At 42.0% G+C, this 72,089-nt stretch overlaps 3 long non-coding RNA genes across 3 annotated transcripts; all 3 read right to left on the bottom strand.

Annotated features, from left to right (window-relative positions):
• Window positions 1–28,377: 28,377 nt before the first annotated feature.
• LOC148315746 (uncharacterized) lies at window positions 28,378–29,805 on the bottom strand. Its single transcript, XR_015840626.1, has 3 exons — window positions 29,515–29,805; window positions 28,895–28,948; window positions 28,378–28,805 (listed from the first exon to the last, which is right to left on the bottom strand). It is a non-coding gene; the product is annotated as an uncharacterized LOC148315746 (long non-coding RNA).
• Window positions 29,806–32,527: 2,722 nt separating this feature from the next.
• On the bottom strand, window positions 32,528–37,155 carry LOC148315745 (uncharacterized). Its single transcript, XR_015840623.1, has 5 exons — window positions 36,980–37,155; window positions 36,200–36,319; window positions 35,429–35,592; window positions 34,898–35,086; window positions 32,528–32,623 (listed from the first exon to the last, which is right to left on the bottom strand). It is a non-coding gene; the product is annotated as an uncharacterized LOC148315745 (long non-coding RNA).
• An 18,612-nt stretch (window positions 37,156–55,767) lies between these two features.
• LOC148315744 (uncharacterized) lies at window positions 55,768–58,685 on the bottom strand. The gene is made up of 3 exons (XR_015840624.1): window positions 58,625–58,685; window positions 58,388–58,537; window positions 55,768–55,945 (listed from the first exon to the last, which is right to left on the bottom strand). It is a non-coding gene; the product is annotated as an uncharacterized LOC148315744 (long non-coding RNA).
• Between the last annotated feature and the right edge of the window lie 13,404 nt (window positions 58,686–72,089).

Below are 72,089 nucleotides of genomic sequence, written 5' to 3'. Positions count from 1 at the left end.
AGCACTAAAAAAACCAAACTTTTATAACAGCTAAACCAAACGTTTCCAATGTAAATTGCCACCTTTATATAGTGTAAAAAGACATCCTGAAGCCTGGGCAGTCATTAATTTGATTGTCCAGTATTTCCTTCATGAGATATTGCAACACTTAGAAAAAGTGTACAGCGCCAGCAGACAATGAATTTTCAGCACTAAAAAAACGAAACTTCATTAACAGCTAAACCAAACGTTTCCAATGTAAATTTCCACATTTATAGAGTGTAAAAAGGCATCCTGAAGCCTGGGAAGTCATTAATTTGATTGTCCAGTATTTCCCTTACGAGATAATGCCTCACATAGCAAATGTGTACAGTGCGAGCTGAAAATGCATTTTCAGCATTAAAAAACCCAACTTTTATAACAGCTAAACCAAACGTTTCCAATGTAAATTTCCACCTTTATATAGTGTAAAAAGACATCCTGAAGCCTGGGCAGTCATTAATTTGATTGTCCAATATTTCCCTTATGAGATAATGCCTCTCATAGCAAATGTGTACAGCGCGAGCTGAAAATGCATTTACAGCACTAAAAAACCAAACTTTTATAACAGCCAAACCAAACGTTTCCAATGTACATTTCCACCTTTATATAGTGTAGAAAGGCATCCTGAAGCCTGGAAAGTCATTAATGTGATTGTCCAGTATTTCCTTCATGAGATATTGCAACACTTAGAAAAAGTGTACAGCGCCAGCAGACAATGAATTTTCAGCACTAAAAAACGAAACTTCATTAACAGCTAAACTAAACGTTTCCAATGTATATTTCCACCTTTATATAGTGTAAAAAGACATCCTGAAGCCTGGGCAGTCATTAATTTGATTGTCCAATATTTCCCTTATGAGATAATGCCTCTCATAGCAAATGTGTACAGCCCGAGCTGAAAATGCATTTACAGCACTAAAAAACCAAACTTTTATAACAGCTAAACCAAACGTTTCAAATGTAAATTTCCACCTTTATATAGTGTAGAAAGGCATCCTGAAGCCTGGAAAGTCATTAATTTGATTGTCCAGTATTTCCTTCATGAGATATTGCAACACTTAGAAAAAGTGTACAGCGCCAGCAGACAATGAATTTTCAGCACTAAAAAAACGAAACTTCATTAACAGCTAAACCAAACGTTTCCAATGTAAATTTCCACATTTATAGAGTGTAAAAAGGCATCCTGAAGCCTGGGAAGTCATTAATTTGATTGTTCAGTATTTCCCTTATGAGATAATGCCTCACATAGCAAATGTGTACAGTGCGAGCTGAAAATGCATTTTCAGCACTAAAAAACCAAACTTTTATAACAGCTAAACCAAACGTTTCCAATGTAAATTTCCACCTTTATATAGTGTAAAAAGACATCCTGAAGCCTGGGCAGTCATTAATTTGATTGTCCAGTATTTCCCTTATGAGATAATGCCTCTCATAGCAAATGTGTACAGTGCGAGCTGAAAATGCATTTTCAGCACTAAAAAAACCAAACTTTTATAACAGCTAAACCAAACGTTTCCAATGTAAATTGCCACCTTTATATAGTGTAAAAAGGCATCCTGAAGCCTGGAAAGTCATTAATTTGATTGTCCAGTATTTCCTTCATGAGATATTGCAACACTTAGAAAAAGTGTACAGCGCCAGCAGACAATGAATTTTCAGCACTAAAAAAACGAAACTTCATTAACAGCTAAACCAAACGTTTCCAATGTAAATTTCCACATTTATAGAGTGTAAAAAGGCATCCTGAAGCCTGGGAAGTCATTAATTTGATTGTCCAGTATTTCCCTTATGAGATAATGCCTCACATAGCAAATGTGTACAGTGCGAGCTGAAAATGCATTTACAGTTCTAAAAAACTAAACTTTTATAACAGCTAAACCAAACGTTTCCAATGTAAATTTCCACCTTTATATAGTGTAGAAAGGCATCCTGAAGCCTGGAAAGTCATTAATTTGATTGTTCAGTATTTCCTTCATGAGATATTGCAACACTTAGAAAAAGTGTACAGCGCCAGCAGACAATGAATTTTCAGCACTAAAAAAACGAAACTTCATTAACAGCTAAACTAAACGTTTCCAATGTAAATTTCCACCTTTATATAGTGTAAAAAGACATCCTGAAGCCTGGTCAGCCATTAATTTGATTGTCCAATATTTCCCTTATGAGATAATGCCTCTCATAGCAAATGTGTACAGCGCGAGCTGAAAATGCATTTACAGCACTAAAAAACCAAACTTTTATAACAGCTAAACCAAACGTTTCCAATGTAAATTTCCACCTTTATATAGTGTAAAAAGACATCCTGAAGCCTGGGCAGTCATTAATTTGATTGTCCAATATTTCCCTTATGAGATAATGCCTCTCATAGCAAATGTGTACAGCGCGAGCTGAAAATGCATTTACAGCACTAAAAAACCAAACTTTTATAACAGCTAAACCAAACGTTTCCAATGTAAATTTCCACCTTTATATAGTGTAGAAAGGCATCCTGAAGCCTGGAAAGTCATTAATTTGATTGTCCAGTATTTCCTTCATGAGATATTGCAACACTTAGAAAAAGTGTACAGCGCCAGCAGACAATGAATTTTCAGCACTAAAAAAACGAAACTTCATTAACAGCTAAACCAAACGTTTCCAATGTAAATTTCCACATTTATAGAGTGTAAAAAGGCATCCTCAAGCCTGGGAAGTCATTAATTTGATTGTCCAGTATTTCCCTTATGAGATAATGCCTCACATAGCAAATGTGTACAGTGCGAGCTGAAAATGCATTTTCAGCACTAAAAAACCAAACTTTTATAACAGCTAAACCAAACGTTTCCAATGTAAATTTCCACCTTTATATAGTGTAAAAAGACATCCTGAAGCCTGGGCAGTCATTAATTTGATTGTCCAGTATTTCCCTTATGAGATAATGCCTCACATAACAAATGTGGACAGTGCGAGCTGAAAATGCATTTTCAGCATTAAAAAACCCAACTTTTATAACAGCTAAACCAAACGTTTCCAATGTAAATTTCCACCTTTATATAGAGTAAAAAGACATCCTGAAGCCTGGGCAGTCATTAATTTGATTGTCCAATATTTCCCTTTTGAGATAATGCCTCTCATAGCAAAAGTGTACAGCGCGAGCTGAAAATGCATTTACAGCACTAAAAAACCAAACTTTTATAACAGCTAAACCAAACGTTTCCAATGTACATTTCCACCTTTATATAGTGTAGAAAGGCATCCTGAAGCCTGGAAAGTCATTAATTTGATTGTCCAGTATTTCCTTCATGAGATATTGCAACACTTAGAAAAAGTGTACAGCGCCAGCAGACAATGAATTTTCAGCACTAAAAAAACGACACTTCATTAACAGCTAAACTAAACGTTTCCAATGTAAATTTCCACCCTTATATAGTGTAAAAAGACATCCTGAAGCCTGGGCAGTCATTAATTTGATTGTCCAATATTTCCCTTATGAGATAATGCCTCTCATAGCAAATGTGTACAGCGCGAGCTGAAAATGCATTTACAGCACTAAAAAACCAAACTTTTATAACAGCTAAACCAAACGTTTCCAATGTACATTTCCACTTTATATAGTGTAGAAAGGCATCCTGAAGCCTGGAAAGTCATTAATTTGATTGTCCAGTATTTCCTTCATGAGATATTGCAACACTTAGAAAAAGTGTACAGCGCCAGCAGACAATGAATTTTCAGCACTAAAAAAACGAAACTTCATTAACAGCTAAACCAAACGTTTCCAATGTAAATTTCCACATTTATAGAGTGTAAAAAGGCATCCTGAAGCCTGGGAAGTCATTAATTTGATTGTCCAGTATTTCCCTTATGAGATAATGCCTCACATAGCAAATGTGTACAGTGCGAGCTGAAAATGCATTTTCAGCACTAAAAAACCAAAACTTTTATAACAGCTAAACCAAACGTTTCCAATGTAAATTTCCACCTTTATATAGTGTAAAAAGACATCCTGAAGCCTGGGCAGTCATTAATTTGATTGTCCAGTATTTCCCTTATGAGATAATGCCTCACATAGAAAATGTGTACAGTGCGAGCTGAAAATGCATTTTCAGCACTAAAAAAACCAAACTTTTATAACAGCTAAACCAAACGTTTCCAATGTAAATTGCCACCTTTATATAGTGTAAAAAGACATCCTGAAGCCTGGGCAGTCATTAATTTGATTGTCCAGTATTTCCTTCATGAGATATTGCAACACTTAGAAAAAGTGTACAGCGCCAGCAGACAATGAATTTTCAGCACTAAAAAAACGAAACTTCATTAACAGCTAAACCAAACGTTTCCAATGTAAATTTCCACATTTATAGAGTGTAAAAAGGCATCCTGAAGCCTGGGAAGTCATTAATTTGATTGTCCAGTATTTCCCTTACGAGATAATGCCTCACATAGCAAATGTGTACAGTGCGAGCTGAAAATGCATTTTCAGCATTAAAAAACCCAACTTTTATAACAGCTAAACCAAACGTTTCCAATGTAAATTTCCACCTTTATATAGTGTAAAAAGACATCCTGAAGCCTGGGCAGTCATTAATTTGATTGTCCAATATTTCCCTTTTGAGATAATGCCTCTCATAGCAAATGTGTACAGCGCGAGCTGAAAATGCATTTACAGCACTAAAAAACCAAACTTTTATAACAGCTAAACCAAACGTTTCCAATGTACATTTCCACCTTTATATAGTGTAGAAAGGCATCCTAAAGCCTGGAAAGTCATTAATTTGATTGTCCAGTATTTCCTTCATGAGATATTGCAACACTTAGAAAAAGTGTACAGCGCCAGCAGACAATGAATTTTCAGCACTAAAAAAACGACACTTCATTAACAGCTAAACTAAACGTTTCCAATGTAAATTTTCACCCTTATATAGTGTAAAAAGACATCCTGAAGCCTGGGCAGTCATTAATTTGATTGTCCAATATTTCCCTTATGAGATAATGCCTCTCATAGCAAATGTGTACAGCGCGAGCTGAAAATGCATTTACAGCACTAAAAAAACAAACTTTTATAACAGCTAAACCAAACGTTTCCAATGTACATTTCCACCTTTATATAGTGTAGAGAGGCATCCTGAAGCCTGGAAAGTCATTAATTTGATTGTCCAGTATTTCCTTCATGAGATATTGCAACACTTAGAAAAAGTGTACAGCGCCAGCAGACAATGAATTTTCAGCACTAAAAAAACGAAACTTCATTAACAGCTAAACCAAACGTTTCCAATGTAAATTTCCACCTTTATATAGTGTAAAAAGACATCCTGAAGCCTGGGCAGTCATTAATTTGATTGTCCAATATTTCCCTTATGAGATAATGCCTCTCATAGCAAATGTGTACAGCGCGAGCTGAAAATGTATTTACAGCACTAAAAAAACAAACTTTTATAGCAGCTAAACCAAACGTTTCCAATGTAAATTTCCACCTTTATATAGTGTAGAAAGGCATCCTGAAGCCTGGAAAGTCATTAATTTGATTGTCCAGTATTTCCTTCATGAGATATTGCAACACTTAGAAAAAGTGTACAGCGCCAGCAGACAATGAATTTTCAGCACTAAAAAAACGAAACTTCATTAACAGCTAAACTAAAAGTTTCCAATGTAAATTTCCACCTTTATATAGTGTAAAAAGACATCCTGAAGCCTGGGCAGCCATTAATTTGATTGTCCAATATTTCCCTTATGAGATAATGCCTCTCATAGCAAATGTGTACAGCGCGAGCTGAAAATGCATTTACAGCACTAAAAAACCAAACTTTTATAACAGCTAAACCAAACGTTTCCAATGTAAATTTCCACCTTTATATAGTGTAAAAAGACATCCTGAAGCCTGGGCAGTCATTAATTTGATTGTCCAATATTTCCCTAATGAGATAATGCCTCTCATAGCAAATGTGTACAGCGCGAGCTGAAAATGCATTTACAGCACTAAAAAACCAAACTTTTATAACAGCTAAACCAAACGTTTCCAATGTAAATTTCCACCTTTATATAGTGTAGAAAGGCATCCTGAAGCCTGGAAAGTCATTAATTTGATTGTCCAGTATTTCCTTCATGAGATATTGCAACACTTAGAAAAAGTGTACAGCGCCAGCAGACAATGAATTTTCAGCACTAAAAAAACGAAACTTCATTAACAGCTAAACTAAACGTTTCCAATGTAAATTTCCACCTTTATATAGTGTAAAAAGACATCCTGAAGCCTGGGCAGTCATTAATTTGATTGTCCAATATTTCCCTTATGAGATAATGCCTCTCATTGCAAATGTGTACAGCGCGAGCTGAAAATGCCTTCACAGCACGAAAAAAACAAACTTTTATAACAGCTAAACCAAACGTTTCCAATGTAAATTTCCACCTTTATAGAGTGTAAAAAGGCATCCTGAAGCCTGGGAAGTCATTAATTTGATTGTCCAGTATTTCCCTTATGAGATAATGCCTCACATAGCAAATGTGTACAGTGCGAGCTGAAAATGCATTTTAAGCACTAAAAAACCAAACTTTTATAACAGCTAAACCAAACGTTTCAAATGTAAATTTCCACCTTTATATAGTGTAGAAAGGCATCCTGAAGCCTGGAAAGTCGTTAATTTGATTGTCCAGTATTTCCTTCATGAGATATTGCAACACTTAGAAAAAGTGTACAGCGCCAGCAGACAATGAATTTTCAGCACTAAAAAAACGAAACTTCATTAACAGCTAAACCAAACGTTTCCAATGTAAATTTCCACATTTATAGAGTGTAAAAAGGCATCCTGAAGCCTGGGAAGTCATTAATTTGATTGTCCAGTATTTCCCTTATGAGATAATGCCTCACATAGCAAATGTGTACAGTGCGAGCTGAAAATGCATTTTCAGCACTAAAAAACCAAACTTTTATAACAGCTAAACCAAACGTTTCCAATGTAAATTTCCACCTTTATATAGTGTAAAAGGACATCCTGAAGCCTGGGCAGTCATTAACTTGATTGTCCAATATTTCCCTTTTGAGATAATGCCTCTCATAGCAAATGTGTACAGCGCGAGCTGAAAATGCATTTACAGCACTAAAAAACCAAACTTTTATAACAGCTAAACCAAACGTTTCCAATGTACATTTCCACCTTTATATAGTGTAGAAAGGCATCCTGAAGCCTGGAAAGTCATTAATTTGATTGTCCAGTATTTCCTTCATGAGATATTGCAACACTTAGAAAAAGTGTACAGCGCCAGCAGACAATGAATTTTCAGCACTAAAAAAACGAAACTTCATTAACAGCTAAACCAAACGTTTCCAATGTAAATTTCCACATTTATAGAGTGTAAAAAGGCATCCTGAAGCCTGGGAAGTCATTAATTTGATTGTCCAGTATTTCCCTTATGAGATAATGCCTCACATAGCAAATGTGTACAGTGCGAGCTGAAAATGCATTTTCAGCACTAAAAAACCAAACTTTTATAACAGCTAAACCAAACGTTTCCAATGTAAATTTCCACCTTTATATAGTGTAAAAAGACATCCTGAAGCCTGGGCAGTCATTAATTTGATTGTCCAGGATTTCCCTTATGAGATAATGCCTCACATAGCAAATGTGTACAGCGCGAGCTGAAAATGCATTTACAGCACTAAAAAACCAAACTTTTATAACAGCTAAACCAAACGTTTCCAATGTAAATTTCCACCTTTATATAGTGTAAAAAGACATCCTGAAGCCTGGGCAGTCATTAATTTGATTGTCCAATATTTCCCTTATGAGATAATGCCTCTCATAGCAAATGTGTACAGTGCGAGCTGAAAATGCATTTTCAGCACTAAAAAACCAAACTTTTATAACAGCTAAACCAAACGTTTCCAATGTAAATTTCCACCTTTATATAGTGTAAAAGGACATCCTGAAGCCTGGGCAGTCATTAATTTGATTGTCCAATATTTCCCTTTTGAGATAATGCCTCTCATAGCAAATGTGTACAGCGCGAGCTGAAAATGCATTTACAGCACTAAAAAACCAAACTTTTATAACAGCTAAACCAAACGTTTCCAATGTACATTTCCACCTTTATATAGTGTAGAAAGGCATCCTGAAGCCTGGAAAGTCATTAATTTGATTGTCCAGTATTTCCTTCATGAGATATTGCAACACTTAGAAAAAGTGTACAGCGCCAGCAGACAATGAATTTTCAGCACTAAAAAAACGAAACTTCATTAACAGCTAAACCAAACGTTTCCAATGTAAATTTCCACATTTATAGAGTGTAAAAAGGCATCCTGAAGCCTGGGAAGTCATTAATTTGATTGTCCAGTATTTCCCTTATGAGATAATGCCTCACATAGCAAATGTGTACAGTGCGAGCTGAAAATGCATTTTCAGCACTAAAAAACCAAACTTTTATAACAGCTAAACCAAACGTTTCCAATGTAAATTTCCACCTTTATATAGTGTAAAAAGACATCCTGAAGCCTGGGCAGTCATTAATTTGATTGTCCAGTATTTCCCTTATGAGATAATGCCTCACATAGCAAATGTGTACAGCGCGAGCTGAAAATGCATTTACAGCACTAAAAAACCAAACTTTTATAACAGCTAAACCAAACGTTTCCAATGTAAATTTCCACCTTTATATAGTGTAAAAAGACATCCTGAAGCCTGGGCAGTCATTAATTTGATTGTCCAATATTTCCCTTATGAGATAATGCCTCTCATAGCAAATGTGTACAGCGCGAGCTGAAAATGCATTTACAGCACTAAAAAAACGAAACTTCATTAACAGCTAAACTAAAAGTTTCCAATGTAAATTTCCACCTTTATATAGTGTAAAAAGACATCCTGAAGCCTGGGCAGCCATTAATTTGATTGTCCAATATTTCCCTTATGAGATAATGCCTCTCATAGCAAATGTGTACAGCGCGAGCTGAAAATGCATTTACAGCACTAAAAAACCAAACTTTTATAACAGCTAAACCAAACGTTTCCAATGTAAATTTCCACCTTTATATAGTGTAGAAAGGCATCCTGAAGCCTGGAAAGTCATTAATTTGATTGTCCAGTATTTCCTTCATGAGATATTGCAACACTTAGAAAAAGTGTACAGCGCGAGCTGAAAATGCATTTACAGCACTAAAAAACCAAACTTTTATAACAGCTAAACCAAACGTTTCAAATGTAAATTTCCACCTTTATATAGTGTAGAAAGGCATCCTGAAGCCTGGAAAGTCATTAATTTGATTGTCCAGTATTTCCTTCATGAGATATTGCAACACTTAGAAAAAGTGTACAGCGCCAGCAGACAATGAATTTTCAGCACTAAAAATACGAAACTTCATTAACAGCTAAACCAAACGTTTCCAATGTAAATTTCCACATTTATAGATTGTAAAAAGGCATCCTGAAGCCTGGGAAGTCATTAATTTGATTGTCCAGTATTTCCCTTATGAGATAATGCCTCACATAGCAAATGTGTACAGTGCGAGCTGAAAATGCATTTTCAGCACTAAAAAACCAAACTTTTATAACAGCTAAACCAAACGTTTCCAATGTAAATTTCCACCTTTATATAGTGTAAAAAGACATCCTGAAGCCTGGGCAGTCATTAATTTGATTGTCCAATATTTCCCTTATGAGATAATGCCTCTCATAGCAAATGTGTACAGCGCGAGCTGAAAATGCATTTACAGCACTAAAAAACCAAACTTTTATAACAGCTAAACCAAACGTTTCCAATGTACATTTCCACCTTTATATAGTGTAGAAAGGCATCCTGAAGCCTGGAAAGTCATTAATGTGATTGTCCAGTATTTCCTTCATGAGATATTGCAACACTTAGAAAAAGTGTACAGCGCCAGCAGACAATGAATTTTCAGCACTAAAAAAACGAAACTTCATTAACAGCTAAACTAAACGTTTCCAATGTATATTTCCACCTTTATATAGTGTAAAAAGACATCCTGAAGCCTGGGCAGTCATTAATTTGATTGTCCAATATTTCCCTTATGAGATAATGCCTCTCATAGCAAATGTGTACAGCGCGAGCTGAAAATGCATTTACAGCACTAAAAAACCAAACTTTTATAACAGCTAAACCAAACGTTTCAAATGTAAATTTCCACCTTTATATAGTGTAGAAAGGCATCCTGAAGCCTGGAAAGTCATTAATTTGATTGTCCAGTATTTCCTTCATGAGATATTGCAACACTTAGAAAAAGTGTACAGCGCCAGCAGACAATGAATTTTCAGCACTAAAAAAACGAAACTTCATTAACAGCTAAACCAAACGTTTCCAATGTAAATTTCCACATTTATAGAGTGTAAAAAGGCATCCTGAAGCCTGGGAAGTCATTAATTTGATTGTCCAGTATTTCCCTTATGAGATAATGCCTCACATAGCAAATGTGTACAGTGCGAGCTGAAAATGCATTTTCAGCACTAAAAAACCAAACTTTTATAACAGCTAAACCAAACGTTTCCAATGTAAATTTCCACCTTTATATAGTGTAAAAAGACATCCTGAAGCCTGGGCAGTCATTAATTTGATTGTCCAATATTTCCCTTTTGAGATAATGCCTCTCATAGCAAATGTGTACAGCGCGAGCTGAAAATGCATTTACAGCACTAAAAAACCAAACTTTTATAACAGCTAAACCAAACGTTTCCAATGTACATTTCCACCTTTATATAGTGTAGAAAGGCATCCTGAAGCCTGGAAAGTCATTAATTTGATTGTCCAGTATTTCCTTCATGAGATATTGCAACACTTAGAAAAAGTGTACAGCGCCAGCAGACAATGAATTTTCAGCACTAAAAAAACGAAACTTCATTAACAGCTAAACTAAACGTTTCCAATGTAAATTTCCACCCTTATATGGTGTAAAAAGACATCCTGAAGCCTGGGCAGTCATTAATTTGATTGTCCAATATTTCCCTTATGAGATAATGCCTCTCATAGCAAATGTGTACAGCGCGAGCTGAAAATGCATTTACAGCACTAAAAAACCAAACTTTTATAACAGCTAAACCAAACGTTTCCAATGTAAATTTCCACCTTTATATAGTGTAGAAAGGCATCCTGAAGCCTGGAAAGTCATTAATTTGATTGTCCAGTATTTCCTTCATGAGATATTGCAACACTTAGAAAAAGTGTACAGCGCCAGCAGACAATGAATTTTCAGCACTAAAAAAACGAAACTTCATTAACAGCTAAACCAAACGTTTCCAATGTAAATTTCCACATTTATAGAGTGTAAAAAGGCATCCTGAAGCCTGGGAAGTCATTAATTTGATTGTCCAGTATTTCCCATATGAGATAATGCCTCACATAGCAAATGTGTACAGCGCGAGCTGAAAATGCATTTACAGCACTAAAAAACCAAACTTTTATAACAGCTAAACCAAACGTTTCCAATGTAAATTTCCACCTTTATATAGTGTAAAAAGACATCCTGAAGCCTGGGCAGTCATTAATTTGATTGTCCAATATTTCCCTTTTGAGATAATGCCTCTCATAGCAAATGTGTACAGCGCGAGCTGAAAATGCATTTACAGCACTAAAAAACCAAACTTTTATAACAGCTAAACCAAACGTTTCCAATGTAAATTTCCACCTTTATATAGTGTAGAAAGGCATCCTGAAGCCTGGAAAGTCATTAATTTGATTGTCCAGTATTTCCTTCATGAGATATTGCAACACTTAGAAAAAGTGTACAGCGCCAGCAGACAATGAATTTTCAGCACTAAAAAAAACGAAACTTCATTAACAGCTAAACCAAACGTTTCCAATGTAAATTTCCACCTTTATATAGTGTAAAAAGACATCCTGAAGCCTGGGCAGTCATTAATTTGATTGTCCAATATTTCCCTTATGAGATAATGCCTCTCATAGCAAATGTGTACAGCGCGAGCTGAAAATGCATTTACAGCACTAAAAAAACGAAACTTCATTAACAGCTAAACTAAAAGTTTCCAATGTAAATTTCCACCTTTATATAGTGTAAAAAGACATCCTGAAGCCTGGGCAGCCATTAATTTGATTGTCCAATATTTCCCTTATGAGATAATGCCTCTCATAGCAAATGTGTACAGCGCGAGCTGAAAATGCATTTACAGCACTAAAAAACCAAACTTTTATAACAGCTAAACCAAACGTTTCCAATGTAAATTTCCACCTTTATATAGTGTAGAAAGGCATCCTGAAGCCTGGAAAGTCATTAATTTGATTGTCCAGTATTTCCTTCATGAGATATTGCAACACTTAGAAAAAGTGTACAGCGCGAGCTGAAAATGCATTTACAGCACTAAAAAAACAAACTTTTATAACAGCTAAACCAAACGTTTCAAATGTAAATTTCCACCTTTATATAGTGTAGAAAGGCATCCTGAAGCCTGGAAAGTCATTAATTTGATTGTCCAGTATTTCCTTCATGAGATATAGCAACACTTAGAAAAAGTGTACAGCGCCAGCAGACAATGAATTTTCAGCACTAAAAAAACGAAACTTCATTAACAGCTAAACCAAACGTTTCCAATGTAAATTTCCACATTTATAGAGTGTAAAAAGGCATCCTGAAGCCTGGGAAGTCATTAATTTGATTGTCCAGTATTTCCCTTATGAGATAATGCCTCACATAGCAAATGTGTACAGTGCGAGCTGAAAATGCATTTTCAGCACTAAAAAACCAAACTTTTATAACAGCTAAACCAAACGTTTCCAATGTAAATTTCCACCTTTATATAGTGTAAAAAGACATCCTGAAGCCTGGGCAGTCATTAATTTGATTGTCCAGTATTTCCCTTATGAGATAATGCCTCACATAGCAAATGTGGACAGTGCGAGCTGAAAATGCATTTTCAGCACTAAAAAAAACAAACTTTTATAACAGCTAAACCAAACGTTTCCAATGTAAATTTCCACCTTTATATAGTGTAAAAAGACATCCTGAAGCCTGGGCAGTCATTAATTTGATTGTCCAATATTTCCCTTATGAGATAATGCCTCTATGTGTACAGCGCGAGCTGAAAATGCATTTACAGCACTAAAAAACCAAACTTTTATAACAGCTAAACCAAACGTTTCCAATGTACATTTCCACCTTTATATAGTGTAGAAAGGCATCCTGAAGCCTGGAAAGTCATTAATGTGATTGTCCAGTATTTCCTTCATGAGATATTGCAACACTTAGAAAAAGTGTACAGCGCCAGCAGACAATGAATTTTCAGCACTAAAAAAACGAAACTTCATTAACAGCTAAACTAAACGTTTCCAATGTAAATTTCCACCCTTATATAGTGTAAAAAGACATCCTGAAGCCTGGGCAGTCATTAATTTGATTGTCCAATATTTCCCTTATGAGATAATGCCTCTCATAGCAAATGTGTACAGCGCGAGCTGAAAATGCATTTACAGCACTAAAAAACCAAACTTTTATAACAGCTAAACCAAACGTTTCCAATGTAAATTTCCACCTTTATATAGTGTAGAAAGGCATCCTGAAGCCTGGAAAGTCATTAATTTGATTGTCCAGTATTTCCTTCATGAGATATTGCAACACTTAGAAAAAGTGTACAGCGCCAGCAGACAATGAATTTTCAGCACTAAAAAAACGAAACTTCATTAACAGCTAAACCAAACGTTTCCAATGTAAATTTCCACATTTATAGAGTGTAAAAAGGCATCCTGAAGCCTGGGAAGTCATTAATTTGATTGTCCAGTATTTCCCTTATGAGATAATGCCTCACATAGCAAATGTGTACAGTGCGAGCTGAAAATGCATTTACAGCACTAAAAAAACAAACTTTTATAACAGCTAAACCAAACGTTTCCAATGTAAATTTCCACCTTTATATCGTGTAGAAAGGCATCCTGAAGCCTGGAAAGTCATTAATTTGATTGTCCAGTATTTCCTTCATGAGATATTGTCACACTTAGAAAAAGTGTACAGCGCCAGCAGACAATGAATTTTCAGCACTAAAAAAACGAAACTTCATTAACAGCTAAACTAAACGTTTCCAATGTAAATTTCCACCTTTATATAGTGTAAAAAGACATCCTGAAGCCTGGGCAGCCATTAATTTGATTGTCCAATATTTCCCTTATGAGATAATTCCTCTCATAGCAAATGTGTACAGCGCGAGCTGAAAATGCATTTACAGCACTAAAAAAACAAACTTTTATAACAGCTAAACCAAACGTTTCCAATGTAAATTTCCACCTTTATATAGTGTAAAAAGACATCCTGAAGCCTGGGCAGTCATTAATTTGATTGTCCAATATTTCCCTTATGAGATAATGCCTCTCATAGCAAATGTGTACAGCGCGAGCTGAAAATGCATTTACAGCACTAAAAAACCAAACTTTTATAACAGCTAAACCAAACGTTTCCAATGTAAATTTCCACCTTTATATAGTGTAGAAAGGCATCCTGAAGCCTGGAAAGTCATTAATTTGATTGTCCAGTATTTCCTTCATGAGATATTGCAACACTTAGAAAAAGTGTACAGCGCCAGCAGACAATGAATTTTCAGCACTAAAAAAAACGAAACTTCATTAACAGCTAAACCAAACGTTTCCAATGTAAATTTCCACCTTTATATAGTGTAGAAAGGCATCCTGAAGCCTGGAAAGTCATTAATTTGATTGTCCAGTATTTCCTTCATGAGATATTGCAACACTTAGAAAAAGTGTACAGCGCCAGCAGACAATGAATTTTCAGCACTAAAAAAACGAAACTTCATTAACAGCTAAACCAAACGTTTCCAATGTAAATGTCCACATTTATAGAGTGTAAAAAGGCATCCTGAAGCCTGGGAAGTCATTCATTTGATTGTCCAGTATTTCCCTTATGAGATAATGCCTCACATAGCAAATGTGTACAGTGCGAGCTGAAAATGCATTTTCAGCACTAAAAAACCAAACTTTTATAACAGCTAAACCAAACGTTTCCAATGTAAATTTCCACCTTTATATAGTGTAAAAAGACATCCTGAAGCCTGGGCAGTCATTAATTTGATTGTCCAATATTTCCCTTTTGAGATAATGCCTCTCATAGCAAATGTGTACAGCGCGAGCTGAAAATGCATTTACAGCACTAAAAAACCAAACTTTTATAACAGCTAAACCAAACGTTTCCAATGTACATTTCCACCTTTATATAGTGTAGAAAGGCATCCTGAAGCCTGGAAAGTCATTAATTTGATTGTCCAGTATTTCCTTCATGAGATATTGCAACACTTAGAAAAAGTGTACAGCGCCAGCAGACAATGAATTTTCAGCACTAAAAAAACGAAACTTCATTAACAGCTAAACTAAACGTTTCCAATGTAAATTTCCACCCTTATATGGTGTAAAAAGACATCCTGAAGCCTGGGCAGTCATTAATTTGATTGTCCAATATTTCCCTTATGAGATAATGCCTCTCATAGCAAATGTGTACAGCGCGAGCTGAAAATGCATTTACAGCACTAAAAAAACAAACTTTTCTAACAGCTAAACCAAACGTTTCCAATGTAAATTTCCACCTTTATATAGTGTAGAAAGGCATCCTGAAGCCTGGAAAGTCATTAATTTGATTGTCCAGTATTTCCTTCATGAGATATTGCAACACTTGGAAAAAGTGTACAGCGCCAGCAGACAATGAATTTTCAGCACTAAAAAAACGAAACTTCATTAACAGCTAAACTAAACGTTTCCAATGTAAATTTCCACCCTTATATAGTGTAAAAAAACATCCTGAAGCCTGGGCAGTCATTAATTTGATTGTCCAATATTTCCCTTATGAGATAATGCCTCTCATAGCAAATGTGTACAGCGCGAGCTGAAAATGCATTTACAGCACTAAAAAAACCAAACATTTATAACAGCTAAACCAAACGTTTCCAATGTAAATTTCCACCTTTATATAGTGTAAAAAGACATCCTGAAGCCTGGGCAGTCATTAATTTGATTGTCCAATATTTCCCTTATGAGATAATGCCTCTCATAGCAAATGTGTACAGCGGGAGCTGAAAATGCATTTACAGCACTAAAAAAACAAACTTTTATAACAGCTAAACCAAACGTTTCCAATGTAAATTTCCACCTTTATATAGTGTAGAAAGGCATCCTGAAGCCTGGAAAGTCATTAATTTGATTGTCCAGTATTTCCTTCATGAGATATTGCAACACTTAGAAAAAGTGTACAGCGCCAGCAGACAATGAATTTTCAGCACTAAAAAAAACGAAACTTCATTAACAGCTAAACTAAACGTTTCCAATGTAAATTTCCACCTTTATATAGTGTAAAAAGACATCCTGATGCCTGGGCAGTCATTAATTTGATTGTCCAATATTTCCCTTATGAGATAATGCCTCTCATAGCAAATGTGTACAGCGCGAGCTGAAAATGCATTTACAGCACTAAAAAACCAAACTTTTATAACAGCTAAACCAAAACTGGGTTTAGCTAGTCAGTCAAACACTCTTTATAGTGTAGCAACGTTAGTAACGCTAAATTCTTACCTAGTTTATGAGACGAGTGCTGTACTTGACTATTTTTTGTAATTTATTATTATTATTTTTTTTTAATGCTTTATAGAGCAAATTGCACCTATGACAGTTGTTATTACCACAGAAGCCATCTCAAATGGTTGCAAACTCTGAGGGTGACTTTGAACCGGAAGTCCCGCCTCAATCGTCATCTGATTGACAGCGGAATCCTGGAGCCAGAGAAGAGAAAAGAATCAGACACGAAGTTGAAGAAGCGAAAAAAAATAAACATCGAATCTTAAAGTTCTCGCAACGAGGGTGACTGTTGGGGTCTGGAGAAGTGACCGGGAGATGGGGAGCCCCGTATTTTGGTCTTGGTAAGAGGGTAACTCACTTGATGTTGACGAGGGAACCTATGCCGCTATGCTATATACCGACGTGAGAAAACTACGGCCTGGGGGCCACATGCGGCCCGTTAAACGTTTTAATCCGGCCCGCCGAATTTGAAAAAAAAAAAAATAAACCTTGTTAATGTTTTATTTTCAAAATAGTGTGGTTTTTCAAAGACAAGCTTTTGTTCACTTTCATTTAAAATTAAATGTATTTTTTTTCTCAGATGAGATGAGGTTACCAAAACACTCCATCCATCTGCTCCTGGTCCAGCCCCTCTGTCAAATTTTAGAACCCATTGTGGCCCGCCAATAAAAAAGTTTTCCCACCCCTGCTATATACTATAAACTATGTTAATGTCGTCAGGCCATTATAGAGTATTTCTTCTGACATTTTGAAGGAGAAATAATACTCAACGTTTTATTTTTTTATGATGTTTGAGGCATTCTGACTGAAATACAGTTAAATTGAGGTTACCAGTAGTCATTTCCATTACCTGTAAATGTAAATTAGAATGTAACTTACTACAGTGAACCCTCGGTTATCGCGGTTAATGGGGACCGAGACCACCCGCGAAAACTGAAAATCCGCGAAGTAGCGGCGCACCTTCAAAAATGCTTAAAAATAAAAAAGTGCGAAGTAGCGGCGCACCTTCAAAAATGCTTAAAAAAAAAAAGTGCGAAGTAGCGGCGCACCTTCAAAAATGCTTAAAAAAATAAATAAATAAAATAATATATATATATATATATATATATATATATATATATACGGGTAGAGAGAGAGAGGGTGAAATTCATGTTATAACAAAAAAAAAAAATTATTAAAACATTTTTTTATTCCCCAGCCATTATTTTTGTATTTATTCAATTACTTCTTTTTGTATTTATTTAATTACTTCGACTTTTACCTGCTGGTACGCCGTCCGGTGTGCCCTGGCATTCTTCATTTATTTATTCATTTATTCATTCATAACTGACAGCCTCGCGCTCCGCTCATGCCCGGGCGGAAGGTGTTCCTCTTCGGCTTAACAACCACGCACGCCGGCCGGTCTCCTCCGGAGCTCTCGCACGGTCCCGAACGGAGCGAAATGTCGCCCCGCTAGTGCCCGGGCGGAAGTTGTTCCTCTTCGGCTTAACTGCCACGCACGCTGGCCGGAGCTCTGGTACGGTCCGAACCGCGCGAAACGTCGCCCCAAATCGTGCCCGGGGGAACGTGCTCTTCTTTGTCCACTCTCCTCTTCGCCCACGTTCTTCTTCGGCGCACGCCGGCCGTCTAACCACTCCAGCGCCCCGTCGTGCCGCTCGGCGAAACTACAATGCCCCCGAATATTTTTTAGACCCGCGAAGCACTGAACCCGCGAAAGGTGAACCGCGAAGTAGCGAGGGTTCACTGTATTGCAGCCAGATACCTATAAAATGTCATTTAATTTGCACTGTTTTGATCGCCACTGTTTTGCTCATTGAACAACAAATGAAAAGATGAATCATACACAGTGTTTGTAAAGATAATTGTCAATGTTTTATTAAATGAAATTCCAATGTAAAATTGTGTAATATTGTGTTATATAATGGGTCTACAACATACATTTCTCACAGACAAGTAGAGCTTTTTCTCATGAAATGTGTTGAAAAAAAACTAACATTTGAACATTGTTTTGCGTTACAACATCCGTGTTTACTGGTCATAAATTATTAACTTAAGTTTAATATACACTACACGAGCTGGGTAGCCACCACGCCTCAACCACCATAACAAGTTCGCTAACCCTTTAAGTCGAACGAGGTAGCTAACATATTGGGTTCAATTTGTACCAAAAATATGCTGTTGTGCCTTGTGTCTCTGTATATGTCGTCATGACGTGTCATTTGACAAAGCCTTGTGTCGATGTTAGTTGTCGATGTAACAGTCTATGTTAGATGTCAATGTATGTCTATGTTAGATCTCAATGTGTCGATGTTAGATGTCAATCTATGTGTCTATATTAGATGTGTTTATGTTAGATGTCGATGTAAATGTTTGTTAGATGTCGATGTGTGTAAGATGTCTATGTAAAGGTTGGTTAGATGTCGATGTCTATGTAAATGTTTATGATGGATGTCGATGTGTCTGTTAGATGTCCGTGTTTGTTAGATGTGATTGTAATGGTTTATGTTATAGACGTCAATGTAAGTGTCAATGTTAGATGCCCATGCATGTTTGTTAGATGTCGATATATGTGTCATTGTTACATTTCAACGTAAATGTTGTTCGTGCAAGTTTCCAGTCCTCCAGCCACGTGACATCATGCGCGTCAAAGTGATAACTCGTACATTTCACGGAGGGAAAAAAAACAGACACCATTGGTAGTTTTGACCGGGAAAAAAAAATCATTTATTTTTTTCGAACACCTCATGTCTCTTTCAGCGTAAGAATAAACATGACACGACCAAAATAAAATATACCAACACAGGCAAATATTTAAGGAGCACTCAAGAGATACACTTCAGCTCATTTAATCCCACCTATTTTTACTAACGCAAACCCTTCAATTCTAGCGCCCACAGAATAGTGTGCTATAATGCTATAAAAATATGGAGCCTTTACCTGACAGCGTTTGAATATAACTGAATTCCCATTGCTCACGAAAAACTGAGAAACTAAGAACAAACATTTCAAGCACAAGCTTGACTTGACTTCAACAGTTCTATTTTTCTTTTGTGACAGCTCAGACATCAAAATAATGCTTTCCTTCTATAAAATAAAAACAGCATGACAAAAGGTGCTGAAATAAACTATATACGGAAGTGCGTGAGTGACAGTGTGTGCATGTGTTTTTGCAACGCATGTGTACACCCCGCCATACAAATTACACAATTCGTTGGGTATGTGGTATACACTTAAAAACAATTGCCTTGGAGCAAGTGAACACAACACGTCTCACACTGTATACATGCTGTAGAAGGGCTGGGCGATATGACCTCAAATCAATATCGCGAGAAATCGAGCAATTTTACCTCGATAACGATAAATGCACGATAAATTCCCACGTGGACTAAAATCAAAATAAATGCAGGAATTGCATATTGACTGTTTTTTTTATTGACCAACTGGTACACTTTACTTTCAATGAAAAATAAAAGTACAAAAATCATTTGTATGAACATTCCAAATAGCTTGCAGGGTTCGCGGTTAACTTTAAAAACTGCTTGCCCATAGGGCAAGTGCCACTAAAATTTGCCTTGCCCGAGTGGCCAAATTACTTGCCCGACTTGGGCAAGTGACAATTTTTTTTCTCTAAGAATAAAATGTTTATGGTTGTAAAATGTGCGCCACAAATGTAAATAAACATATAATCTGATAAGCATAAATTAATCTTGTTTTCATCGTCAACCATGAAACCCTACTCACAAGAGCAAATGTATCATCCTGTGCAGTTATTGAAAATGTTAATTGTAGTTTTAATAATTAACAAATCTGCATGTTAAATTGGGAAAATGATATTACAGCAATCCAGATGATCAATTTTAAGTCCAGGAGAGCGTATTAATTGAGGAATCACATGAGTAAATTATGAGTGTGGCAAATTTGTGTATTCCTTTAAGACCAGTGCCTGTGGTGCTGCCTCCATAAGTTTCATAGCATAAACAGAACACAGTCACTGACACTATGTCAGGTCACATCATGGAGCTAATGAATTAACAGCCAATAATCAAATATTACTCCCTTCCTTACTCACAACTGAATTGTCTACTTAAAAATATTCGAGCTATTTTAGTCATGTCAGAGGAATCCGAAATTTTCGGCCAAAATATCGTAGGTTTTTGTTGTGTTTTTCAAACTTCAAATGAGGATGCTACGACAGCGAGTTCCAATACTGCGGGATTTATTGACGTCCACTTTAACTCGACATTCACTGAACTAACTGATCCCCGTAGCGCCCGCCCATTGCCCCCGATAAGGCCAATGGACCATACCAAAACATAAGGGGTTGTCTGGGTTAAACCATCACCATACAGTGCACACAAACAGATCACACCACCGTTTTCGTCAAAATTAAAGATATTTGGCTGCTTTAAAAAATGCTTGCCCGGTCGGGCAAGTTGCCCATAATTTTACCTTGCCCGTGGCCAAATTTCACTTGCCCCGGGCAATCGGGAAGCGGTTAACCGCGAACCCTGAGCTTGCTTTGCATGACTTGAACAATGTCACAAAGAAAAAGGGTACCTCTTGCGAAATCTTTTTCTGCAAATAGATTGCGCCAAGATGCTCTCATGATGTAAATAATGGCAAATAAAAAAACGCTAAATAAAATGAAAGAAAATGTCAATGCAAGCCAAATAAACAAGTGGGTATTATCGGGGAAAATGTGCCGTCTCGAGTACTCTGCTGCGCAGTCGCCACTTGTCATCTATGTAATGCACAGTTAGGCTCAATCAGGGATCCATGTTGCGACCCGACCACAAGTCGGATGTAGATGCAAAATGCTTGGCATGTCTAAGCTCCCGGCCCGATGTAGTCCATATCGGGAAATACGGCTTTCATGAAGCGTTTAAATCCTGTGCGCGCCACGTAACTAGAGGAGCTTTATCTTTAGCTATGTGCTAAGCTATCGCGTCCACCTCTGAGACGTTCTCTCGTATGGTGTCGCCTCCGTTCATGGGCTGTTGTCACTTGTCGAACCTTGCTTCTCACTTTGAACTTTCAGCACAGCATGGTTGTGTTGTGGGTGGTGAGAAAGCTTCTGGATTTGAATCGCCAGCAACGAGAGCGACAGACGGGTGGAGTCACATGACTAGAGGCGCTGTAGCGGTCTTAAAGGGGCATGAACATTGCCGCAGACAAAAGGCTTTTCTTTTTTTATTCATCGAATTTACCGACATGGGCAAAATGATTTCGGTCATTGTAATAAATTTCGGTAACGGTAAATTTTCGGTTTATCGCCCAGCCCTATGCTGTAGCATGGCTTTTTTTGCCGTGGGTGTCAAATATTTTACTTTGTTTTCAGAGTGCTTACAGACCTCTTGGTTTTGCCTCAAAATAATTGTCTGCAAAGCAGTCTGTGCCATCCGCATCATTGATGTGCAGGAGTAGCTTGTTGGTAATAAATAGCTGCAAGAAGTCCGCTGTTTGCCGCAGCATCCAGTGGTCCAGCGCTCGCAGTGAAAGTCTTGTCTGGCAGCCCGAACCATCCCCAAACATTTCGAGATGCACGCCCACTAAATTCCAGAAATATAAACATGGACAAACTTGACATTCTTCCAGATTCTGTCTCTTTGCATTGTTTTGAAGTTACTCCTGCAACTTTTCCACTTCTTCGATCCTCCCCATTGTCTGAAAAAGAAGTGTATATTTTGATTTGAAATAATGACCTCAACATACCAATACATTTGTTTATCATCTGAACTGGATTATTTTGAAACAACATTTGGGTTGGACATCTGGGATTTGTTGTTGTGTATATTCAGAGTAATCCTTTTCTTGTATATAGCAAAAGCAATAGTCGCTGGCCTTGAAAATGGGTACAAGACTTGACCAAATTAAGATGCCATAAGGTCTAATTTGCCCCTTCTCTACCACAACTGATTTAGAGGCCATTAGTAACAGATTTGAGAAGACCACTTTTAAAGATATGAAGCCAGAGCTCGGCACCGGACCCATTTTAATTATTTATTATAATTTTAATGTATTATTGAGCAAATGACACAATATGTCAGTAGTGATTACCACAGAAGTCATGTCAAAATAGTGCAAATTCTGAGGTCGACTTCAAATCAGACAGGCGGAGACGAGCGCCAGAGAAGAGATGAGAATCAGAAGAGATGTTGAAGAAGCTAATAACAAAAAAAACAAAAAAACACATCAAATCTCCATGTAGTAGCAACGGGGATGGCTCATGGGGTCAGGAGAAGTGAGCGGGAGATGGGGAGTATGAGGTGCCGTTGGGGACAAAAGTCAGGAATCGCTTCACACTTCTGAAATGCACTCTTACACACCAGTGAAATTGTTGTTGCTCATGCATACTTATGAAACGCTATCATACATACGAGTGAAACGCTCTCATACACACTAGTGAAATAGTTGTTGCTCATACACTCGTCAAATGCGCTCATACACATAGGTGAAACATTCTCATACACACCAGTGAAAGGCGCTCAGGCACAATTGTGAAATTATTGTTATTCATAAATACAACTGAAACATGCTCATGCCCATACACGAGTGAAATGCTTTCATACAAACACCCACACTGTTGAAAATGCTGTCATGAACACAAGATCGCTTACAAATACTAAAATGTAAAAATTAATCATTTATTTAGCAGGGATGCATGGTGGGCGACTTGTTAGCACGATGGTCTCACAATGCAGAGGTCGCGGGATTGATTCCGGCTTTCCTGTTTGGAGTTTGCATGTTTCCCACACGCCTGCGTGGGTTCTCCGGTTTCCTCCCACATTCCAAACACATGCATGGCAGGTTGTTTGGACACCCTAAATTGGTGTGAGTGTGAGCGCGGATGGTTGTTTGTCTTTGTGTGACCTGCGATTGGCTGGCAACCAGTTTAGGGTGTACCCCACCTACTGCCCCAAGATAGCTGGGATAGGCTCCAGCACCCCCCGCAACCCTTGTGAGGAGAAGCCGTACAGATAATGGATGGTGGGATGGCATTCATAATGGACGGCCGCCACGGTGGGCGACTTGTGAGCACGATGGTCTCACAATGCAGAGGTTGTGGGATCGATTCCGGCTCCGGCCTTCCTGTGTAGAGTTTGCATGTTCTCCCAAGCCTGCGTAGTTTTCTCTGAGTTCGCCAGTTTCCTCGCTCATTGCAAAAACATGCATCCATTTACTCTGATGCCAATGTTTTCTGTACCTTATGGCAGATTTTTCTCTTTGCCGAAGACTATTAGCACTTGTAGAGCGAGGACCTGTGCCACAGTCGTCAACTGCACCCTAAAATCTGATCATTTTGTATTTTAGACATTACACACTACACAGTTAAAGATGGTCCAAAAAAGAAAAATGGATTAATGTATTTCAACTTACATAATACTCTTTAAAGAGCTGACCAGCTCATTCCCAGAGGTACGTATTGGGGCGTATTGGTCGTCTTTACAGAAGACTCCAGGAGGTAACTCAGGTTTGACCTTCAGCCACAACAGAGTGTTGGGTGTGAGTGCTTCCAAGTCGTTGAGGTCGGAAGATGTCCTTGTGATAGGCCTGCTGTTTATAACTGCTTCAGCCTCACCAAGCAAGGTATATTGACTTTCTTCACCCGAAATTTGTTCTTTTACAGTGACATTCAGGATTTTTCTCACAGACCAAATAAGTCGCTCACAGCTTCCTCCGTGGTGGGAACCTGCTGGGGGATTGCTATGCCACTGAATACCTTTTTGCAGCAAGTGTTTCTCGATTTACTTAGTGTTCCATTCTTTGATTGATTTCTTCATTTCACTGTCAGCTGATCTAAAGTTGGTTCCGTTATCAGAATACATCTCTCTCACTTGTCCTCTTCTGACAAGAAATCTTCGGATTGCGTTGAGACAAGCATCTGTGTCACGTGAAGATGCAATTTCCAGATGTACGGCTCGTACAGCGAGACATGTAAAAATCACGCCGTATCTCTTTACTTGTCCTCTAACCCTACTTACTTAGAATGGACCAAAATAATCAACGCCAATTCTCTTGAAAGGCGGATCGTCAGGTAGCACTCTTCTGATGACTCTAGCAGCTCGAGGTATCCAAAACTGTTGATGCAGATTAGCCATCATGTGGTTCCTTCCAGCGTGAGCTGTAATCTCATGAATGTATCTCAGGACTAGCTTTGTGTTATGTGAATCCTTGGCAAGATGGCTTGCTGTTTTGCTGTTTCAGGCATGGCTGCGTGGCTCAACTGTCCACCAACCCTCATGACACCATCTTGAAGTACTATATTGAACTTGTAAAGTGGGCTACTTTTCTTCACCCTTTTTTGTTTTTCAAATATGGCTAAATCTTTTTTGAAACTTCGCCTTTGACAGTATTTCACAAGTTCTCTTTCTGCTTTATCCAAGTCGTCGCAGGTCAAATACTTTCCTTTGACAGTTCTCTTGAATAAATTCATCTTGCCTTCTTCACCTAATGTGATTAACTCCTTTCTATTTTCCTTTACTCTGTCAGTAAGTCTTTCAGCTTTAGAAACCAGGCTACGGCCTGCTTCAATGCTGTCCAAGACGAATAATGGTTCATCCACTGGCCCAGAGAATCTTTGGGCTACAGTGACTGAATTACATGCACTTGAGTCACTCATTTGACCTCCAGGTCATTAATTGGTAATTTGAAGTGGTTTTTGTGTTTAACTAAATTCCTGGACACTGCCTGATTTTTTTCAGAGCTGTACAACCACTAGAAAGGGTGGTTCCCACAATGTGAGTTTTGCTCAGGTGGCCCAACAATGTCACAAAAACAAGTAGGGGTGTGTGTGTGTGTTTGTATAAGCTACATGTTGGGGACCAACATCGGACAGCACACCCACTGTAGGGGACCAAAATTTTTGTGGGGACCAAAAATCTGGGCCCCACAAAAAAGAGCATTGAATTCAGTGATAAGAAGCTCAGGGGGAGGTCCTGTCAAAGTTTCAGGGCTTCCCAGGAAGGTCACAAAAACAAGACGAGTGTGCTAGAAATGTGTGTGCGGAAAAATTACTCAGGATCGCTGTCTAGTGGTCGGTCCCGGTACTGCACTTACGCACACTTCACACACTCGGCTGGTCTGCGCATGTGCAGGACAGTCTGCTTTATGTCAGGCAGCCACCCTCCCCTCCCCCACAGCCCAACCCGAAAAATTGAGATGTTAGTTAAGTATTTATTCCTATTATTGAGTGAGATTACATATTTTTACTTGGCAGCTGGCACAACAGCTAAGCTTGGAGCACAGTTATTGCAAAATAAAATAAATAAACAGTAACAACAATAACGATTGTTAATATTGTTATACTTTATAGCGTAACCTATTTATACTAATTTTCTGTATGCAATTTCAAGTGCAACTAATATAGTTGTGCATATAGATAGCCACCAAACTCCATACATTAGATAAAAATAAGAGCCACGATGTTAACCAATTAACAGTTCAAGAAAAAAGCAGACATCCAAGAACTTGCTTTGTTACTTTTGCGTGGCCAGAACTACAAACCCCAAAGCAGAGCAAACCCAAAACATCAGAGAAAGTACAATACTTTTGTCAAGGAGTGGTGCTGCTGCTTTGCGATCGCTGCCACCATAGAGAACGCGCTCCCACATTCGTGCACACGCACACATGCCACACACCTGTTTTCCACGTCCTGTCAGTCCACTCCGTCGGTCCGCATTTATTTCGTTGGTCAGCCATCACGGTTGGGTGCGCACTAGATCGCTGTTAAACCATCTTCTACGCCACAGTCCTCGTGTTCAACAAACATTTCTCCCGAATTCGCCTACCATGCACAACTCTCCACTTTCAAACCGAGCGCCGCTGTTACTTCCGGGTTTTTAGCGCCAAGCACTTGACGCTAGCGTGTGACGTCATGGCGAAATACTAGGTTTTAAAATAAAAATTTTCTTTTTTTTGTACAGTCTAAGTGCATGGGGTTATGATAGATCAAATGAGTATACCTTTATGTACTCACTAACATTTATGTTGATCATAAAATGTTGTTTTGATGAAGAAAACTGTTATTTTTTAGAATCAATTGGCTTAGGGCACTTGGGCAAACTACGGCCCGGGGGCCACTTGTGGCCCGTTAAACGTTTCAATCCAGCCCCCCAAACTTGAAAAAAATTAAATGAATAAGCCTTGTTAATGGTTTATTTTCTAAATACTGTGGTTTTTCAAAGACATATATATTGTTGTAATGCTTTTGTTCACTTTCGTTTAAAATTAAATGTATTTTAGGACTCATTGTGCCCCCCCCCTCCCAATCAAAAAGTTTGCCCATCCCTGGCATAGTGGATGGGCCGAGGAGTTTAAAAGGCACACATCATGCATTTTTCAGTCAGTTTTAGCCAGGGCTTGGTATGGGGAAGACCAGCTGGTTTACATGTAATCATTAAATTTTCCCAAGTTTTATTTAAGTTAATTGGACAAAACAAAAAAAACGCAATATTCTTCTGCCAGAGAGTATGTAATATTCTTCTGCCATTTTATTGTCGAGGGCCATTTTGAGCCCCTAACAATATTATTCAACCAAGAGATCATGAGTCGTCGCCCACTTACTTTCTGAAGTCAGCTGGGATGTCACGGCTGTGACCCTCGTGAGGATAAAGTGGTTCAGATGGAAAAGTAGGACTAAGGGCTTTTTCTCAGGTTTCCATGCGCAAATCCATGTATATTAGGTTAATTGGAGACTCTAAATTCTCTACTCATCAAATGACATTCGTGACCCTGATGGATAGATAAAATAGATTATTAATCTTCCATGGGAGGTCCAAGGTGTCTGGTAGAAAGAAATGCATTCATACACTCATTACACAGTCAACCAAGCAAAGACACAAAGCCTAGGGCAGGGGCGGGCAAACTTTTTGATTGGAGGACCACAATGGGTTCTAAAATATGACAGAGGGGCCGGACCAGGAGCAGATGGATGGAGTGTTTTGGAAACCTCACCTCATCTGAGAAAAAAAATACATTTAATTTGAAATGAAAGTGAATAAAAGCATTCCAACAATAATATTTGTCTTTGAAAACCACAGTGTTTAGAAAATAAAACATTAACAAGGTTTATTCATTAAATTTTTTTCAAGTTCGGCGGCCCGGATTAAAACTTAACGGGCCGCATGTGGCCCCCGGGCCGTAGTTTGCCCTCGCCTGGCCTAGGGCATAAACACATACATGTAATATCCAATCCGTTTATTCTCACAAGGATAGCGTGCTGGAGCCTACCCAGCTGTCAACGGACAGTAGGCGGGGCACACCCTGAAGTGGTTGCCAGCCAATCGCAGGGCACGCAAAGACGAACAACCATCTGCGCTCAAGCTCACTCACAAATGCAACCTCCACACAGGAAAGCTGGGTCCCGGGATCGAACCCTGCACCTTGGGACTGCGAGCCGGATGTCCTAACCAGTCTTAACTCATTAAATACCAGCCATTTTCACTGGAGCAACCCGCTCAATCCCAGCGTTTTCCTGGGTTTTGACTAATATTGCAAGGCCCACAGAATATTGTATTCTAATGCTATATAGACATGGAGCACACCCGAAGAAAGATGAGACTCTCTTCTTTCAACAGAAAAAAATGTTTGTTCCTATCTTTTTCCATTCTTGAGCAATCGGCATTTGAAAATAGCTAAATTTCATGAAAACTCCAATCCCTGGGGAAAAAACTGAGAAAATGAGCTTTTTGTAAACTGATGCATTTTGACCATAATTTGAACTTTGACACTATTATTTATGGCTTTTATGACACCTCTAACATCTAAATAATGCATGCCTTCTATAAAATAACAAAAAAAAGCACAAAAAATGTTTTTGATAAAATAAATTTATTTGCACATAACACTAAACGACTGAACTGTTGAACTATGTACAAAAATGAAATACATCAGTGTCATACATACTTTTTTTTTGTGTGATACAAAATAAAACAGTTGCCTTGATGCAAGGGCACACAACATAGTTCACACCACATTCTTGTTTCACTCCGTTTGCCTTTGCGCAAACAGACCCGACACTTTCGTTGTGGTCTGGCTTTGCTGGTCCGTGGAAAATAGGCGAGCTTGTGTTTGTCCACTGGGGTTTGTGTGAAAATAATTGTCTGGGAAGTGATTGCTGGCATCCGCGATGTGCTGCAGAAGCTCATCCGTGAGAAACAGCTCCAGGAAATCAGCTGGCTCCTCAGACTCCAAATGGGCAGCGGCATTCAGTGGTCCAGGGGTTGCTGTAAAGTCGATTTTCCTCGGTTGCCATCCAGTGTGACGCCATCCGGAACCACTGCTTCCTGATGCACAACCTGTAAATTACAGAAATATAAACAATTGGAAATATATATTTATTGCTGCATTTTATTGCTGGCGTGTGAAGTTTCATATTATAATTTACCTTTCTTTACACCAACAAGACGAGGAGGAACTTTCTTGCCGCGGGATGCACAATCTGTGAATTTTAGAAAGTATGCATGATTACCACACCATTCAGTATTGTTGTTTCCTCGTCGGGGAGGAGATGCGCTCGCGCGTAACTGCACATTTACGCGACATTTTCTGCCCGCAAGATGCATGATATGTACAATAAAAGCATGAGGGCTAAAACCACATGTTCAATGGTAACTTGCGAGCGTTTACTTCCTCGTCGGCGAGGACTTACGCTCGCGTGTAATTGTGCAATAGGCGCCCGGACGAGAAAGTCAGCGAGCAAGCTTGCGTCTAACTGCACATTTACGCGACATTTTCTGCCCGCAAGATGCATGATATGTACAATAAAAGCATGAGGGCTAAAACCACATGTTTAATGGTAACTTGCGAGCGTTTACTTCCTCGTCGGCGAGGACTTACGCTCGCGTGTAATTGTGCAATAGAGGCGGCCGGACGAGGAAGTCAGCGAGCAAGCTCGCGTCTAACTGCACATTTACGCGACATTTTCTGCCCGCAAGATGCATGATATGTACAATAAAAGCATGAGGGGTAAAACCACATGTTCAATGGTAACTTGCGAGCGCTTACCTCCTCGTTCGGGGGGATCTGGTGAGGACTCTCAGCTGCTTTGGCTATTGTCCGAAGGCAGGCGATGCAGGCCGCAAGGCACGCGCACCCTCTTTAGACGCCGTTTTGTTGTGACGACGACGAAGCGTCATCCTCTCAACCAAAGCGTCTCCATCGCCTTGATGCTTTTAGGAAGCTTTTTTTTAAAAAAAAGCATTCCTCGATCGTCATTTGCTTGGAGGATTTCATTGCTAACGCTACTAATGCGACTGCTGCTAGTGCTGCCGATGCTGCTGCTACCCACGCTGCTCTCCACACTTATAAGTCTACCCCAGGATCCCGCCCCCCCATTTGTACCTCTGGCGCAGATTCAAGGCGGATCTTTTGCACCTCTGCCCCCTGCTGGGTGATTTTTACATGATTCACAATGCGGACAAGGCTGATTCTCAGTCAGAGGTTGCATCAGACCCTTATGTACACTATGACGTAAAAAAGACAGGAAACGTACTTATACGTCTTTGGTAGAGGGCGCCATTGCATTAAAAGACGTCTTTGTACGTCTAAGGGAGTAAATGAGTTGAACAAAGTACAGGGTCCTTCACCTGACTACAGATGATCTTCTGGGGACTTTATTTGGTTTTAATCACTTTTGGGGTCTGTATCTATGCACACTCCCTGGTTTTGCTACCTTCCCGGGTACCACATACACACTGCTTAGTTTCTCTGCCTTCGTGGGTACCACATACATATTGCTTGGTTTCTCTGCCTTCCTGGGTACGACATACACACTGCCTGGTTTTGCTACCTTCCTGGGTACCAGTCACACAAACGTCAGACGACTCAGCACATACCGACTGTCTCAGCACTACACACTTTCACTCCAAGGCAGTGCTGTGAACCAACTTACTGACAAGAGGTAGTATTTAGAATTTTAAAAAGTGCTTGAAAGGTTTTGTTCATGTAAAACCAACAGATTATGACATTATTATTATTATTTAAATCAGTATTAAACAGCATCAGCATAGGTTAAAGATATTATACAGACTATATACGATAAAAAAATACTAAACCACCCTTGCTTTTCCGTCATTTCTTGTATAAGTTAACACACAGATGTATAACATTTGTTTATACAAATATAACGATTAAAAAGTAGCTGATTAGAGTTTTAATTTTGTATTCATTAATCTGTAATAAAAATGGACATATTTTGGTTAATAAAATTAACAAGAAATAAAAGTAAAGGGTGTTCTAATACTTTTTTCAAGATTGTCCTAACATACATTTAATGTTTACAGTATATGTCTTCGGAAGAAGCGCAGCATTAGATTTTTTTTTTTGTTCTCTCTCTTTGACTTCTGAATTTGAATTTCTGTCACAGATGTGCTTGAATTCTATTTTGGATGATTTGTGTTAAACTGCACAAATATTTGAAGAGCCATAGAATTCAAGAATCACACCAGTGCTGCTACTCCTCCGAACGGGTGAACGCCCTTGATTAACAACCTGCGTTGAGGTGGCTTTTGAGATTCGTGGTGTGGGAGAAAAATCTCTGAAGGCATTCTTAGACTTCAAGAGAGGGTCCACAATTTTCAAAGATTCACTTCCGTCTGAATCAGAGGCCTCACTTGTATCCGGAATATATTCATCTCCACTGTCATCTGAGTTGGAGTAATAATGCTTATCCATTCCAAAGTCAGCCTGTTTTTTTAATCTAAAAAACAACAACAACAACGAAATATAAAGGATAGAAGGCAGGAGACCAATAAAATATATGCAATTTGCTTGTAAGATTCCCTGAAATCTATATGGGTTGTTTACCTGTATACTTTTGGTCCTCCTGAGCCTTGGGATAGTAATATGGTCTGGGTCTGAGGCACAAAGTTCAGGGGCAGGATTTGACAATGATTCGTCAGAATCTGTGTCGTTATTCCAAGGAAGATTCAGCCCATATTTTTTGTCCAAGGGAGGAGACTGGGTTGCATCAGAGTCCAAGAGAAAATTGAGAACCCATTAAATACTTAATCCCCAGAGGAATCTGCACAGAAAAAGGTCTTAATTCTATTTGAAAAAAAAAAAAAACTAAAATATTGATGAATGATATTATGACAAAATAATGTAATAACAAAATTAGAATGATTTTAGGAAATTATTTGCAAAACCAAAACATTGTGGTACGATAATAATGCATATAATTATTCTACGCAGCTATATTTAACAAAAACACTTAATTGACCGTAACAAAAAGCTCCCGGGAGGAAAACTACATTAAATGTTTTTTTAACAGGGCAGTGAAAATATTGGAAAATAAAAAAAATAATGAATAAAATAATTTGAAAAAAGAATTCAATGTGTATCGATGGACCCATATGAAATACTTATATCGCTATGTACTTATCAGCCATATCGCCCAGCCCAATATGTAACTGCAACTTCAAAACCTCGGGCCATAACAGGATTGTAACATGGGATGCATATCTTCATTCCTAAATTTGTAGATCCCGAGGAGGCTGCTCAATGGTCCTGGTAATGTAAACCTCAACCAATTCGGTCACAGCCAATGTTCTCCATCCTTGTTAAGAAGTTTTGAAATGATTTAATAGATATACTATTGCAAACTATACCAGAATTTTATACATTTTAAACTTTTGATCACAATTTTACCTATTTTCTAAAAATCTGAAGAATCCACATGCCAAATCACCTGCTGTGGACACATAGGTTCTGTTCTGACAGATAATTCAGTTACAGGTTGTGTACTTAAAGCCAATAAGAGGGCAATGCAGCAGTCGACAGCCTGACGAAAGCTTAAGTCTCCCAATGAGAGAACTGTAGTGGCTGGTAGGTTCTTAGATTGTAACATAGTAAAGACATACACTACGCATAACTGTATATCATATGATGATGAGGGAAAATATTATTAGCTACGATTTATGTCCAGATATATTAGAAAACTTGTCCAACCAGCACAGGTCTATCTAACTGTAATTTTAACATCTCAAGACACGACAGGATGACCACATGATACGCATACCTCCTTTTCAGAGTCTGTCAAACCTTGAGAAGGCTGCTTCGATGTTCTGGTGGCATCAACCTCAGCCGATTCAGTCATTGTCGGTTGTCCTCCATCCTAATGAACAAGTTGAATATTAATTTAATGAATTAAAAAAAAGAAAATGGATCAGAATTTTACACATTTTAACGAACAAGTTCACGAATGAAACAAAACCAATTACTTTAGCGCATGACAATTAATCTTCAGTAGAGATATGTTGTGACTGATATTTCAGTCACAGGTTGTCTTTTGAACGCCACCAGGGCCGCAATGGAGTACAGGACAGCCAAAAGTCTTCTTGTCGGACAGCTGTAGTGGCTGGTAGGTTCTAAGATTATAACATAGTAAAGGCACATACAACTCCTAACTGTATTTCATATGATAATGAAGGAAAAGATGATTAGCTATGATTTATGTCAACAATAAAAATGGCTCTACGGGGTCCCCACGAACGCAAACCTGACAGTTGGGTGTCAGATGGCCAACATACCTGACTCGCAATTCAACTCAACTGGACCCCACAACACAAGAAAAAGCTGAGTGAGCCTCAAACCAGACATACACATTCACTGACAAATATCCTGTGACACCAGATATATTAGAAGTCTTGTCTAATCAGCACACGTCTATCTAACTGCAATTTTAACATCTCGAGACACGACAGGATGAGCACACGATACGCATACCTCCATTTCTGAGTCTGTAAAGCCTGGAGGAGGCTGCTTCGATGTTTTAGTAGCATCATAAATTTATTGAATTAATTATATTTGAGGTTGGATTAGATTTTTACACATTTTAAGCCTTAGCCACCCAAAACAAAACATAAGCTCATGAATGAAATAAAACTAATTAATTTCGCCCATGCCAATTAATCTTCTGTAGACACGTGTTGTGACCAGTGTTGTTTTTGGCAGGCATTTTAGATTTTGTCCAAGTCATTTGGACAAAGTGCTGATTTGTTTACATCACATTTAGTCATCCCAATTCGTTATAGTTTTAGTCCAGTTTTAGTCAACGAAAACTAAAAAAAGGGTTTTAGTCCAGTTTTAATCGACGGAAACGCAAAAAAAGTTTTACCCTAGTTTTCGTCAATTTATTCACAAAGGTTTTAGTCCAAGCGGCACGGTGGCCCAACTGGTTAGCATGATGGCCTCACAATATTGAGGTCGTAGGTACGATTCTGGCTCCGGCCTTCCTGCGTGGGTTTCCTCTGGGTAATCCGGTTTCCTCCCATATTCTTAAAACATGCATGGCAAGTTGCTTGGACACTCTAATTGCCCCGAGGCATGAGTGTGAGCGTGGATGGTTGTTCGTCTATGCATGTCCTGCGATTGGCTGGACACCAATTCAGGGTGTACCTCGCCTACTGCCGAAGACAGCTGGGATAGGCTCCAACACCCCCCGCGACCCTAGTGAGGAGAAGCGGTACAGATAACGGATGGATGGATGGATGGATGGGTTTAAGTCCATTTGAGTTAAAACAAGGCATTCAAGGTTTCCACCCAATAACAAAGACTTTTGGATGGACTACTAAGGATTCTTCATTACAAACAGAAAAAAGTGGCAACAGTGGAATCAATACTCACTGCTCCAAAATAAGCAGAGAAGCAAAACATTTTGTTGGGCAACTGTTGTGGCTTTATTTCACTAAAAGCAACATAAAATAATTTATGAACCACATGCTAACAATTTTGTCTAGTCAACGAAAAAAATTCATGTACATCACGTCATGTTTTCGTCATAAAAGAACCTCGTATAGCTTGTCATCGTCATTAAAAAAGGGGCGTTAACGAAGTATTTTCGTCATAGTCATCAGTGACGAAAACAACACTGGTTGTGACTGATATTTCAGTCCCAGGTTGTCTCCTGAACACCACCAATTGGGCAAGGGCGCGCAGGAAAGCCTGGGGTCTTCTATTTTTACAGTATAGAAAGGCTAAATATCAAATTGAAACAGTGTTTTATATCATGAATATACAGGGTTGGTGCTGGTTCTGGTAGGGAAACCACAACATAAAGATGTCCTTAATTAGTCCCACAATGGGGATATTTGCAATATGGCATATGATGGCCTAACAGGGCCACCGCCCAGAAAGGAGTAACGCAGAACTTTGTAATACTGTCACTCCCTGACCAGTTCGTTGTTCCTGCAGAGCCAAACTTTGACTCAGACCCACAAATTTGAATTACAGATAGTGGACAATGGAGAACTCCCCCAGTCAGTCAGCATGTTCAACTTCCATAGAAACCTCACATACATTTATTAGATTGCCAAACTAATTGGAAACTACATCACCAGAACACCACAAGTGGGCTCTGTTATTGTACTTAAAGATGCATCTTACAAACCTGTGTTCTCCAAGGCCAGCTGGTCCATAGTCTTAAGTTATTTCTTCGCCAACATCAATGTCTCGGAGCGCAAACAGACAGAGGTGTGGTCTGTCCTCTGTTGTCATCTTCTTCATTTTACAGTTGGGGTGCATGTGGTCATCATTAACCAGTCTTCCCAGACTGCCATCTTCTTGAGCTGCATCAACACTTAAAATAGATTAAAAAAAAAAAAAACAATTATTCAATCAATGTCAGAAATTAATCTTTGAGACAATCTTGTGTACACAAAACATAAAAATAGGAAATCCACAATTTTTAAATCTAAATCAAATCATACAAGAAATTTCTATTGGAATCAGACCCTATTAACAGCTTGTCTTTGAGACTTCATGATCTATATTTTCATTTGTACAGATTCAACGCATGAATAAAAGTAATTATACATTTTTGCTTAGAGAATGATTTTTCCCCTAACACTTATGGGATGAGTATGTGTTTATTTTTTTAAATAAAAACAAAAATAAGATAACATCTCAATCTTTGCCTCACCTCCAAGTTTTTTCTTGCCGGCGGAAGTCAAACAAAAAGACAGTGCCTCTTCCATCCATCTTCCTGCGTTGAGATTCATCAGAATCTATCAATTTTCCTCTGTACTCCATAATAAAGAATAAAGTCGTCTTTCCTGAAAGGGGCCTTGGTAAATACTCCTCGACCTAGTTAACAGGGAAATCAAGTTAGCTTCGTCATATTTTTAAGCACACAAATAAGGAGTCATCATATTCATTTGGGCCACTATACTAATGTAGGGTGGTTTGAAACATTGCTTCTTGTGAGGGATAGAGCAGAGCCCTTCTTTATGATTTTAAAGGAACAGACCAGCCAAAATTCATTTTCCAGCATTGCATTAGCCAGTATGTATTAGGACTGAAAGTACAAATGTCAATTGCACCTGGTTACGTAAAAAAAAAACTTTAAGATTATTTAGTTTCAAAACAATGACATACACTGTACACAGTCATATTGGATCGCGTCACGTGATCTCTGTGACGTATTACGTGCTTTACACTAGACTATCAATATCGGACTTGTTCACCGGTCTATTGTGGTATAAAAATGCCGGAGGGCGTCATCAAGTACAGCCTTAATTTAGATAGAACTCCTACCATCAGGTTTCACACTCACTGAAATAACTTGAAACTGACAAAAGTGGCAAAAGAAAAGGTCAAGACACTCTTAATGTAAAATAACCACTTAAAAAACGATGTCAGCTTGGTTATCAGAAAACAATAATATATCTTAGCAAAAGCGTTAACATCATACCTTTAAATTAGTTTATATACTTCGCTTCTAACTCTGCAGTCTTGTCCAGACCCTTGACTGCATGTTCAATAGTATCCTGCTTTGGGGACTTCCTGCATCTCAGGGAAGGCATTGTTTATTCTATAAAGAAAAAAGACAGTATTGTGTTGAGAATTATTAATACTATGGGCTAAATGGAGTTTTAACAATATCAGTGTAAGAAAAATAAATTATAAATTAAAAAAATATCAATTCCTCCATCCCAATTAACGATTTCAACCATAATAGTTTATATTGAAGTTTAAACAACAGACACAGACAGATTTATGCAGTGTGACTACAAAAATCTTACCAAAATTGCATTCACAGTAACCTTTGCTTTAAGAATCATGTAATTAACCAGTGAACATCGTGTCTTACACAAAAATTAATGACAGAAATTATCATGGTACTTGCATTCTGTTGTTCTATAACAAAAGTGCAAGCTGTTAGCTCCGCAAAGCTAACGCAACAAGCTAGCGTCCCTCGTGCTCACATTCAATGCAAACCTGACCACCGGATGACAATACGCGTCGGTTTAGTTCTTTAAATGAGTAAAAGCACCATGACGTTTTATAATTATTCAATGCTTAACTGGAGCTCGTCAATTATGTCAATGTAGGAGCACATGTTTGCTAGGCCAGTGTTGTAGGCCCACATCCATGGTGCTACTTTGTGTAGTGTTTTCCACACAACTATCTCTAACTATGAACAAATGCACTCGACGCATGTTTTGAAAAAAACCCAACGAAAAACACTTACCTCTCCGTTTCAACAGCAGTTCGAACTTCGAAGTGGTGATATTCTCCAGCGTTAAGCACCTGCTCGAACTGCGAATAGGTAAAATTCAACAGCGTCTTTTTTCTGTCTTAATAAGGACGCGATGAGAGGAGGAGCGCTTGCCTTTTCGTCAGCACGCCCCGCGCGGGTGGTGCTGCTTTATCACTCTCTATCTGTGCCCGCCCGCCGGCATGTCGATAGAAAAATAATATTCCTTCAAACATTACTTTCATCTTCTGAACGTTTTGTAGTGAATTTAACAGGTTCACCACTTTTTTCAAATACACCAATGGAAAACAGGTCTTAATTGAGGAAACATACAAAGAGCGTCTCACAAACACCTTATGATGAGCAATGTAATTTGATCACGTTTTTGTCACTGCCTGGACGTTGGGTTCACTGGCCTGGTGGCAGTGGCTTGTAGACACTGTCACTGAGTGGGAACGGATCTCAAGGTGGGTCAAACTAACCCAAGCAGTGGATCGGTCCGTTTTTTAAATTTATTAATTTTTTTATTTTATGTATTTATTTATTATTTAATACAAGGGCTTCGGCTCACTACCAGTGGGCGGGACCAAAGAATTTGGGTTTCCTTTGAGCTAGGAGGCAGTCAAAGGCAGTCCAATCCCCGGCAACATAAAGCGCATAGCTCTGGGGACATGGAATGTCATTTCTCTGGTAGGGAATGAACCCGAGCTGGTGTGTGACTAGACCAGTGGTTCTCAATTATTTCCTGTCATGCCCCCCCTACCAAGAAGAAAACAATTCGCACCCCCCCACCACAATTTTCTTTTACATTTCGTACTAATGTACATGTTCTTTGCATATTAATGTTAGATTGTCAATAAAATATCTTACCTTAACAAAGCTAAATTGATAAAAATAAAATATCATTTTGAGAACGACTATTGTGAGGATCTCGAAACTCAGTACTCTGTGGTGCTAATATTGATGAGATGATAAATATGTTGAAGCCACAGAACAAAAAGATTAGATATTGTTTGGAAATTAATGACGTACATAAAGGAATATCAGCCTTGATTGGAGTACATTACTGCATTTAAATTTTTAATAAAAATGAAACAATTATTGATGTTATGACCACTATGAAGAATTTAAAAAACTATATATAGGGATAATTATAGTTTTCATTTTGTTATGTGTAGTCTGTTCATGTTGCATTATTTTTATGACAAAGACGATGGTTAATCGTAGGTTTGTTGCCCAAATGTACCATTACAACCTGATTAATGTTGAGAATGACGAACTCAAACTGGACACTGAAACGTAAAAACACATGGACTTCTTGCCCCTGTCCTCACACGTGCACACACACACACACCATACACGAAGATCCGGGAGGTAAGGACGGCTGTCCTACAGGATGCGGATGGAAGAACAACTGCAGCGGAACAATGCCAGGGATGTCTGGAGGGGCCTGAAGACCATCTCAGGCCACGGACAAGCAGGTAAGACCCAGAAGGGGGGGGGGCTTCAGTGGGCAAATGAGTTGAACCTATTTTTCAATAGGTTTGATCAAATGTCTGACCCCGCTCAGGCTTCCCTGATGCAGCCCCCACCCACCCCTCCTGCCACTGCGAACAAGACCCTCTCTCCCCCTCTCTCGCCCCTCTCTCTCTCCACAGGCTCCAGTTCCCAGCCTCATCAGACAACCACCACTTCCTCCTGCTCAGCCTTGTTCCTCACAACATCTCAGGTGAAGAACCAGCTGAGGAAGATGAAGGCGAGGAAGGCGGCAGGCCCAGATGGGATCAGCTCCCAGCTCCTCAAATCCTGCGCAGACCAGCTGTGTGGAATCGTCCAGCACATGTTCAACCTGAGCTTGAAGCTGGGCAGAGTCCCCCAGCTGTGGAAAACATCCTGCCTGGTTCCGGTTCCAAAGACACCCCATCCGAAGGAGCTCAACAACTTCAGACCAGTGGCGCTGACGTCTCATCTGATGAAGACCCTGGAGAGACTGGTCCTCGTCCATCTGCGCCCCCTGGTCAGCTCCTCAATGGACCCACTCCAGTTTGCATACCAGCCTGGCATCAGTGTGGATGATGCCATCATCTACCTGCTCCACACTTCACTCTTCCACCTGGAGAAGGCGGGGGGCACGGTGAGGATCATGTTCTTTGATTTCTCAAGTGCTTTCAACACCATCCAGCCCGCCTTATTGGGAGACAAGCTGGAGCAGGCGGGAGTGGCCCACCACCTCATCACATGGATTCACAACTACCTCACAAACCGGCCACAGTACGTGAGAACACAGGACTGTGTGTCTGACGTGCTCCTCTGCAGCACGGGAGCGCCGCAGGGAACTGTGCTGGCTCCCTTCCTGTTCACCCTCTACACCTCGGACTACAAATACAATTCCACAACCTGTCACCTGCAGAAGTTCTCTGATGACTCTGCGATTGTTGGCCTCATCACTGACGATGACGATCGGGAGTACAGAGGGGTTACGCAGGGGTTCGTGGACTGGTGTCAGCAGAACCGCCTCCAAATCAACGCTGGGAAATCCAAAGAGCTGGTGGTGGATTTCCGCAAGCGTCGGCACTCTCCACCTGCACCAGTGAATATCCAGGGAACAGACGTTGAGAGGGTCTCAACTTACAAGTACCTGGGTGTTCATCTGAACAATAAACTGGACTGGAGCGACAACACAGACGCTCTCTATAGGAAGGGTCAGAGCAGACTCTTCCTACTCAGGCGGCTGAGGTCCTTTGGCGTTCGGGGAACACTCCTCAGGAACTTCTATGACTCGGTGGTTTCATCAGTCATCTTCTATGGAGTGGTCTCCTGGGCAGGAGGCATCTCGGGCCGAGACAAAAAGAGACTGGACAAACTGGTGAGGAGGGCCAGCTCTGTCCTGGGCTGCTCCCTGGACTCTGTGGACTCAGTGGGGGGCAGAAGGATGACGGCAAAACTGTCATCAATGCTGGACAAACCAGCCCACCCATTCAATGACACTCTGAGAACACTTTACAGCTCCTTCAGTGACAGACTTTTACACCCTCGCTGTACCAAAGAGAGATTTCGCCACTCCTTCCTGCCAACTGCTGTCAGACTTTTTAACAAGAACATTGGGTCAGGCCTACAAACGGGAGGGCATTAGTGCAATTGTGCAGTCCTAGGATGCAATATTAACTACTACTGTACTTTCAGCCAAGGGTGTACTTAAATATTGACCAATGATGTATTTTGTTTACCATTACAGTATTCTTATTACAATACTTCTATCACTGTAGTATTTCTACCACTGCAGGATGTTCACTATTACAGTACTTTTATCATTGCAGTACTTTTATCATTGCAGTATTTTTCTATCATTGCGGTACTTTTACTATTACAGTACTTTTACCATTGCAGTACTTTTACCATTGCAGTACTTTCATCATTGCAGTATTTTTCTATCGTTGCAGTACTTTTACTATTACAGTACTTTTACCATTGCAGTATTTTCTATCATGCAGTACTTTTCTATCATTTCAGTACTCTTACCATTACAGTACTTTTATCATTGCAATATTTTTATGATTGCAGTATTTTCAATCATTCAGTAGTTTTTATCATTACAGCGTTTCCCCCTCCGTATAATGGACAAACATTAGGAGTGTTTCCTTACACTTAGATACGTTTATACTGTGTATATTTGCATGCTTTTTCTGAATGTCTGCTGCTAATGTTATACATTAACGGCTACATTACGCCGCCGACTCTGTGTGATCTATATCTTTGCTGCTGTAACACCTCAAATTTCCCCATTGTGGGACTAATAAAGGACATCTTATCTTATCTTATCTTATCTCTCCTACAACGAGGCAAGGGCCTCCACCAAGTCACCCCAGGGACAAGTTTTATTCCCTGATGGTCATCAAATTATGAGGATCTCATTCTACGCCGGAAGGGAGGAGGGGAATTTTTCCCTAATGTGAGGTTTTCGCTCCTCCACTGATGATCACACTGTTGTATGATTTCATTATGATGATCTGTCTTAAAGCCGTAAGGACATGATTTTTAAATCCACAACAGGAGGGAAATGTAAGATGGGCTGAGGATAGGTAATCAGTTTGTGTATTCATAATCATGTTTTTATACACTCATTAATGTTGAACACACACAGAGACACTTACTTGTTATTTTAACACACACACACACAGACACCGTATCCTGAAGATGTGTTTAGTTAAACTGACCTTGGGTTATGATTTTCTGCCTGCTGGAGTCCCTGGTGATTAGTTATTGATGCTTTAGTTAAACTGACCTTTATACCGTGAGTTATTGATGTTTTCTGTCTCTTGGTGATTAGTTGTTGATGCTTTTCTGTCTTCTGGTGATTAGTTATTGATGAGTTAGTTTCAATAAAAAGGCAGAACGGAGGGTGAGAGTCAGAGGGTGTGCGGGATTGAACTGGCAAGACGGCTGTTTCGCCTCCTGGCTCCCTCTCCCATTCTGAATGGCACAAAACGAAAACTTTAGTAAGTTATTTCAGTCTAAAAAAGGCGTCAGGGCATTTTTAAACCGGACAGTAAGTCGCCACTGTCTTGGTTCCTTTTTGTGCCTTGACCCATACCGGAATTATTGAAAGGATGCAGTCCTATTTACAGGCCCCAGTGACACCCCAGGTTTCTGTTGTTTGTACGAGGGCGCTTAATAGGTACTGCTATTCACAATCGTCTTAGGCTGTTTCTTTGCAGAAGTTTATGGACAATGTGTAGTGCTGTAGGATGCAGTCTAGAGCATTCTTGACATTGAAGCTTTTGTTTCCAGCAACTGCTAATGCGACCGTGCATCAAACATGCAAAACACAGACCCTTGCTCCTCAAGAAGTCAATCTTATCCTTGTGATGCTTTCTCCTAAATTCCTTACCAATTGTGAGACTGTGTTGCTCTCCATTACAATTAGCACATGGTTTGGCAATAGCATCCACTGAAACAGGTTCTGCCTTTGGCGTGGTGGTTTTGTTGTTTTCCATCTTGGCGGGCACAATGACTGTTGTGAAGACTTTCTTTGATTTTGTTGTTTCTGTGTGTTGTGATTTTGTTTTCTGTTTTATAGAAATCTTTCGTGCTTGTCAACAAAGTCAACAAAATCCTTAAACTTCACTCTTCTATTTGTTCTTTCTTGGAGATTGCAGGCAAATTTTCTCCAAGATTCTATAAGTCTGTATGGAAGTTTGTTTGCCAATGCCTTTATATTAGCCATGTTGTCCAAGTCCTCCATGTAATTAACATCTGCCATTATGTTCGAACAGCCCATAAGGAATAATGTGAAAGACTGAAGTGCAACACCATCTTCAGACTTGATTGTTGGCCAATCCATGGCTTCCTTTAAATATGCTTCTGCTATCATGAAGTCATCACCATAAAACTCCTTCAAGATTTGTTTTGCTTTGGTATATCCTGTCAGAGGTTCCATATGGATGCAGCTCTTCACCAACTCATGTGGTTGTTCACTAGTATACTGCAGCTAAAATTGAAGATGATCACGGTTATCACTTGTACGGCCTTCAATCCCATGTTCAATGGCACCTATACAGGTTTTATAATGCAGAGGGTCGCCTTTAAACGTAGGAATGGAAAGTTCGGGAAGAAGCGATGCTTTTTGACTCTTTGCTAAGTATTCTGCGACACTGGCTTGCTGTGAGATTGCGTGGCAAAGGCCATCAAGCACCTGTCCCTGTTGTTCTCTACTTTCTGTCTGATGTGGAAATCTAGCCATTGGAATAGTCGAAGTGGGAGCATTTCAGGTCAACACTGCTTGTTGCTCTGATAGGCTGTGATGGTAATTGAATGTTTTTCCTTGTTTAAATTGTAACACACTCATCAGGAATGTGGATACCATCCTCCTGGGTATTTTCATATCTTCTCAAGACATCCATCAGACTCAGGGAGTGCCGTTTGCATTGCATGCATTTCCTTCTTTGCTTTAATTGCAGCTTCTTCTTGCTCAAGTGCCAACCTTTGTTGTAAATCAGCAGCCTTTGCCTTTAAACATGCTCGTTCCATTTGAGCCTTTAATTTAATTGAAGACGTTGACAGAAGTGAGCTTCTGTCTGTTAGATTCTTTACTTCTACTTCTATGGGTGTAGTTAGTTGATGCAGATCTACTATCAGCAGGTGATATTTGTTTATTGCATCCTTCCTCTGCACGTTTCAAAACGTCCTTCTTCCATTGCTCACATTTCCATTAATTACATTTTTTGGATCAAACCAGTTATTTTGGTCATCGGCAAAATCCTCTTCAGTCTTTAAATTTTGCAGACCGGAATTGAGGTCCACAAATTCTTGCTCCATGCCGCTAAAGCAAACACGAACCTCAGTTTTTTACAGCGTCAACATTTGCATCATCCTCCATCAATTGTTCAATTTGACGTTGCATGGAGGTCAATTGAGCAAATTTGCAGCTGCGTGCCTGCATCCGTTTAGGCTTGTGATCTTCTACAGCTTTTCTCCGTCATTTTTAATGTCCGCTTTCCACTGTCTTGTTCCTCCATGTCAATCCACAATGAAGCAAACAAAAACGTCAAACTGACTGTAGCGTCTCAATTTGTAGGTCAGCCGAATGACGATCAAAGTTTTAAGCAGTTTACTCACGCACCTGTTACGTGCGCGTCCTTGTTAACTCGCGATGCTTGTCAAGTATGGACGCATGCTAACAGCTAGCAGCTCATTGTCCCGACTGGAAAGTTGCTCCTTAGCTGTGATGTGCCTAGGGTTACACTATCTATCATTAACAAACACAGCCAGCCCTCCTCTTTCCTCTTACCGCTTTCCAGTGTCCTGTCCGCAAGTAGTATTTGGAAGCCGTCAAATTCCACAACGGTGTCCGGCGTTAGCTCTGTTAGCCATGAATCCGTGAACATCAGCAAGCTAGCTCATTGGAAGTTCCTCTCGTGCCGCGTTAGCGCTGTTAGCTCGTCCATTTTCTTGGGAAGGTATCTAACATTTCCCATAAAAACGGACGGGAGGACGGGGTGGTCACGCCTCCTCTTTGCCTGGCGTTTCGCCCCCGCGCGACATCCCCCGTCTCTTCCTCCTCAACTCGCGGGGGATATCGGGTCTCGCTCCGGGAGTCGGCACGGGGTTAGCACGAAGTGCTAACAGCTGATCTCTTGTGTAAACGATTGATCCGTAGCTCCCAGTGACATCTCCGGACACGATCACGCAAAAAACAGCCCTCAGCAGCAATAAAACCACCGCAATTTGGATGTCCATTGCTGCGATGAGGTAAAATAAATAAAACTGGGTAAAGGGAAAAACACGCGAAAAAGGCTCAAATAGTGAGCCGTGCTGCTCTAGCAGGTAGCCACTCGCGTGGCGACGGAACCGGAAAAACAAATGTGGTCCCATCAAAATCTGATTGGATATTTAAAAATAAAAGCGTGAAAATTTGCTTATTTGTCTGTCGTCACCAATGATTAAAAAAATTAAAATCATTACAAAATCCTCAAGCTATCGTGATACCAGACGAGTTCTGCGGGACACCAGACCACCCCAGTTGTCCACAAAAAGTGGTCACTTCAAAATTTGATGTGGCATTTCAAAATAAAAAAATCACCTGAAATATGCACTGTGATCAACACTGATTTAAAAGAAAAATCTTTAAAAAATATCCTCAAACTATCGTGATACCAAACCAGGACTGGGGATACTAGACCACACCAGCTGTCCACCAAAAGTGGTCACATCAAAATGTGATGTGGCACTTCAAAATAAAAGTAGCCTGAAATTCGCTTATTTCACGGTCATCACCACTGAGTTAAAAAAAAACATAGCTCGAGCTTTCGTGATACCAGACCAGTTTTGTGGGACACGAGACTACCCCAGCTGTCCATAAAAAGTGGTCCCATTGAAATCTAATTTGTAATTTCAAACTAAAAGTTGCCTGAAATCTGCACATTTCACTGTCATCATGCCTGACTTTAAAATTTCATTAAAAAATATCCTCTAGCTATGGTAATACCAAACCAGGTTTGGAGGACACTAGACAACACAGCTTTCCACCAAAAGTAGTCCCATCAAAATGTAAGGAGGCATTTTAAAATAAAAGAGCTGGAGCTGTCGTAATACCAGACTAGTTTTGTTGGACACTCGACGACCCCAGCTGTTCATCAAAAGTGGTCCCATCAAAATCTGGTGTAATTTCACAATAAAAAAAAAACACCTGAAATATGCACATTTCATTGTCATCAACACTGATTTTAAAATAATCATTTCAAAATACCCTCGAGCTATCGTGATATCAGACCCATTTTGGGGGACACTCGACAACCCCAGTTGTCCATCAATTGCGGTCCCACCAAAATGTGATACGGCATTTCAAAATAAAAGTAGCCTGAAATCAGCATACATCACTGTTATCAGGCCTGACTAAAATATCATGACAAAATATCCTCCAGCTATCATGATACCAGACCAGACATATTTCACTGTCATCACCATTGATTTAAAAAAATTAATTAAAAACTAGAGCTGCGAGCAGCTATAAAGGGCCCTCGCCACCCGGACAACGTTGGGGTACTGGCACGTTGGAAATGTGAAATATTTCCGAGAAATAACGTGAGGAATCTTCAAGAGGAATTTGCTTGTAGTTAAAGTTAGAGCAGCTTTTGTTTTCAAAGCCTCGTCAATGTTTGAAGTTAATTTGTTGGCAGGCACTACAGGTGCATCAAATCAAAGACTAATAGACTGAAAAACATTTCCTTTCCGAGAGCCATCACCATTCTGAACTCTCACACACATGCACACACACACGACCACCCTTGCCTTGCTGAACAGCGACGTATTGTGTTGTATTTCTCCAATTTCATACTATTTTCCATCACAATATTTATTCTCTTATTTATCTAATTTATATATTTGATTAAATTATTGTTGTATTGCACTGGAGAGGGGAGCTCCCTAATCTTGTTGCACACTGTACAATGACAATAAAAGGATTTCGGATTCTGATAAATTTAGAATGGCCGACTTCCTGTTCAATTTAGCATACGGCTCCATGAGACTTTTTATTAGGTCTTGGCTTTGTACACACTTCATCAAATTTTCAGTTTGGTGAAACAGAGATATGGGGCTGTTTTTTTTTGTTGTTTTTTTTTTCTAGGGGGCGATAGCGAGCCATTTTTAAACAACTGTACGACAAAATAATAAAATATTGTGAATATTGAATCAACTCCCGGTTGGGTGGACGCTGGCACGTTTGGCTGCCACTGCTCACCGGTAACTCTCAGAAATTTTTTGGATCCGCTTGTTGTACCTGCTTTAGCAGTTTACAATCCCTCCAGTTACAGTGATTTTATTTATTATCTGTATGTTGAGCGATCCCGATTCTCATGAATGCCACCCACCGATTGCATAGTCGCTGACGCGTCTACTGTGGCTAAAGTTTAGCTTACCTATCAAAGTTAGCACCTGTCTGCCATGTGGACCCGCAGGCCAGTCTGCTTCTCGCACTTCTGCCTGTTCCTGTCATGTCATCAACCTGTGTCAGGACAACTTCAATCCACTGCCGCTGAACTCCGCTGGATTTACCGACACATGCCCGAGGGAAACGCACCACCACCACTGCTCCTCCTCCCGAACATCGCTCGTCGACCCTTGAAGGATTGTATGGCAATTACCGGCATTTTAAACATTTATGGGACAGAATGTCAATTATTTAATTTAGCAGGTTTATATTTACTGAATATGCTATGATCGCAAAATTCCGGACGAACTGGCGAGGCTGCCCGGCTCACCGTGGCTTGTCATCGGGACCGGGAGGCGGCGCAGGCGACGCAGAGAGAGGAAGCAGTAGCGGGGCTGCAGGTCCGGTGTCTTGCAACGGCTGCGACGGCAGCCCCATAGGCAACCACTGCCGAGCCTGTACCTCACCAACGCCAGATCCGTGGTCCACAAAATCGACGACCTGGGATTACAAATCCTGGGAAACCGCTATGTGCGAGACAGCAGTGTGATCGTCGTCACGGAATCCTGGCTGCACGCAGACGTCCCCGACGCTAGCATCCAGCTGGCCGGGCGCTCGCTACATCGCGCGGATCGGACGAGGGACACCGGTAAGAGAAGGGGCGGGGTGGCTCTGTGTTTACGTGCATGAGAACTGGTGCGGCGATAGCACGATCGTCGAGAAGCACTCTTCCCCCGACATCGAGTTCATGTCCGTTAAATGCCGGCCTTATTTTCTCCCGAGGGAGCTAACGGTCGTGATTGTCACAGCTGTTTACATCCCTCCCGACGCTAGCACTAGCACGGCGCTCTCGCTACTCGCGTGCGTCATCAATAAACATCAGCGGGCCCACCCTGATGGCGTTCACGTAGTAGCGGGAGACTTTAATAAGGCCAATTTAAAGACTGTACTCCCAGAGTTTCACCAGCATGTCAAGTGCCCAACGAGGGGAGACAACACTCTCGACCATGTGTACTCGAACATCAAGCACGCATACAGGGCCCTCCCACTCGCCCCCCTCGGCCAGTCAGACCACCTGTCCTTGCAGCTCGCACCTGCATACACCCCTCTCAGGCGCAGATTCAGGCCCACCACAAAGACTGTGAAAACCTGGCGTGACGGCGCCATGAGTGAATTACAGGACTGCTTTCAAGACACAAACTGGGGCCTCTTTGATCATCAGGACCTTGATGTCTACACACATTGTGTACTGGACTACATCAAGTTCTGCATGGAAACTGTGTCCCTACACAGGACTATACGGACCTTCCCAAATGCGAAGCCCTGGATGTCCAGCAGGGTTCGCTCTCTCCTCAAGGCCCGTGACGCTGCCTTCAGGTCAGGCGACAAAGCCCAGTACAGGGTGGCTCGTGCTGACCTGAGCAAAGGCATCAAGCTAGCCAAGGCAACCTACAAGGGGAGGCTGGAGGCCCACCTTGCCAGTAACAGACCACGGGAGGTGTGGCAGGGTCTACGGAGCATCACCAACTTCCGTGGCAGCAGCACGACCTCTGCAGACCCGAGTGCATCGCTGGCAGAGGAGCTTAACTGCTTCTTCGCTCGCTTTGACTCGTCCCAACCGTCACACCCCCGCACTTCATGCTCCAACTCCCCCCCACTCACCGTAGAGGAACACGATGTGAGGCGCGCGCTCCTGGCTGTTAAACCCAGGAAAGCTACTGGTCCCGACGGAATACCAGGCAAGGTCCTCAAAACACCAACTGTCACATGTTTTCTGCAGGATCTTCAACCGCTCCCTGGCTCAAGCAGTCATCCCCTCCTGCTTGAAAACTTCCACCATTATTCCTGTCCCCAAAAAGTCACCAGCCGTCCACCTGAATGACTACCGTCCTGTTGCTCTCACACCAGTCATCATGAAGTGTTTCGAGAGGCTGGTTCTCCAGCACATCAGGGACTGCCTTCCTCCCACTCTGGACCCCTACCAGTTTGCATACCAGATCCACTGAGGACGCCATCAACACTGCTCTGCATGTTGTGCTGGGCCACCTGAAACAACAGCGGAGCTATGCAAGGATGTTCTTTGTGGACTACAGCTTGGCATTCAACACAATCATCCCAGACATCCTCGTCGCCAAACTGGACATTCTCGGCCTCCCTGCCCTCACACGCATCTGGATTAAGGACTTTCTGACCAACAGACCCCAGACTGTGTTGCTCGGCCCCTACACGTCCTCCACCTGCATGCTGAGCACCGGTTCCCCTCAAGGATGCGTGCTGAGCCCTCTCCTATACGCCCTCTACACCTACGACTGCAGCCCGGCCCACGGCAACAACAGCATCGTCAAGTTTGCTGACGACGCGACAGTGGTCGGTCTGATCTCGAAAGGTGACGAGACAGCCTACAGAGAGGAGGTAAAGAGACTGACAGCTTGGTGCAAGGACAACAGACTGCAAAAACAAAGGAGATTGTCGTCGACTTCAGGAGGAACAAGACGGTGCCGCCCCCCCTCTGCATCGAAGGCGTGTGTGTGGAGAGGGTCCACACGTTCAAGTTCCTCGGAGTACAGATCTCCGACGACCTTTCTTGGACTCACAACACCACAGCAGTGGTAAAGAAGGTCCACCAGCGTCTGCACTTCCTGAGAGTCCTCAGGAAATTCAACCTGGACAGGAAGCTGCTGCTAGCCTTCTACCACTCGTCCATTGAGAGCCTGTTGACGTACTGTGTCTCCACCTGGTACAGCGGCTGCACTGAGGCGGACAGAGTGAGGCTCCAGAGGACAGTCAAAACAGCGCAAAGGATTATTGGCTGCCCTCTCTCCTCACTGTCGGACATCTAATCCGCCCGGTGCCTCAGAAGGGCTCTCAACATCGTCAAAGACAATACCCACCCAAACTCACACCTGTTCGACCTGTTGCCCTCTAGCAGGCGCTACAGATGCATCAAATCGAGGACCAATAGACTGAGAAACAGTTTCTTTCCGAGAGCCATCTCCATTCTGAACTCTCACACACACACGAGAACACCCCTACCTTGCAGAACAGCATCGTGATGTGTTTTTATATACCCTATTCTGTACTAAATTCCATTGCACTCTCTTATTTATTTATCTAATTTATATATTTGTCTGTATTATTGTTGTATTGCACTGGAGAGGGGAGCCCTCTAATCTCGTTGCACACTTGAGTACAATGACAATAAAGGGATTTCTAATTCTAATTCTAATTCTACTACGCATAGGAATGACTGATTGTAGTCATGGTCTTTACTGTTTTATGATATTATTTTCACATGCTAACGTTATATTACTTAGTTTATAAATGTGTGAACATAGTATTTTCATGACCTACACTCACATTCACATCATACATATTCAGTCTGCACATTACAAACTGATGACAAGCCAGACAGCACTTCATGGACAAATATGACAAAGCACATTCTCCACGTAGGCCATAGAGATGCAAACATACCAAATTGGGCACTGGATTTAGTTTTAAAATCGCTGCATTGGCTCCCCGTGTGTTTCAGGATTGATTTTAAGGTGCTTCAATTAGTTTTTAAATGCCTTAACGGTCTTGGGCCATCCTCGCGGACCCTGAGGTCCTCTGGCACCGGCCTGTTAATTATTCCTAGGGTGAGGACTGGAACACATGGCGAGGCTGCATTCAGCCATTCTGGTCCTCGTCTATGGAATAGCCTGCCGGAGGACATCAGGTCCGCAGAGACCGTTGATATTTTTAAAAGGAGGCTCAAGACCAGACCTGGGCATTGCACGGCCCGCGGGCCACATCCGGCCCGCCGGGTGGCACTGACTGGCCCGTATGACAGACCTGGGCATTGTATGGCCCGGGCCACATACCTTTGGTTGACTCTGACCGCGAGTGTAAGGTTAATTGGAAATTTCAAAATAAACATACTTTTTAATTTCACCTCATTCATGGGCTAAAGCTGCACTGCTTTTATTCTGAAATTGTTTTGTTTTTTTTATTCCCGCACAATGTGCGTCGCACATAATGACGTAATGCGTTTATCAAGACATGCGCGCAATTGAATCACAACAAGACGACGTTCGCCCTCAAAAATGTCCGCTCAGGCTAAAAAAAGAAAGGTAGATGCCGAATGTAGAATTTTCAACAAAAATTGGACAGCGAAGTATTTATTTACTGAAGTTAGAGGTAAAGCTGTGTGTTTAGTTTGCGGGGAGCAGATCGCCGTGTTGAAGGACAACAATTTGAGTCGGCATTACCAGACGAAACATGGAGAGAAATATAAAAACGGCACCAGATAACAATGAACTGGGACACTTTTTCTCAAAATCACAGTTCAGTGACAGTCAATATGTTGTATCTTGCTTAATGTTTGGTGCAAAAAGACAATATTGTGATGTCTTTAAAATGCTCAGAACCTTTACACAACTATCCAACAGTATATGGAACTCAAAATGTGTTTTGAAGTGAATGTGACAGAATATGTTTACTAATATGAGTCACAAATAGTAAAAAATGTTAATATTTTGTCTACCATTGTGTTGAGAAATTTGAATGAATAAATTTTTGGAAGGCAACCTCATTTTTTCAGTTTATTTGGTATTTAGTTTCATTGCTTAACTTTAATATATACTCTTGCCAGCTTGTCAAAACAGTGCTATTTACTGCTTTTTAAAAAAGAAATACAATTAATATTATGCAGAATTGAGTTCAGCCTTTTGGCCCGGCCCTCCACAATATTTTATGTTTCTTATGCGGCCCCATGGAAAAAATAATTGCCCACCCCTGCTCAAGACTCACCTTTTTTGTTTGGCTTTTAAATAATTTATCTTAGTCTTTTAATTCAGGACTGTCATTTTATCTATTATCATTGTCTTTAATTTTTTTTAGCTTCTTTGTCTTTTAGTATCATTTTTCTTATACATTTTAGCTCCGTCGTTTTATATTATTGTCTTTTAATTTTTAGCTTCTTCTATGTCTTTTAGTATCATAATTTTTCTTAAATATTTTAGCTTCGTCTTTTTATATTATTGTCCTTTAATTTTTAGCTTCTTTTTTGTTTAGCATTATCATTTTCTTTTATATATTTTAGCTCCAGTGTTTCCTCAAGGGGGGCCTCCGCGCTGGGAGGTGTGGCTGGCCTTCTCACAGGGGGCTTCATCCCGGAGGCTCCTTAGGCCCGGGGCCCTCTGCACTATGTGTAGGGTCTACCCCGGTCAGTCTGGGCTAGGGGTCTGTGTGTTGGCGCAGCTCCCTGTGGGCGTGAGCCGTCATCCCTCTCAGCGCGGATTACCTACCCTGGGTACATTTTCTCATATGGTTTCTCTGTGCCTTACCCTGTCTTTCTACTAAGATGGTTTATTAAGTTGTGTGAATGCGAGTGTTCTGTGTGTATGCGAGTTCAGGCGTGTATGTTGATGTGTCTTGTGTTTATGTTGAGTGGGTGGAATGGGTTTTAGTTTTTCGTTGTAATTTGGATGTTTTTATTGTACAGCACTTTGAGCTGCATTTTATGTATGAAAAGTGCTCTTATAAATAAAATTTGATTGATTGATTGGAGGGTTCACTGGGACGCCATTGCAAAAACACATTCTGAAAGACATAATTTGATTTTGGAGCACACATACATGCACACTGACAAGATTACAGGGGAATACCAGCAGGAGAGACGGAGAGACTGCCCGCCGGAGAAGGCCAGCCGTGGAATACCAGTCTTGGGGACCAGCTGGGAATCAACCATCCAGACAATGATTAATCTGGAGAGGACCTTCCCTTGGACGTAGACCCGTGTCGGGGGAAGAATGTGAGGCTGGGCTGAGATAACGCACGACTCTTTTCGACTGTGCTTGCCCGAGTACATTTTCTCATGAGATTAAGAAAAAGCCGCTCAGTACTATTTCCTGAACCTCTGCCCCATTCATTTCAAAAGTCCTAGATAATGTAGTCGCCACTCAACTCCACTCTCATCTCACCTGCAATAACCCTTTCAGTCCGGTTTCCGTGCACTTCACAGCACTGAATCAACTCTACTCAAGGTCACCTCTGATCTCCTCATTGCAGCTGACTCCGATTCATTCTCCATTGTCATCCTTCTTAACCTGACTGCGGCCTTTGACACCATCTCACACACCATCCTTCTCAAAAGACTTTCTTCCATCGGCATCACCCACACCGCCCTCAACTGGTTCCATTCATACTTCAAAGACCGCACTCAGTTCATCCAGCTTAAATATTTCTCATCAAAGTCCCTCCCAGTCACCTCAGGTTTGCCCCAAGGCTCGGTCCTAGCCCCCCTATTATGTATCATATACCTCCTTGCCCTTGGCAGCATTTTCCGAAAATTCAATATCGCTTTATATTGCTTCGCGGATGACACCCAGCTCTAGTTCTCCTGCAAACCCAGCATATCACTCCCTCCCACCTCCGTCACCTCCTGTCTATCTGAAATCAATGACTGGTTTTCTAATGATTTCATGAGGCTTAACAGCGACAAAACAGAAGTTATTCTTTTCAGTACAAAATCAATACAATCCAAAGTTGTCAGTTTTCCCATTCCTGTTGGCCCCTCCATTGTTTTCCCCTCCCCTCAGGTCAAGAGTCTGGGTGTCATCCTTGACAGCACTCTATCTTTCCATAAGCATAATAACACAACCCGGTCAGCCTACTTCCATCTGCACAATATCAGTCAACACCGCCCCTCCCTTTTTCCCTCATCCACTTCTATTCTGGTCCAAGTCGAGTCAAGTCAATTTTATGTGTATAGCCCTTAATCACAGACAGTCTCAAAGGGCTTTACATAACCACAATCAACATCCACTGATCTTAACCCCCAGGAGGGCAAGGAAAAACTCAAAACCCCATTGGGGGAAAAGTGAGAAAACTTGAGAAGGGACCACAGATGGGGGGGAAACCCCCTTCCAGGATGACCAGGCTGCTTTGGATGCTAAGTGGGCAACATTTGACACATACAATGATGCTATACAATGTTAGATGAGATAATGTGAGAGTCAATTAAATGAAGTGCTGCAGGAAGATGACTTTAGTGGAGTGGGTCCTCATCCAGGACCGTAATCTCCATGGCAGCATATCCGAGGATGAGCCTTCGATCTTGAAATAGTCAGTTTGGGGTAAATTCAAAACAGCCACTTCCAAGTGAATCACCATCACCTAATTCCCAAGCCGTGGAATTGGGAACAGAAAAAAAAGAACAGAAATAGTAAACAGGCCAACAAGTAGTTCAACGAAGTGCTGAAATATAGGGAAATCAGAAGAGGCGCTGCATGAAGACGACTTTGGGAGAGCAGGTCCCTCCCCGGTTGGTCAGTGCCGTAATCTTCATAGCAGGTCACCATCACCTAATTCCCAAGCAGGGGAAGAGGGGGCAGAAAAGAGGAGAAGCGGCAGTAAACAGGCCAACAAATAATTAAATTAGATGCTAAAGTATATAAATAAATTGATCAAATGTCACGCTGCAGGAAGACGACATCACTGGAACAGGTGCATGCCCAGTTTGTCAATGCCTTAAACTTCCTAGTGGGTCACCGTCACCTAATCCCCCAGCCGGGGAAAAGGGGGCAGAATAGAGAAGAAAAGAGAAAAAGCGGCAGTAAACAGGCCAACAAATAGTTCAACTAAATGCACAAGAGTATAAATGCGTCTTTAATAGTGTTTTGAACATTTCTACTGAGGTGGCGCCTCTAATACCTGAGGGTAGTGCATTCCAAAGCATTGGTGCCCGAATAGAGAACGCTCTAGAACCTGTGGACTTCTTTTTGGCTCGCGGAATCACTAAAAGACCAGCATTTTGTGAGCGAAGGTTTTGGGACGGAACATATGGTACCACGAGGTCAACGAGATAGGAAGGAGCTAAGCCATGCAATATTTTATAGGCAAGTAGCAGAACTTTAAAATCACATCTCAAGTGGACCGGAAGCCAATTCAAATTGGCAAGTATCGGGGTAATATGATCAAACTTTCTCGTTCTAGTCAAGAGTCTAGCTGCTGCATTTTGAACTAACTTTTAATACTAGACATGGGGAGACCCGAGAGCAAAATGTTACAATAGTCGAGGCGAGACGTAACAAACGCATGGATTAAGATTTCTGCATCACAAGTTGATAGAATTGGGCGAATTTTAGCAATGTTACGCAGATGAAAAAATGCAGTTCTAGTAATATTTTTAATGTGCATTTGAAACGACATAGTTGTGTCAAATATAACACCGAGATTTTTTGTTGAATCCTTTTGGGCAATTTATCGATACTCATAGTGGTGTCTTTGAAAAAGGTACAGATGACGCGCTGGTCCAATGATCAGCATCTCGGTTTTATCTGAGTTAAGACGCAAAAAATTGAAAGACATTCATAGTTTAATTTCGGCAAGGCATGCCTCTAATTTATAGCAATCACACGGATTCGTTATATCCAACGGCATGTATAATTGCGTATCATCAGCATAACAATGAAAACTAATGTTATATTTCCGTATAATATCACCAAGCGGTAGCATCTAGTACCAATCCCTGCGGAACTCCGCGTGTGATCTTACAAAGATCAGAAGTCGCATTGCCATGAATTACACGGTGCGTCCTCTCCGACAGATACGAATTAAACCAAGAAAGCGCTGAACCTGAAATGCCAACACAAGTTTCAAGGCGTTTTAATAATATGTTATGATCAAGTGTCAAAAGCGGCGCCAAGATCGAGTAAGAGTAATACAGTGAACCCTCGGTTATCGCGGTTAATGGGGACCGAGACCACCCGCGAAAACTGAAAATCCGCGAAGTAGCGGCGCACCTTCAAAAATGCTTAAATTATATATATATATATATATATATATATATACGGGTAGAGAGAGAGAGAGTAAAATTCATGTTATAACAAAAAAAAATTATTATTAAAACTTCTTATTTTTTTATTCCCCAGCCATTATTTTTGTATTTATTCAATTACTTATTTTTGTATTTATTTAATTACTTCGACTTTTAACTTCTGGTACGCCGTCCGGTGTGCCCTGTGAATGTTATGATCCTCCAGCAGAGCTGGAGGATTGAGCAGGACTCTCCAAACGCAGACACAAGTAGGATAACAATCCGACGCCAGGTAGTCAGTGTAGGTGGTAGTGAGTGTAATCAGTGAGTGAATGGGAATCCGGTGCGGGGCTGGTGGGCGCGTCTCGCAGCAGCTGACCGCATGGCGCGAGATGATCGCTGGAGGAACGCCCACACAGCTGAAAAAACAAAAACACACGCGGCATGACAGGCACGGATCATGCCAGTGAAATGAAAGGTGGCATTCTTCATTTATTTATTTATTCATTTATTCATTCATAACTGACAGCCTCGCGCTCCGCTCGTGCCCGGGGGGAAGAGGTGCTCCTCTTCGGCTTAACTGTGACGCGAGCATGCCCTCCTCCTCCGGAGCTTCCATTCGGTTAAACTTAGGGGCCGCTTGACACCGCCCGTGCCCGGGGAAGGTGCTCCTCTTCGGCTTAACTGTCACGCGAGCATGCCCTCCTCCTCCGTAGCTTCCATTCGGTAAAACCTGATTGGAAAGGTTCAAATTGATTATTACTAGTCATATATTCATTAAGTTTTTCAAGATTTTTGCAATAAACGGAAGATTTGAAACCGGTCTATAGTTGTTGAGACTCTCTGGGTCGAGGTTTGGTTGCTTAAGTAGCGGTCGCATAATGGCGGTCCTAAAGCTGCTGGTACTATACCCGTGGTAAGTGATAGATTAATAATATTTAAGACAGACGGTCCTAGGGTCATAAACAGTTCTTTAATTAGTTTGCCAGGAAGCGGATCGAGCACACAAGTTGTCGGTTTTGCCCCACTAACCAATTTTGTTTGGCTTTCAAGAGATACTTTTTTAAATTGAGATAAGGTTATCGGACAGTTATCAGCCCTAATGTCCCTATTAACACCATTTATGACGGAATTCAACGGAATTGTAAGAACAGTGTCTTTAATCTCATCACGAATACACTCAATCTTCTGAGTAAAGAATTGCATGAAATCGTGAGCTGAATAGGAAGAGCTATCCGAGGTTGGTTGCTGTTGCGTTAGCATTGCTACAGTAGCAAATAAATATTTAGGGTTGTTTTTATGTAAAACAATTAATCTAGAGTAATAATTAGTTTTGGCTAGATTGAGCGCTTCCTTGTATAAACTAGCGCACCATGCCTGACGGAAGACCTCCAGTTTGGTCGCACGCCATTTGCGCTCAAGCTTCCTACAAGAATCGTTTCAGTATGCGTGTTTCCTCATTAAACCACGGAGTCAGCCTCTTTGGACAAGTTTTAGTTTTTAAAGGTGCGACGGAGTCAGGCGCATTTAACAGAGCGACATTAAAGTTGTTTGTAAGATCATCAATCGGACCAATATAATTAGGAAACGAATCGGTTACTAAAGGGAGTAGCTCAGAGAGCGCAGCGGTGGTTAAGGAGCTAATGTTGCGGCTGCTATAGCTTTGATCATGGTCAGAACGATGGCAATGCGCCAAGACTTCAAATTTGATTAAGTAATGGTCAGCTATAGCACTAGTATATGGTAATACAATTATTTTTGAGGATGCTAAGCCCCGGGTTAATACCAAATCTAACGTGTTACCATTTATATGCGTTGCTTCATCTATTATTTGCATGAAACCAAACATATCAATTATTGTCCGAAACGCCACGGTAAGTGGTTCCGACGGGAGATTCATATGAATGTTGAAGTCGCCCATGATATATTATCCGCATGAGTTACCAAATCAGCCACAAATTCAGAAAATTCATCTAAAAAGCCTGAGTAAGAGCCAGGGGGACGGTAAAAAACGGCAAGATAAAACGGCAGTGCGGCCGTGGATCGCATAATGAGAACTTCAAATGTTTTGAAGGAATTGCTAGGACGAGGACTAAGTTTTAGATTAAATTCGGAAATGAGGGCTACACCCCCATCTTTCTCATCATTGCCTCTCGCAGGCAAGGGGCCAGAGACAATTACTCGACTCAGACTCATCTTTCTGGCGAGATCACAAGTCCTTGCTATGTTTTTTCTTTGTGATCTCTGATTGCTTCATCCTAGTTGTTGGAGCAGTTTTCTTTTGAGTAATGCAGTATGGCAACACCACCACTAGGGCAATTGATGACGTCAGCACTGGTTGCGTTCATCCATAAATAACAAATGCAGGACAGGTGGGGGAACGCTGGTCGGATACCGTTTTTCAACCGCACTTACTCAAGACGCATTATTTATGTACAAACTGGAAGATAGAAGATAGTATATTGTATTGATTACCGCATATGCACGGATGTTTTTGATTTGAAGTTTGGAAGACCGTAGCCATTGATTTATTTATTTGATTTACTTGACTTCACGGCATGACATCTGGACTGAAATGACTACGATTAAGACTAACCCTTGACTGTTTGACGTGACATACATAACTACACATCAACATCAAGACCAGTGAAGCCGAGCGAACGTCATCGCAACTTCAACCCATGGTGAGTGAGTGCGCGTTAAAACTTTCTTTAGCCAGCGTATCATTGAAACGGCAGTAACACTAGCGTCATTGGAGCCGACGTGTATCACTATATCTGAATAGCTAGCGTTGTTTGCACTGCGCTGGTGTCTAGGTCTCTTGCGTGCTAGCTCCATAAGATTAGCTTCAATGTCGGGTGCTCTGGCCCCAGCAATACACATTCTGTGGTTGGATTTTCAAGCTTAATGTATCGAGTAATGGAGTCACCTTTCACTAAAGTGCGGGAGCCAGGAGACCGAGGTGGAATGGAACTGCTCTGTGTCTTAACAGGCTCAACGCGATTAGCAAGCCGTTTACGGCCAATGCTAACCGGTGCTGTCCGCCACATTTACGCTTACCACATTACTCTGCTCTAGCTGGCGGACACGTCCCTCCAGCAGGGAGAGTCTTTCCATGAGAATGGTGCAAGTGTTGCATGTGGTGGTGCACGAAACCATAGTTGCGTTTACTCGCCTGGTGGATGAAAGCAGACGAACAGATGTCGCGCCGAAAGTGACGACACCCTCCACGACCGGGATTCCCACGTTGTCGTCGTGTGGAGGCTTGAGCGGCTCCCTGGAGTGCAGCCAGCATTCTGGGGGCCTGACTAAGAGGAATCCCACCCTGGTGGTCGAACCAAGCGTTAAAAACTTGCTCTCGACTACACACCTCAAAAATGGAAATGGAAGCTCAAAGAAGGAATATTCATACTGGATCGGCCGTCGCCCAGGATAACCAGGTCCGCGTTGGTGCAGTAGAGAGTCCTGCAACTTCGAAAAATACGCTAGACTCAGTTAATGATGACCTAAATGACAATGTAGTGACAGTAGGAGGAGGACTGAGGATAATCTCATTGAATGTGGAGGGTATATCGATGGCTAAGTGTGAGTTGATGGCGCAGATGCTGAGGGAGAAAGATGTACAAGTGTTGGCACTGCAGGAAACTCATCTGACTAAAGAATCGCCCCCATCGAGATACAGTATATCCAGCTTCATACCCATCACGAGAATAGATCATCAACAGTACGGAACCATGATATATGTACATGAAGACATCCCTGCCATAGACAGAGGATCCTCTATGGACGAACACAATATACACAGGTCAGAGATTGAGGTGCTGGGTACAACAGTGGTCAACATATACAAGCCTCCAAATACAAGCTGGCCAATTAGTGTCCTCCCACAATACCAACATCAATCTATAATATTAGGAGACTTCAATAGCCACCATACATCGTGGGGATACACAGAGCCCGACCCAGCTGGAATCCAGCTCAGCAACTGGGCAGAAATAAATAATCTCCACCTCCTTTACCATCCAAATGAACCAGGCACCTTCCACTCAGCACGATGGCAGAGGGAATACACACCTGACCTGACCTTCGTTACGAGGGACACAGATGGCATATCAATGCCAGCACATCGAAGAGTGCTGGGTAACTTCCCAAGGTCCCAGCACCGACCAATATTGATAAAAACAGGAATCAACATACCAGTCACACAATCTCTACCCCTGCCAAGATGGAACTTGTTGGAATTTATCTTGATATCAATGTTAGAATTTAACTTTAACCCAATGTAAACTCAAATAAGTAATCTGACTCCAATTTGCGACCTTACCCAACTCTCACTCATCCAACAATATGCGTGCTCGTTCTGCAATAGAAAGGTATCAGGAAGCCGGCATTTTCACGCACAAAGTGGATTTATTCCCAATACAGATTTTCTACATGGCACCTGGATCTCGGGTCCCTCTCAATACAACTCTACACCTCTCTTGCCACCAGCGAATGTGTTCTACCCCCGAGTTGCCCAGTACTGATTCATACTATACAACATGCAAAAATGGCACAGACAAAGGCATCCTGGCATGATTCTATTGGCTATGTTTATTGCAGTTAACTTTAGCTCGCTCTCATTGGTCTTTCTCCTCCCGCCGAATCCCGTGGCTCCTCCTGCGTGCGATCCCCCGATGGCCGCTCCTTCCCGGAGTCATCTTGTCTCGCTCAGCACCTTCTGCTTCTAAAACATTCCATTCTTGCACAACCCCCGCAACCAGTTTCGCTTCACCAGTCACACTCTCAGCATTTTACAATATCACATTTTCATACATTGGATGCACCAACATCTAATGAACTATGTTAAGCTCAAACTCTTATATTCCTTTAATAGTCAAATGTATGAAATCCTTTAAGTGTAACTGAAGTTTAGACCATGCTAATGACCAAACCCTCAGGATTGGAATGCAGGAAGATTGGATCACAGCTGCACCACAGGAGGTGTGAACGAGACCCCTCTGAAACAATGGACTTCCATGCCGGGATCACAAAAGTGGTTCCTAGCAGTCTACTCTTTGTTCAGTTTTTAAATTGACTGCCATTTACATTATCCTTTAAACTTTAGAAAGGCAAACTGGCAGGGTTTCGCAGAGCAAGTTGATAAGACATGCAAGCGAATCCCAGCAAAACAGGAGAATATAATTAGGTTCAATAAACTCATTCAGAGCAGTGCAAAAAAGCACATACCCCGGGGAGTCCATAAAAGATATATACCATGCTGGACACCAGAATGTGAGGAAATATTAAAATCCTATGAGGAAACCCAGAATCCAGATACTGGAGAGAAATTGCTGGAGAGACTGCAGGAGGAGAGACAGAGAAGATGGATGGAAACGGTAGAGAGCATGGATTTCACAAGATCCAGTAGACATGCATGGAAACTGATTAAAAAACTGGACGGGGGTGGAAAAAAGAGCAAACAGTCTAACGTAGTGAGCCCTGATAGTGTTGCAATTAATATAAGAGGAAGAGGAGCTCACACCCCTGACTACAAGTTCGAAACCACCATAAAGAAAAAGTACCAGCAGCTAATCAGAGACATGCCAGAAGAAGACGGGTTCTCCCACCCAGTGAGCGAAGAGGAGGTGAAAGCAGCACTCAGAGCAACGAAGTCAGGCAAGGCAGCAGGAGTTGATGGGATCTACCCAGATATGTTGAAACACCTGGGTCCAGCTGCGATTAAATGGATGGCATCTGCTATCACTGATGCAATAAACATGGGTAGATACTGCCATCTCTGGAAAAGAGCTAGGGTCATAGCCATCTTAAAACCGGGGAAATCACCAGAAGACCCAAATAACTACAGACCAATATCCCTGCTATGCAGTATGTATAAGATAATGGAGAGGATAATCCTAACCAGAATAACACCAACCCTGGAGCTGAATATTCCTTGCCAGCAGGCAGGATTTAGAAAGCACAGAAGCACCACAGAACAGGTACTGGCTCTAACAACATTCATAGAGGCAGGATACCAAAGAAAACTAAAAAGTGGTGCTATATTTTAAAGGAGTGGAAGAGTTTAAACCTGGCTAGTTTTATTCGATGTCCTGCATCTTGTGTCACTGTTATTCTGTGGAATGCTGTGTGGGTGGCTGGTGAAGCTGGAAAAAGAAAGTGAAAGAATGTGAGGTTTGGGAGGTTTTAGGTCGGTGCCTGGCGCAGACAGATACCTCGAGGGGGAAGGGATGCACAAGAAACTGGACCCTCCAGCCACAAGCAGGAGGGGCCACCACTTGAAGAAAGACCAAGAGAAGCAAGCTAAAGTTAACTGCAGCATACACATAGCCAATAGAATCATGCCAGGATGCCTTTGTCTCTGTGTCATTTGCATATTGTGTCTATAAATTAATGCTGAACAGCGAAGACAAAGAGAGCTGTATTGAGAGGGACCCAAACTCAAGTTGTAGATTTGTGTGTTAGGAATAAATCCACTCGTGTGTGAAAATGCCGGCTTCCTGATACCTTTCTATTGCAGAACGAGCGCGCATATTGTTGGATGAGTGAGAGTTGGGTAAAGTCACAAATTGGAGTCAGATTATTAATTTGAGTTTACATTGGTTTAAAATTAAATTCTAACATTGATTTAAAGATAAATTCCAACAATTTATGGTGACGCCGACGCGATGCATGAGAGGTAAAAGAAGTTTGGAACTTCGAGAAAGACCACATGAGACTGGGTCTCGCATGTCCACACCAGGTGACGACCTGATAGGAGCCGCACATCCGACCGTCTTTCCTCTTTGGGCCCACAGTGACATAAGGTAAGCAGATCCTTTTCAAATTCTGCACATTGGCAACGCTAAATTATAAGAGGAAGGAGGAGCGGAACGGCATAATAAAAAGAAAAAATAAATTTAAAAAAAAAAAAAAAAAAAGTGTAACAGTGTGGACGTTAGGAGGATATAAAATCTGGGATTTACCTACTAGAATAGTTTGGAACTATTCGTGGTTAAGATACGATATAAAATCTGGGATTTACGTATCAGGACACGGTTTAAAATCTGGGATTTACGTGTCTGTGTGGAAGCGGTGTGAATGTGAAGCCTAAATTTGTTCTGCGTATGAAGTGCTTGGGACACGCACGAGTGGATTTGGAGATGGAAAATGGGAGGAAATGTGAGGGTTTTCTTGTGTCTGGCGCTTCAGACGAGCGGGCGGAAGTCTGGTCGGAGATTAATGGACATTATGCTCAGCTGGAATCACAGTTGATTAGTGGAATGGAAAGTAAGAAAATTAAGAAGGTGAAAGAACGGAGTCAGAAGTTGTTTCTGAAATTAAAAAAGGATGATTTGTTTTGCGGTGGTCCCGGAACGTGGGACATGTCGAAGTTAGCGAGGCAGTTACAGAAAAAGGAAACCAGAATGTTGGCAAATATTCGAGATATGAAGGAGGATCAGAGCCAAGCTGGATGGCGACAGCGTATTAAACTTGAGAAGGAAGTGAAGGAATTGGACAAAGATAGACGAGGCATTCACCAATTGGCAATTATTGCCACTGCGCTGGGGGCAATAAAAGAGGAAGAGAGTGTGAATGAAGTGAAAAAGAAGGATGAAGTGATTGGAAAAGTGGAAGAAAAGACGGAAGGTCGGAGAGGCATTTATCCACAGTTGCCTGACTCGCGACAGTATGTGTATGAGCCGCCGCCGTATCCGATGGCGCAAATAATGGCCCCCGTAGTCACTTTGGGCGGCAGGATGGTTTTGGATGTAGAAGATCACGATTCACGGATGACGCCAGCGACCATACAGTTGATTGAACAGGCTGTGAATAATGAAAGGAAGAGAGTGCGCGGAGAGCAGCAGGGGAATGTGGAGTCGCCCGTGCTGACGTCAGGGGCAGCGCTCGCAGGAGGTGGGGGCACCCCGAGTGCCGGGAGTGAGAGAAATTCGAAACCACTGATGAAGGAGGCGTCGCGAAAGTTGTTGGAAGGACACAGGGTGCAAAGTGAGGAAAGAGAGATGTTAGAGGGAGTGATGACGGGGACACGGAAACATGGGCAGGCAATGCCCAGTGACGCAGATCCCCGCGAGGAGGAAGTGGAAAGTGATGAGGAAGCCGAGGTAGTGTTACGTGAACAGCGGCAGATGCTCAGAGCGTTGAGTGAAGGAGAGAGGCTGGGCGATAAAGAGGAGAGCATGTCCAGGGCTGAGCGAGGCTATAATACACGCAGTAAAGATAAGATGATGGCACAGCAGGAGCAGCCTCAAACAATGGCACCCCTAGTGGTGACTCACGCTGGCCGTCACTATGAGCCTCTGGTGCTTCGGGATGTGGCTGCATTGGTGGAAAAATTGCCTCCGCTGCATAAAGGGGCACGAGCCTGGATTACTAAATTCTTAGCCGCCATGTCAGGACAGGGAGTAGCATTGGGAGATTTTAGACAAGCCATTTTGGGATTGTGTTCCCTGATTCAATTACAGAATATTGAGGGGGCAGCTGGCACCCGCCAGCTGGGGAGAGAAACCCCCTTGGCTGAGACTTCTGAGGCGTTGTTTCGGGAGCTGAGGGCGGCCTTTCCCTCCCCAGTGGATGTGGCGCCAACAATTTTTAATTACGGAAAAGATGTGACTCCCGAGCAACATTATGCTCAGGCATTGGAGCTGTGGATTGAGACCACAGGTAAACACCCAGGCAACTATCCTGAAGCTGAAATGATGTTCAGGACGGCGATGCTGAACGGCCTCCCAAATGAGGTGCAGGCGATTTTGAGAATTGATCCGGACATTTTGGTTTGTCCGGAACCGAGATTTAAGAGGCATTTGATACACCATTGCCGCATCTACATGGAAAAAGCAAATAAAGATCAAAAGGAATCTGACGCTCTGGCGACTAGTTTGGTTAAACTACAGTTGGCAAAGTTGCATGGTGAGGCAAAACAAGAAAAGGTGAAACAAAAACAGATGTATCAAACTCCAGTGGGGGCTGAACGGCGCCAAGGTCAAGGGTTCCGTGGTAGATACAGAGGGCGTGGTCGTGGCGCCCCCCCAGGCCGGGGGCGGAATGGGTTCGCTCCAGGGACTTGCTTCAACTGCGGGTCCCTTGACCACTGGGCACGTGATTGTCATGGCAACCCACCACCAGGGGTGGAGCAGCAGAACCAGCAAGCAGGGCCACCACACCAAGGGGTACCGCAGCAGCCCCGCCCGTGGCCACAGCCGAATCCAAGTGGTCAGTATTTCCAAGCTGACCAGTGGTGCGGCCCAGACGAATAGGGGGGCCTGGGAAGCTCGGGAAGCACTGGCCAGGCAGAGCCAATGCTTCAGTTGACAGTGGCGGACACTCCAGTCCAGATGTTGGTGGACACTGGAGCAACACATTCATCAATCAACATGCCACTGCCAAGTACAGCGTTGTCGAGGCGAGTTACAACGTTAGTCGGCTTCTCGGGACGTCCTCAGACTCTGCCCTTTACTCGGCCACTGAAAACGGAAATTACAAACACTGGACAGAGACTATATCATTCATATGTTCATGCAATGGACACACCCATCAATTTAATGGGCAGAGACATGTTGTCAGCATTGAGAGCCCAGATATTGTGCGGCGAGAAGGGACTTACAGTGACATTTCCTGACGGACAGGTACTGGAATGCTTCCAGCCTGTGACACCTAGGGGTCAGTGGTTGATGGCACCACTCCCCACAGTACCTGAAACGGCACGGATCTACTGGGCTAGATTGAATCCTGAGACTCCACTTGGGGGAGGTGTCTACTCCACATACCTCTTGTGGAAACCGTGGATCCAGACATTGGCACCGTACCACCCCCCACTGGATCCATTGCACTGCACTCTATATTATGATAGAGAATCAGATGACATATATAGAGATGCGTTCGAAGAAATTGAGGGGGATGGTTGGATATTGCGCGCACCATGCATCTTTGTGGGCCCCGAGGGGGTGGCAGCATATGTGCAGTTGTCGCCGGAGCAAGAGCAATGGTATCGAATGAGTGAGGAAGGTTTGCCTCACGTGTCACTAGCTGTGTCGCCAGGCCATGATCCCCGCCAATTGGGGCCCATGGTGAAACGATTAACACAACAACATGACTGGATGATGACTGAAATTCTAGATGTGTGGCACTCAGCTGCAACCAAAAGTTACAGGATAATGGCAAAAATGGTAGATAAGTCAGACCTTGAATTGGTATTCTTGGACCGCCATCATGGGCGGGAACAGACGGACCATGAGTCCGCACAGGCAATGTTGGATCAAATGCCACAGACCGTGTGGTCACAGGGTCCATTTGATGTTGGTTTTTGTCGGACGGTTCAGCCAATCCAATTGGAAGTTGACTGCTCCATTCCGGTTCGCCGTCCTCAATATCGATGGCCGAAGGAAGCAGACAAAGGAATGGAGGACACAGCGGCAGGATTGTGGGATGCGGGGGTGTTGGAAACGTCGGCGTCCTCTTGGAACACACCTCTGAGGCCGGTCCAGAAGGCTGATGGGGTGACATGGAGGATGGCCCACGATTTGCGGCCAGTGAATGACATCACTATAACTCCAGTTTTGCCAGTTCCTGACCCCCATCGCATCCTGTCCTCCCTGGACCCGCAGAAACAGTGGTATACGGTAATTGATTTGGCGAATGCATATTTCTGTTTACCGCTGGCTGAATCAATACGACACGTGTTTGCATTTTCTTACAAAGGGGTGAAATTGCAGTACAAAAGACTCCCTCAGGGCTTTAAGAATTCGCCAGGAATTTTTAATCAGGTCTTGAAGGACTTGTTATTTTCATGTGCGCTACCCCAAGGCTCAGTGCTCCTGCAGTATGTGGACGATCTCCTCATTGCGGCCGAAACATCCGACCAGTGTGTGGAAGCCACACGAGCAGTGCTGTTGAAGCTTGCTGACCTGGGCTTCAAAGTGTCAAGGAAAAAGTTACAGTGCTGTCGTAAGTCTGTGATTTTTCTGGGGCGTGTCATCACCCCAGCCGGCTTGGCTATGTCCCCAAATCACCGCAGCTCCATCCTGCAACACCCACGTCCACACACAGTGCAGGACATGTTGTCTTTCTTGGGATTGTGTGGCTACAGCCGAGCATACATCCCATGTTATGTGGATAAAACAGCAGGCTTGCGGGCCCTGGTCAAACAACAAGGGGTCCGAAATTTGAAGGCCACATTGCAGTGGACCCCTGAGGATGATGCATTGTTTGTGCAATTAATTCAGGAATTAGCATCAGCAGCAGCTTTGGCCACTCCAGATTACACTAAGGTGTTTTATTTAGACGTTGCGAGCAGTGAGAAAACAGTGAATGCGGCATTGTACCAAAGACATGGAACAGACAGGGCAGTTTTATTGTATTGTAGTGTGCCATCAGACGGAATTGAACAGAAACAAGCAGACTGTGTTAGGTACGCAGCAGGCCTGGCAAAGGTCCTACAGAAAACAGCTCATGTGGTCATGGGGTATCCCGTCCAGGTGTTGACAGATCATGGGGTGTCAGCTTTTGTAGCATCGGTGGCATTTACATTGACACCCCTGCGACAAACACGGATGATGAAAACATTGATGGCACCAAACGTTACTTATGTGCATGATGGTGTGAACATGGCTAATCACCTCCTGGAAGGGGCACATGAGTGCGCTCTGAAAGTACAGAAAGATCAGAAGGTCCGTGAGGACTTGTATGCGGAACCATTGGAAGGTGGACGGGTTATGTTCACCGATGGGTGTTGTTGGCGTGCCAAGGATGGGACACTCCACGCGGCCGCGGCAGTGGTGGAGTGGAAAGGTTCTTTCTTCCTCCCAGTGACAGCTCAGAAGTTGACAATAAAACCCTCCGCCCAGGCGGCAGAGGTGTTGGCGCTGGTGTTGGCCTTGGAACAGTGTCCAGGACAGCAATTAACTGTATATACTGATTCGGCATATGCAGCGTCAGCTGCCCTGATTGACCTAAAGGGGTGGTTGCACAATGGCTGGCTAACAGCGAAAGGCAAAGAAATTGCTCATAGAACTTTGATGGAGCGATTGTATGAAGCAATTAAGGGTCCACACGAATTGGCGATTGTAAAGGTCCCGGGACACTCAAAGGCCAACACCATGGTGGCGAAAGGTAATGAGAGGGCGGATGCTCTCGCGAAAGAGGTGGCTGGATACACCCCTCAGGGCGGGATGATGTTAACAACCCCAGCTGTGGTCTGGGATGGGGAACCCCCGGATCTTCCAGTGGCACCCGAAGTGGCACTGGAGGATATTATGGATGCACAAGGTAAGTCGTCGCCGGAACAAAAATAAATGTGGATCGCATCTAAGGCGGTCAGGCGGGTGGGTCCCAGGGGCCAGCCGGTCCTCCCTGAAGGGCAACTCATGACCTCAGTGTTGGCTGAGGCCCATACAGTGGCACATGTGGGGCCTCAGGCAATGCTTCCAAAACTTCGTCAGTGGTGGCATCCAAGGTTACAGGAGGTGGTCTGGCAGTTTGTGGCGGCTTGTGAACTATGTCAAACATTTAATGCACGACCGACATTAAAACCCAAGCCAGGGGCGTTCTCCCCTGTGGCCTGGCCTGGAGCAGAAATTGTAATTGATTTCACGGACATGATTGACAGGGTGAACGGGAAGCGGTTCCTTCTGGTCATTGTGGATTCTTATTCACGCTGGCCGGAGGCGTATCCGTGTGCAAAGGAAGATACCACGTCAGTCCTTAAAGCTTTGGTAAATCATTATATTCCGACACATGGTTTCCCTGCTTTAATCAGATCTGATAATGGGACACATTTTAACAACAAAGCGCTGGCTAAAGTGGAGGCGCTGTTGGGGCTGAAGCATCGCTTTGGGTGTGTCTACCACCCCCAGAGCCAAGGCAAAGTTGAAAGGTTTAACAGGAATTTGAAAGAAAAATTGGCTAAGATCATGGCTCAAACAAAAATGACGTGGTTGCAAGCTTTGCCCCTAGCCCTGTTGGTCGTCCGCCAAACTGTTCACAAAATAACAGGTTTTGCGCCATTCGAACTATTAACTGGTCGCTTTATGCCAGGGCCTGCCTCCAGATACGAATCCTGGAAATTCGGTTATGCGGATGACTGGGCATTGGTAACCCAAGACAGGGATTTTGGTACAATCAAGAGAACATTATCGCTGGACATAGCGTTGCTCTCAAATTACTTTAAAAGATGGTACCTAAGAATGAACAGAACCAAGACAGTGGTAACAACATTCCATCTAACCAACCAGCAAGCTAATTACAAGCTAAGGGTGGAAATAGAGGGGGGAAACCTGCCGGTGGATTGTGAACCAAAATATCTAGGGGTAACTCTAGACAGAACTCTCACCTACAGGAAACACCTAGAAAATACAGCCCAGAAGCTGAAATCAAGAGTGGCACTAATCCGTAAACTTACGGGAACAGGTTGGGGTGCCAACCAAAACGTTCTACGGACGTCAGTCATGGCACTGTGCTACAGCGTGGCTGAATATTGCAGCCCCGTATGGGGCCGGTGTGCACATACATCCAAAGTTGATGTCCAGCTGAATGAAGCAATGAGACTGATATCGGGCGCCATACGTTCTACTCCTATAAACTGGCTTCCAACAATGTGCAACATTGAACCTCCAGCAGTTAGAAGAGAGCAGGCAACACAGATCATGCAAAAAAATATATTGGCACTCCCGGAGGAGGCTCTCCTGTGTCGGGCCCTAGCACACAACCCAGGAGGGCACCGCCTGAGATCCAGAAGACCCTTCAGCCAAGAACGGGAATCAGAGCACACGTCAGCAGATAGGTGGCGCGACCTATGGAGAGGAAATGTACCTGTTGGAGGCGAGAGAATTGGAGACCCCACTGAGAAGCTCCCAGGCTACAATGGAACCAGCAGGAGAGAGTGGACATCCTACAACAGGATCCTTTGCAAACAAGGACGTACAGCCCAAAATTTGCAAAGATGGGGGGCAGTGGCTACGCAAGCATGCCCCTGGTGTAACCATGAGTGTCAAAATATGGACCATCTGATTATAGACTGCCCTTATACATCGATAGAGGGAGGGTATGATACGGTATTCCAGTGTGGAGATGAATTCAAGGGATGGCTTTCAGGGATGAGACAGGAGGTGTGAAAACCACACGAAACTACTACTAGTGACGTCACGGGTTGCGTCTCCTCAGAGTTCGTTCGTGCCTCAGCTTGGTTGATACATTACCAACACATACCTGTCAGGGCACAATAGTGATATTCAGAAAACGTTCTCGGTGCACAGCCTCTCTTGCGTCATCGCTAACTGACTGTTCTTCCACGGTCGTTCACCATCTCCATATGAGACTGTCAAGTTTGGTGAGTTTTCGTGTATGTTTAGGGGGTCAAAAATGCGATCGAACGATCGGAAAATAGAAAAAAAATAATAACTAGCGCTGCGAGCTGCGATAAAGGGCCCTCGCAGCCCTGGCAACGTTGGGGTACCGGCACGTTGGAAATGTGAAATATTTACGAGAAAAAACGTGAGGAACCCTCACAAGGAATTTTTGTGGAGTTAAAGTTCAAGCAGTTTTTGTTGTCAAAGCCTCGTCCATGTTTGAAGTAAGTCCAAAATGGCTGACTTCCTGTCAATTTAGAAAGTGGCTCCCAGACACTTCTTATTCTGTCTTGGCTTTATACATGCATCATCAAATTTTCAAAAAGTTTGAAGAAACACAGATCCGGGGCTGTTTTTTTTTTCAAATGTTCAAGGGGGCGATAGCGAGCCATTTAAAAAAAATTAAACAACAAACTAATAAAATATTGATGAATTTGCCAGGCCTGATTTTTCATTTAAATTTCGAACCTCAAAATAAGCAAACTTGTTAACCTACTCTGAGAAAAATATCAACAAAAATAACTTGTATTTGCTTTAACCAGTAAGTGGCACTACCACTACGATGAAAAATAAGTTGGTAGATGTCTTCAGGGTTGGACTATCCTTAAATTTGAAAATATTATAGAAGTTAGGATCATCTGATTCATGTTACGGTAGCTTTTGTTGCCACAGAGATTAATAAATTTCTGCAGCACCGTAATGGCTACGCCCTTTGCTGAAAAGTCACAAAATTCAGCATAGACTAAGATCAACGTCTTGAGGCTGTTCTGACAAATGTTCATTCGGCTTCCTGAAAAGGGATCCGTGCAGCATATTAAAATGTAAAAAAAAAATATTGTTTTGAAACCATGAGGTGGACCTGTGTGTATAACAGTATAATAATATATAGATGTCTTCAGGTCGGGACGTTTTATGTACAGGGTAAGTTTGGGATTTTTTTAGAGCATGAGCAGGGGCGTTTTTAAGCATTTAGTCCATTGTGGTGAACCGCCCCCATTTAAGTAAATTCAAAATGGCCGACTTCCTGTAAAACCTAGCGCATGGCTCCAAGAGACTTTTTTGTAGGTCTTGGCCTTATACATACTCCATCGAATTTACAAAAAGTAGGTGAATCACTCAACCAGGGCTGATGTTTTTGAATATTTCTAGAGGGCCATGGCAAGCCATTTTAAAAAAGCTGCACATTCCATTCCGCAGGATTGCTATGGACATTGTGGGTCCTTTGACAAAAAGCAGTGGTGTAGTGTGTGACAACGCCACACGTTTCCCAGAGGCATTTCCATTGCGCACAATCACTGCTCCGGCAGTACTTTGTGCCTTGGTGCAACTCCTTTCCAGAGTTGGCATACCAGATGAGATTCTAACAGACCAGGGAACCAATTTCACTTCAAGGTTAATGCAACTGTTCAACAAACAACTGGGCATCTCCGCCATCAAAACCACTCCATACCACCCATAGACTGATGGACTAGTGGAAAGGTTCAATCAGACCTTAAAGAAGATGCTCCAGAAATTTGTGGATGATACTGGAAAAGACTGGGACCGGTGGCTGCCCTTTTTGCTGTTTGCCTATCGCGAAGTTCCTCAGGCGTCAACAGGTTTCTCTCCCTTTGAACTCTTGCATGCTTGGGAGGTTCAGGGGCCATTGGACTTGCTCCGAAAGGCCTAGGAGGCACCTTCCACCACGTGAAGTGATCGGGGGGTGGTGAAATTTGTGCTGGAAATGAGGGAGAGACTGGCCAGGTACCAGTAGGAGGCAGAGGTCAACCTGCGGGAGGCCCAGAAAAGCCAGAAGACCTGGTATGACCAGCAAGCTCGCCACCGGGAGTTTAAACCCGGCCAAAAAGTATTGCGGCTTCTCCCCACATGCAACAACAAGCTTTTAGTAAAGTGGCAGGGGCCATATGAGGTCACCCGGAAGATGGGTCCAGTGACCTATGAGATTTTCCATCCGGAGAAGAAAAAAAATAAACAAACTTATCATGTGAACCTCCTCAAAGAGTGGAAGGAGCGTTCAAACCAGGCTCCAAAGGAGGTCATACTCGCGCGGAAGGTGGAGGAGGACGACGACGACGACAAGGACGAGGACGACGACAATGATGATGATGATGATGATGATGACGAGGCAGAGCTGGAGTCCTCGACGACGACAGATGCGCCTGCACTGGCACGTCGGAAACCCAAGCAAGTCACAGAGATGTGCTTAATTTTCAAGACGGTGCCTTCTCTTTTTTCCGCCAGCCCAGGGAAGACGACGGTGGTAGACCACGTCATTCGTCTCAAAGAAGGATTACCAATTCGTCAGCGCCCCTACCGAGTTCCGCAACACTTGGTGGAGAGACTAACCAAGGAGCTCCAGGAAATGCTGAAGCTTGGAGTCATTGAGCCTTCCAAGTCGGAGTGGTGCAGTCCGGTGGTTATCATCTCCAAGAAAGATGTGTGCTGATTTAGAAAGAGAGTGAAAGACGTTTAAGAGAAGAAGCAGAAAGTACTTAATATGGAGATAAAGAAAGACGAAGAAACAGGAGCGAGAAA

This window comes from Idiotropiscis lumnitzeri, unplaced genomic scaffold, assembly GCF_059441095.1.
Source record: "Idiotropiscis lumnitzeri isolate Australia: NSW breed Sydney's pygmy pipehorse unplaced genomic scaffold, RoL_Ilum_1.0 HiC_scaffold_45, whole genome shotgun sequence".
Classification (NCBI taxonomy): domain Eukaryota; kingdom Metazoa; phylum Chordata; class Actinopteri; order Syngnathiformes; family Syngnathidae; genus Idiotropiscis; species Idiotropiscis lumnitzeri.
This window is presented reverse-complemented; position numbering and strand designations above follow the sequence as displayed.